The sequence below is a fragment of the Lolium perenne genome, chromosome 2 (assembly GCF_019359855.2).
Source record: "Lolium perenne isolate Kyuss_39 chromosome 2, Kyuss_2.0, whole genome shotgun sequence".
NCBI classification, from domain to species: domain Eukaryota; kingdom Viridiplantae; phylum Streptophyta; class Magnoliopsida; order Poales; family Poaceae; genus Lolium; species Lolium perenne.
In genome coordinates this window covers 294,379,915-294,452,003 of record NC_067245.2, presented here as the reverse complement: position 1 = coordinate 294,452,003, position 72,089 = coordinate 294,379,915, and positions in this window count along the sequence as shown.

Here is a 72,089-nt window from a genome sequence, read left to right as displayed (position 1 = left end):
GGAGTTATTCCGTCTGCATATAATGCTATCTTAGTATGTGAGGGGAAGCGGAGCTCGTATGAAAAAATATGTTATTTTTTCAACGTAAGAAAATTATATTTCCACAACTCAGAAAATTCAGAAAAAATGTTTTGCGCGTAGTTAACGGACGCAAGTAGTTTGAAACTTAGAAATATGATTGTTTGTAACCTGTATAGAAAAGAAATAAAATACACAGAACTTGCGCAATTAAGTTCTAAAATTTTAAACTTGTCTCTAATTTACAGGTTGGCGAATCTTCAACAACTAGCATTAAGATCCAGACATAATAACCTTGGCCATTCATTTAGAGCATCTCCAACAGGCGCGCTAAAAGGCCCGCGCGGCAAAAAAACCGCCGATTTGGCGCGCGCGGGCGCTCGCGCGCAGCTCCAGCAGGCGCGGGAAAAAAGCGCGCGCGCTAAAAAGTTTGCCGCGCGTCCGCGTTTGCGCCATCCCGCGCGGGAAATCTGCTGCGTCGGCTGCCGCGCGCGCTATTTAGACGACACGCGCGAAGCGGCGACTGTGACACTCCTCCCACGCGTCTTCCTCCCGCGCCTCTCTCTCTCCCCGCCGCTCTCCCTCCCGCGCTGCTTCACCTCCGGCCGTTCCCCGACGACGCGAAGATGCCGCCGCGCCGCCGCCCATCCTCCGGCTACCACGGCGTCCGCGCGCGGCCGAGCGGCCGATTCGACGCGGAGATCCGCTCCAGCGAGGAGCGGATTCGTCTCGGCACATTCGACACGGCGCACGAGGCGGCGCGCGCCTAAGACGCCATCGCGTGGCGGCTCGGCCGCTCCCGGCGGTCGTTAAACTTCCACGACGTCTACACCCGCGAGCAGGCGGAGATGCTCGCACCGCCGTCGCCCGTCATCACGCAGGAGCAGGCGCGCCAGCGACGCGAGCTGGAGCAGCGTCTCCTCATCGCGGAGCGCGACGAGGCGATGCGCGTCGAGTGGGCGCGGCAGTTCCCCGAAGACCTCGCCGCGACGGAGGCCTTCTACGCGCAGAAGGAGGAGGAGAAGGCGGCGCTCAAGGCGAAGAAGAAGGCGAGCCGCGAGAAGCGCCGCGCCGAGTCCGCCGCGAGGAAGGCGGCGAGGGCCGAGAAGGCGGCGAGGAAGGCGGAGGAGAAGAAGAACGGCGCAGGGCCGTCGACAATCGTTGTGTCCTCCTCCTCCTCCTTCGAGTGGACGTCGACGCCGGTGTCGGAGACGACTCCGAGCACCCACTCGTCGGACTTCGATTGGGACTCCGAGTAGTTAGATTTTCGTTTTCGACTACTATGTCGCGCTGTATCGTTGAACTTTTTAAATATTCGTATTTTCGATCAAATTTTAATCGTTCGGTTGATTAATTTTGAATTTAACGGTCGAAACGCGCTGCAAAATACAGCCTCCGGCGGAGGTGCCTTTTTCCCGCACCAACGCGCGCTGCAAAATGCAGCCTCCGGCGGGAGAAAAATCGCTAGCACGCGCGCCAACGGTTTGCAGCGCGCCAAAACGGCGGTATAGCGCGCCTGTTGGAGATGCTCTTACAAGTGTAGGTGGTCACCTCGGGCTGACTTTGTCCGCTATCAAATTTAGGACCCGTTTGATAGTCTGTGCCAGTTATTCGTCTCACTGCATCAGTGGGATGGAAGACCCTGCGTATTTCATACGGGCCACGGGTCAGAATTGGTGTTTCGTTTGGTAGTTTGTGAAGAGTTTTTTTTGGCCTCGTGGAAATTTTAGTTTTGGTTGATTGGTTAAGGTCGTGAGACCAGACCCATGCATTAAGGTTAATGGTTCCTCGTTCTCCTCGAATTATATTCACTTTGTTTTGATTATCTCTACTATCACTAGGAGGTCATGGAGATGCTAGACAACAAATTTTCATCGGTGTAGATCTCTGGATCACCTACAAAGGTACTGAAAGTGGATAAGGTAGTCGATATCAAAGACAATGATGTTTGTTTTGCAAAAATTCCATCGATCTATTAATAACCTTCAACAATATTATAAATAACCTAAAAAGTACATAAATTACAAATAAATAACATGCGGCCATGGACACGATTGGATTCTGGAAACACGATTTTACAGGATATGCGCTTCTCACCGACGCGGACTACGGCGATGCTGATGTTGGTAATTTGGTGGAGCATTGGCAACAACACACGTTTCGAGTGGTCTTGAACTACACCGACCGCGACGGATCTGCGTCTGCTGCATCTACTCCTCGGCTACACGAAGCTGGAGCGCTCCCATCAGGTGTCACTGGCCATCCGCCCTCTTCAGGTACGTGTGGACCGAGTGCTGGCCTTGTCATCCATAGTACCGTGCATTGGCTCTACATGTGCAATGAAGACAACTTGTATACCCTCAATGTTGTAGGAAATAATGATTTGGGGGAACCGGCACTACTCCAAAGGAAGAGGCCTATCTCATATATATATGGGTATACAAGATACAAATACAACCACATACGATATGACATACATATACAACTACTATACATGTCTAACACCCTCCCTCAATCTTAGCCACTTCGTAAATAATCAAAAAAGGGTAAGATTGCGCCTGCAAGCCTCAAACTGTGGTAGAGGTAATGGCTTCGTGAAGATGTCAGCAAGTTGATCCTTAGAGGAGATGAACTTGATTTGTAGTAGCTGTTTTGCAACACGTTCCCTCACAAAATGAAAGTCAACTTTGATGTGCTTTGTTCGGGCATGGAATACCGGATTTGCAGAAAGGTATGTAGCACCGATGTTATCACACCTATAGGGGGTCTAGGTTGGGGAATGCCCAACTCCTTAATCAGCGACTGTACCCAAATGAACTCAGCAGTAGCATTACCAACAGCCTTGTATTATGCTTCAATACTACTGCGAGAAACTGTCGCCTGTTTGCGAGCACTCCAGGCAATCAAGGTAGAGCCAAAGAAGACCGCATAACCCCCCGTGGATCGCCTGTCATCAGGATTGCCTGCCCAATCAGCATCAGAATAAGCCGAGAGCACAACAGAAGAACTCGGCCGAATATGGAGACCGTGGGACATTGTAAGACGCACATAGCGCAAAATACGCTTGACGGCAGACCAATGAGTGTCACGAGGCTCATGAAGATACTGACAAACTCGATTGACAACAAAAGAGATATCCGGACGAGTAATCGTCAGGTACTGGAGACCACCAACGATGCTCCTGTACTCAGTGACATCAGCAGAAGAAAGAAGTTCACCATCTACAACAGTGATTTTCTCTGTGGAAGACATGGGAGTCGCAACTGTCTTACACTTCAGCATGCCAGCCCGCCGCAAAAGATCCAAGGAATACTTCTTCTGTGTCAAAATCAAGCCACGGTCACGATGAGTCACTTCCAAACCAAGAAAGAAGTGAAGTTGACCAAGATCTTTGATAGCAAAATCAGCACCCAGAGATTTAATAAGAGCATCTGCAGCCATAGGAGACGAACTGACAAGAATAATGTCATCAACATAAACCAAGAAGTACATAGTAACCTCGGGCTTCTGCAGAAGAAATAATGATGAATCAGCTGTAGAAGGCACAAAACCACGAGCACGAAGCGTAGTGGCAAGACGCGCATGCCAAGCACGAGGAGCCTGCTTCAGACCATAGAGAGCTTTAGTGAGTCGACATAGATAATCTGGACGAGCCGAATCAACAAAGCCAGGGGGCTGACGCATATACACCTCCTCCTCCAATAAACCATGAAGAAAAGAACATCTAGCTGACGCATAGACCAACCTCGAGTAACTGCAATGGAGAGAAGTAACCTGATGGTAGTAGGCTTAATCACTGGACTGAATGTATCTTCATAATCAAGACCATATCGTTGCCGAAAACCTCTTGCAACAAGACGCGCTTTGTAGCGCTCAATGGACCCATCAGCATGTTTCTTCACTTTGAAGACCCATTTAGAATCAATGACATTAACCCGAGGTGGCGGAGGAACGAGTGTCCAAGTCTCATTACGAAGAAAAGCTTGATATTCCAATTCCATAGCTTCTCTCCAATGAGGCACACTCATAGCAGCTTGATAATTGCGAGGTTCAGCAGAGGGATCAGCAAGTGCAGCAGCAAGACAGGCAGCATACCATGCAACAGTACCATCAGTTCGCTGAAGAGGTCGAACAATGCCACTACGACTGCGTGTATGCGGGCGAAGAGCCACAGGAGCAACAGTCGTCGGAGGAACAGGGGGCGCGGAGGATGAACTGTCCTCAGACCCAGCCGGAGACGAGGCGGACGAGGGGGCCGCAGGCGACCCAGCCGTAGACGAGGCAGGCGAGGAGGGCGCTGGAGCTGGAGAGGCACGCGGAGGCGAGGCAGGCTCAGGCGACGGAGAGGGGCGATCAGCGCCCGATTCATCGGAGCGTGCATGGGCGCGGGCCCCGGTGCCATGCACGTGCGGGCGGGCCGCTGCATGGGCACGGTCATCAGGACCATGCTGTGGCGTTGGAGACGTCGCGGTAGGAGGCGACGTAGGCGAGGCGACGGGAGCGTCTGCATGGGCACGACCATCGAGGCCGTGCAAAGAAACGCCGTGATCGACGTGATCCACAGCCGCGGTAGGAAACGTCGCGGAAGGCAGTGGAGATGATGACGCATCGTCCTCTAACAACTCCAGCCGAGCACCACGACCAGTACCTGCACCATGGTTAGACAACAACAGGGGAGAATATGCAGCATCTACAAATTGGTCAGCAGGAACAGTGGTGGAGGGAGATGGAGATGACTCGGCAGTGGATGATGGTAGGTTGGCAAAAGGGAACAGTTTTTCATCAAACACGACATCCCTAGAGATATAGACACGATTGGTGGGAACATGAAGACATTTGTAGCCCCTGTGCAGAGAGCTATACCCAAGAAAAACACATTTTTTAGAACGAAATTCCAACTTCCGTTTATTATAGGGGCGTAAGTGAGGCCAACAAGCACACCCAAACATCTTAAGAAAAGTGTAGTCAGGAACTTCATGCAAAAGCAATTCAATGGTTGTCTTCATATTGAGAACTCTAGTGGGAGTACGATTGATGGGAAAACAAGCAGTGGAGAAGGCATCACTCCAGAACCGAAAAGGAACAGATGCATGAGCTAACAAAGTGAGTCCAGTTTCAACAATGTGACGATGCTTACGTTCAACATTGCCATTCTGCTGATGTGTATGAGGACATGCTAAACGGTGAGAGATCCCAAGCTTCTGAAAGAAAGTGTTGAGATTGCGATACTCGCCACCCCAATCAGACTGAACATGAATAATTTTGTGCTTGAGAAGCCGTTCAACATGGGTTTGAAACTGAATAAAAACATTGAACACATCAGATTTGCGCTTAATAAGATATAACCAAGTAAAGCGACTATAAGCATCGATAAAACTGATATAGTATTTATGACCACTGACAGAAACATCAGCAGGGCCCCACACATCTGAAAACACAATTTCTAGAGGATTCTTAACTTTTCTACTAGGTGATGAAAAAGAAAGTTGATGACTCTTGCCCTCCTGACATGCATCACACACTGCATGATTTTTATTACTAGGCAAACTAGGAAGCTCATGGCGATGGAGAATATGGCGACAAATAGGTGTGGCTGGATGACCAAAGCGAGCATGCCACTGTGACGACGAAGTGCGGACTCCACTGAAGACCTGAGATGCACGTGGTGACTCCAACCGATAGAGACCTTGGCATAGGCGCCCACTAAGAAGAATGTCCCTCGTGGCTCGGTCCTTAACAAAAAGATCAAAAGGGTAAAATTCACAAAACACATTATTATCATAAGTGAGTTTCGGAACAGAAAGGAGACTACGTGTCACAGAGGGAACTCTAAGGACATTACGAAGACAGAGATTCCTATCGGCATGTCTAGTAAGAAGAGATGCTTGACCAATATGTGAGATGTGCATACCTGCCCCATTGGCGGTGTGAACCTTGTCGGAACCATGGTAGGCATCACGGGTATGGAGCTTGCCCAACTCACTCGTCAGATGATCCGTAGCACCGGTGTCCATGTACCAGTGAGGATCAACATAGGTCTGAGTGTTCCCCTGCTGACCCTGAGGAGCGGGGCGATCGGCCATGGCAGCTTGACGGGCATTGTTGCGGGTGTCCTAGCCGTCGTTGCCGATGCCGAGGAAGCTGCGCTGAAACCGGCGATGACACTTGGAAGCAAGGTGACCGTCACGACCACATAGCTGACATGTGCGCTGGGGACGGCCACCGCCCGAGTGATCCGGTGGGGGCGCAGAGTTCTTGGGGACGTAGATCTTCCCCGAGGTAGGCGCCGTGTACGGAGGAGGGCGTGCTCCCCCCTTGTTGGCGGCAAGGGCAGACGCGTCCCCGTGGCCACCGCGCTCCCATCGCGACGGCGCGGCCACCGCAAAGGCAGCCGGCTGAGAAGCCGACATCGGAGGATCCGCGGACGCGGAGCCAGCAGTAGAGGAGGCCGCGGACGTGCCGAGGACCTGAAGCTGCAGAGAGAACGGGGCCGCGGACGCGATGCCGACGGCGGATGCGAGAACATCGAGCCGACGGCAACAGTCCCGATCGACGGGCCAGTCATGGCGGCGTGGTCGAGCGGCCTGTTCAGCAACGCGGCGACGGAGGCCGGCAGGTAGCCAGCGGAGGTGAGGCCGGTGGTCGATGAAGAATTCGACATGGCGGGGCGGAAGCGGTGGATCGAAGACACGGCGGCGGCGGCGGCCTAGGGTTTTGGATGACCTAGGGTTGGGTCGGCGCCGTCCTAGTCTGATACCATGTAGGAAATAATGATTTGGGGGAACCGGCACTACTCCAAAGGGAGAGGCCTATCTCATATATATATGGGTATACAAGATACAAATACAACCACATACGGTATGACATACATATACAGCTACTATACATGTCTAACAAATGTAAACACCACCACGAGACATTTCTATTTCAGCAAGATCCCGATCAAAGCCTACAGTAACACGCTCCTGCTACGGCCGCCGATCCCATGCGTCGCTGGAGAAGGAGTGCTTTCGTTTGTTACTATACAACACGAGCATGGCGCGCGTGCTAGATCTTGGACCAAGCAGGGAGAAGATAACGGCAACCATGATCATGGGTGTGAAGAGGGCTGGCAACACTCTCAGCTGGCAGACTTGGGGAGCAAGGAGATAAACTTTGTCTTCTTTGCAGAGAGTAGAGGTGCTTTGCTCGTCAAGCAAGATGATGTCTTCATTACCGTGGACCTCAAGAGTAAGGAAAAAATGTTGCTTGGTCTCGAATTCGAGAAAATGGAGGATATCAGCGTCACATGGGATGGAGAAAATTGTAGTAGCACCTGCTGCAGAGGAGGACACTACGGTGGTACGAAGTGTCAAGCCGCAGCCCCAGCACCTGTTCTCTACGAGTTGGATTTGGTATTTAGCCGCAGTACGTTCCTGACCTCTCCTTCCTTGAGATAAGACATGAATCAATTAACTCAAGACTATCCAAAGAACCTTTGTCCGAGGAAAGATCAGAATAATTTAAGGCTGTCTGAAGAACATGTGTAATCCAAGCATGCTATACTTAAGTGTAAGTAGCTGGCTAGTTTTATGGTGCCTCAGGTCATATAAATCTTTATGTTCCTTTTTCAAATACATGTTAATGAAGATGAACCGATGTGTTGGATTCAAGAAACAAACACGAATCGTCATATTTCTTTTAGTTGTTTTGTTGTTGTATTGACTTTGGTGACGACGGGGATTTCGGCCCTCGGTTCCTCTGTGCACCCACAGGGAGGAAGGTCGCTGCGTGTGGCTCGACGGTGCTGATGTCGCCGCCTGCGGGCTCCCCTGTCCATGCGCGTCTCCCCAGGCCGGCGGCTCCTCAGGTGGTTGGGGCGGGTGTTGGTGCGAGAGTTGTTGTTGGCGGGGTCCTCGATGGGGGCTCTTGGGCGCTGGAGCGGTTGCTCCGTCTTCGGCGCTGTCTCTCCGAGCGGCTGCCGTACATGGCTCGCTTCTCTGGCCATGAGGGCGGCAGAGCGGCGTGGCCTTGGATGTCGGGTGGCCCTGGGCAATCTGGTGGGCTCGGCTCCAAGGGTGGGGTTCGGCGGCATCGCTGCTCCAGGGGTGGACATGCGGGAGATGCGGTGGTGGTGGTGGGTAGCACCTATCGCTCGTTGTCGCCTCGCCATGCTCTTGACGAGGTGGTGTGCCATTCTGCGGACAATGAACCTTCTTTCCCCGGATCTGAGGTTTGTCGGGGCAATCTGCGAGATGGGATGGACTGGGGCGGTATGGACATGCCATCGTGTGATCTTGGAGCTCTTGCTTGGTTGATTGGTGCGGTTGGTGTCAGCAATGAGCTCGACGTAAGTAATTCTTGGGATTAGGTCGCCTCATCTCCTTGGGCCGGCAACACGTGAGGAGGTGTTGTCGGCGGTGTCTGGTTTTTGGTTACTTTCTACGGTCTCATGGCGGTGGCCGGCTACTGGTATGGGACGGGACTCTGGCGAAATCCGTGCAAGGCCACGACCAGTGCGGGTGACGATGACGTCTTTGACACCATTTATCTTCTTGGAGGCGCCACCAAAATGTCCCTCCTTTCGTGTGGCTGGATCACACCTCCTTGCAAAACTTGCGTCCTTCTTCGGCCGGGGCTTCATCGACACTAGGCTCACCCTCTCACCCTCTTTGAGCTTGTCGCTACCATTTTCTTCATGGCTGCACATACACGGTGGTTATCCCGGTTCGGCCAGCTACCTAGAAACCCATGGGTGGTTGTCTAGCTATGCGTCTTGCCACGGGTGACGCCGATAATATCTTCAAGCCGTGGGCTCAGTGTGTCGTTGGACAAGCATCAAGGTTGCGTCTTCGGGGTGGTGTTTGGGACAGGGAGAAAGCTCGGCAAGGCCTTGGCAGTGCAGGCGACGATGACACCCTTGGGCGCCGTTTTCCTCCTTGGAGGCGTCGCGTTCAAGCCCTCCTCCTTCAGAATCTCGAATCATGAAGTCAACCAAGCTCCTTCGATCATGGGTGTGCTCTGTTTCTGCTTGGGACGTTTGGGAGGTCTGTTGGTTTGGTCAATTTCAGTGCCGCATCCTCTCAACAGGAATCTTTGCCTTCATCGCTGGGTTCAAGATCTCTACCTAGTTCCTAGTTACCTAGCTTGTCCCCCCCCCCCCCCCCCGCTCTTTTTTTTTGTATCTCCTGCTGTCCTCCTTTGGTGAGCTGGTAACACAGCAGATCCTTGTAACCCAGCAGATCCGTCCTGGGCTTTACTAATTTAAAGCTAGGCTGCTTGAGCCTTATGTTTAAAAAAATGTTACTTCTAGTATTTCAGAGTGCTAAACTTTTACCTGATCTTCTGTTTTACAAATTAATACCGATATAGTTTGATAAGAAGTTAACGTTGGTCTTGTCAAAATGCAAAGCCACATATAGCCTCGGCCAACTCTCGATCCTCCACTGAGTGCAAGGGGCCATAGATCTGGATGACCCATAACTGAGACAGTTGCCTATTGAGTGTTTCGTAAACTGGATTAATTCTTGTTGTTGCTCTTGTTGATCGCTCCTGGCATTTTGTGGTACAGTTTCTAAATCCAGTGCACATCAAGGGATCATCAAGAAGATAGTTGCGGATTCCATGCACGCTTTCATGTGGAGGATCTGCTGGGAGAATAGAATGATTTCCAATACTCGTGATAGCCTTCCTAATGTACTTAATGCTGGACAAATATATTCTACATACTAGATATCCTTTTCATTTCAACTTATGTTGGGTACCAAAGAAGAAGCTTCATGATTGGTTTTGTGTCCAGCTTCATTCAGCTAGTGTTCAAGCTGCTAATGCTAATGTCCTCTTTAGCATGAAATGTCATCTGACAGGTTCTTAGAAAAATTGCAGGTACTGCAATTCATGGATTCAAAAGTAATTGGAGCTTTCCAAATCGACACATTTCTGACAAATTGGAAGGATTCAGGTTTTCAGTAAACTTGGATTTTAACAAGGCAGTCAAACCAATATATGTTGTGGAAGCTGGAAAGATAACTTTTTCACACAAAATGTCTTTGGCAAACTAATTAAACAGGGAACGTGTAGTTGCTAGATCCATTTGGAACTTGTTTGAGGAGGTTTTTGATGTGCATGTTACTAATTTTGAATCCATTGCTTTAAAATGGCTTTGCAACAAGAAATTCATGCATTTTAATGTTGCTTCCTCTGCTGTTCTTTGGGGTCTATGGCTCAATAGGAATAATCTTGTGTTTAACAAGATTACTTGGATAAATGTGAAACAGGTTTGGCGAAGGGTCTTTGTCGTTCCCTAATCGACGGTACCCCGGTGGAGGGATCCTCACGAGGGGGAGAAGAAGTAGGGGCCATAGGGCGGAGTGCTCTCGGGACGGTGGTACGCGATTTACCCAGCTTCGGAACACCTGCACGATGACAGGGCCTACTGCTGCTTGTCTGGAATTATCTGGGCGCTTTCGCGTTGTTACAATGAGTTGTGGTTGTGCCTCTAGGGCTCCCAGGATCCGGCTTATATAGGCGCATGGATCTAGGGTTTACATGGAGAGTCCTAGCCGGAATATAAGTTACCTAACTACGGTACAATATCTTGCCGTGTACGTCAAGGATCCGCCTTCCTTCTAGGCCATGCTGGATCCGGATACTTTATGGGCCTCCACGGATCCGGCCTCCTTCGTAGGTCGGTTAAGATCCGGCTCCTCGTTCCTGGGCTGGACTTCATCCTTCACGATCAACAGCAACTGGGCCGCCCGATGGGCCACATGCCACCATCACCGTCGGTGGGCCACCCGGGCTTGCCGGATCCAAGCCATGTCGTTGATATACCCATAAAGTATACCCACAACAGTAGCCCCCGAAGTTCTCCGAGATTCATCATTCCTCCGACTTCATTCAGCTCGGAAACGAAGAGAATCTTGAAGAGCTTCAAAACTTTTTACTTGATTCCGGGTTCATTCATTCGGAAATCCTTCGTTTTCAGATCACGTATTGCAACGGAGACTCCGCTTTTCCCGCGCACACCTTCCTTTTTTCCCGCGCTAAATTTTCGCAGATGCAAATCTTTAGCCGGAAATCTCGGGAGTGCATGGTTAAGTTACCTCCACATCGTTTTACCGCACTTGACCTAAGACACGTGTCATCCATCCAACGGTGCGACCGTTCCGTTTCCACCATTGGATCCGAATCCCGAATCTCCGCGCGTGGCCTATATATAACCCTCGCCCGCGGTAAATTCTCATTCTTTCACCTTCTCACCCACGTCGTCTTCTTCCTCGCGCCGTGCCGCCCGACAGATCTCATCTCCGGTGAACTTTGCCACGGTGAGCTTCATGCGCCGCCGGCTCAAGCCTCTCCTCGCTCCAAGATTCCCTCGGTTGATCGGGAAATCCTTCCCGCCGCCGATTTGTGGTCACGCGAAGCGATTCCCTGCAAGTCCGGCGACCTCGACTCCACCGGAGCTCCGTTGAGCCACCGCGCCATTAACGGTACGTGCGCCGGCCTCGTAGAAGATAAACTTAGTGTAGATCCGGATACTCAACTTAGCTCGCATGGGTGCAGCCAGAAGCATGTCTCACGGTTCTCCTCACTGCACTGGTAGTTCTCCGAGTAGCCCGGATCCCAGTGCCGTGGAACCATTTTGCCCGGATCCCATTGCGTATCTACCACCATATGTTTCCGACGTTAGGCTTGCTCAACCGTTCTCCGCCTCTTCCAGTACTTTACTAGGCCGGATCCCAACAGCCCAAGAGCTCGAAGAGGAGCTACAAGGCCAAGCTAGAATGGCAGCCAAGGTACAAGAGGTGGAAAACAAGAAAGCTTCCAAGGCCCGGAGCCGTGAGGGGGTGCGGGGTCAATGGTGGCCCTGCGAGACAACTGACGCGGAGCTCCGGGAGCTTCAAAACGAAGGCATGATCTCCGAGCATTGGAGTTTCACGCGTGACTCCGACATTCCCAAACCCGACGCGGACGAACGCGTTATGACAAAGGCGTGGGTCGAGCGCGGATTATCACTCCCTTGCTCGGAGTTCTTCCTCTCCGTCCTCGACACGTACGGGCTCCAGCCCCACAACATCTGCCCCAACTCCTACCTCCTGCTCTCGAACTTCGCAACTCTTTGCGAGGGGCATCTCGGAATCCGACCCGACATCAAGCTATGGCAATTCTTTTTCTGGGTGAAGAAAGAGACGAAGGACAAGGCCATGTTAAACTGCGGAAGTATGACGTTCATGCTCCACTCTGGTCGGATGTATCCTCCTCACGACTCCCACGAATCCGTCCGGTACTAGAACGCCGGATGGTTTTATGTGAAGAACGCGTCAGTTCCGAACGTCCACGATGGACTCCCACCCTTCAGCAACACGCCTCCGGAAGAATTGGCGAGCTGGAGCTTCATCCCCACGCTTGCCCAAACACCCATACTGGAGAAGGCCGCGCGGAGGATTTCCTGGTTAGTTCATGATGGACTAACCGGGGCCTAGCTCACCCTCAGCTGGTTTACCCGGAGGATCCACCCCCTGCGCTACAACGCACGCCTGATGTGCGCTTACACTGGGGCGGACGATCTCCTCCGAGTCACTCGCCACGATCTTCCGGCCGACTCCCTCAAGAGAAGGTTCAAGACGTTGGTGAAAATTCCTAGGGGCCAACAGGTCCCGGAACTGATCAAGGATATTAGCACACACGACAAATGTCCTCCGGTAAGCACTTAATCCTTCGCATTCCTTTATCCTTTCACAATTTTCTAAGTTCTTAACTTGTTCTGCTCACCCTTTTCGCAGCTTGACTCTTTGGCGGAAGAAAACCTACGCACCATACTCCGAGTTCCCATTAGCGGTGACTCGGTGGAAGAGGATCCGGAAGACCCTGAGGAGGAAGAAGAACGAGTGCCCCGAAAGGCTGCTCCTCGACCTTCAAAGCGTTCCCGCGCCAAAGTCTCTGGCTCCGACGCCGGAGGCAGCGGTGAGGCTTCCGCCAAGAAACCCAGAGTGGTCAAACCACCTCCGCTTGACTCCAGGAAGGCGGAGCGCCAGCGCCTGAAGATGCTTTCGACAGCAGGGAGACCCTCACGTCCCAACATTCCGGGCGCAGCGTAAGCTTCCGAGTAACATGCGTTGTTTATCTTAGTAAGCTGTGTTATGTATATTTTCCTTTTACTTGCTCACAGGAATCCGAACCCTACCACCGCGCGGACCAATGTTCAGGAGCATATCACTAAGTATATGCAGAAGAAATCTCCTGCCGTTGGTCCTTCAACGCCAGTTCCGCCGAGCGCTCCACAAGCCCCCCTGCAGCCTTCTCCTCCTCCCGCGGACCAGTCTCCGACTCCTGCCGCACCCACTCCACCGGAAGTAATTCCGGTTAGCAGCGACAGAGCGAGCGGAGATGGTTCCGGCGGCAAGGGTCCCATCAACGACGAAACTGAAGGACGAAAACAGGGGGATGCAGAAGTTAATTCATCTGGCAAAGCTGAAGCCACCACAGGTGATATGGTCGTTTTCCCCAAAAACTTTGGAGATCCGGCTGATCTTACTTCCACCCCGAAAGCCTATGCCACGAAGTTTTTTAACAAACTAACAGAGGCAGAGAAGTGGGAGCTGGAGCAAGATTTGCTCAATGCTATGCTGAACAACGCCTGGGGCAAACCGGACGTTGAAACGTCGGAGATCCAGGACGTCAAGAAAAACATTGGCGAATTCTTCGACAAGCTTGTTTGCAAGCAAAAGGTAACTCCCCAGTAGCCCCCAAGTATTTAGGCGGAAACTTTATCAGTTAGCGTCTGAATACTTTTAGAGAACTTAATCTGAAAGGAAAGTTTGAAACTTCGTGGTAGCCCCCAAGCATGATGGCGGAAAAAATTTCCAGCGACAATGCTTTAGAAAGACTTAAACCATGATGGCGGAACTCACTCCATTTCTGACTGTGTTTGCAGGAACAAAAAGCCCTGCATTACGAGTTGCACAAAAACATTGCGCTGCAGCGTCGTGTGACCATCAGCCAGGCGGAGAAAATCCAATGCTTTCAGGTGGAGAATGCGGCTCTGAAGAAACAACTTTCAGAAGCTCAAGGTTGGTTTCCGATCATCTGACGATTGTGGGTTATGTCCCGCACTTTCCGACCTTGATGCTTTATAAAACTATGAGCAGGTGCCTCCTCTTCTCTCGCTGCAGCTTCCTCCGAGTTGGAGACTCTACGTGCTGCACACAAGAATCTCGAAGCAAAATTCGCAGTGGCAGAACAGAAAATTTCTGAGAAGAACTCGGAGCTTATTCGGAAAACTGGTGAGTTTGAGCTGAAAAGACAGACTGACAGCGACATCATCCAGAAGCAGCAAAAAGAAATTGGAGGTCTTCGCAAGTATATGGAAATAGCAGAGAGCTGCTGGGACTTGCTCAACTCCGACGTCATGGGTACGTCCTCGAAACTTATACGACAGCATATGTGCAACTTGTTGTTTTTAACAAAATCTGCGTCTTCCAGATCCACTCGGATATGACGAGGAACGTCGGAGCCAGTTCCCGCGCGATGACCTGCTGCAGTTGGCCAGAGAAGACTGCAAGGATCTCATCTCCGCCTCCAGGAAAATCTGTCACAACCTCAACATTAAGAAGAGCCGAGTCTGCGATGTGCGCAAGCTCATCAAGAGGATGGATTTGCTTCCGGAGCTGGTTGTGGACCTGCAATCCTCTTCAGCACGGGGTGCAGCTGCCATGTCCTTGGCTATGTGCTTAGCGCATAATCCGAGTTTAGACCTGGACCGGGTGACTTCTGGCGTTCCTCCGGAATGCAATGTCAATGCGCTGCTTGACGCGGTTGATACGTCTCCAACGTATCGATAATTTCTTATGTTCCATGCCACATTATTGATGTTATCTACATGTTTTATGCACACTTTATGTCATATTCGTGCATTTTCTGGAACTAACCTATTAACAAGATGCCGAAGTGCCAGTTTTCTGCTGTTTTTGGTTTCAGAAATCCTAGTAAGGAAATATTCTCGGAATTGGACGAAATCAACGCCCAGGGGCCTATTTTTCCACGAAGCTTCCAGAAGTCCGAAGACGAAACGAAGTGGGGCCACAGGGTGCCCAAACCCTAGGGCGGCGCGGCCCACCCCCTGGCCGCGCCGGCCTGTGGTCTGGGGCCCCTGTGCCCCCTCCTGACTTGCCCTTCCGCCTACTTAAAGCCTCCGTGACGAAACCCCCAGTACCGAGAGCCACGATACGGAAAACCTTCCAGAGACGCCGCCAACGCCGATCCCATCTCGGGGGATCCAGGAGATCGCCTCCGGCACCCTGCCGGAGAGGGGAATCATCTCCCGGAGGACTCTACGCCGCCATGGTCGCCTCCGGTGTGATGTGTGAGTAGTCTACCCCTGGACTATGGGTCCATAGCAGTAGCTAGATGGTTGTCTTCTCCCCATTGTGCTATCATTGTCGGATCTTGTGAGCTGCCTAACATGATCAAGATCATCTATCTGTAATTCTATATGTTGCGTTTGTTGGGATCCGATGAATAGAGAATACTTGTTATGTTGATTATCAAAGCTATGTCTATGTGTTGTTTATGATCTTGCATGCTCTCCGTTATTAGTAGATGCTCTGGCCAAGTTGATGCTAGTAACTCCAAGAGGGAGTATTTATGCTCGATAGTGGGTTCATGTCTCCGTGAATCTGGAGGGGTGACAAGAACCTCTAAGGTTATGGATGTGCTGTTGCCACTAGGGATAAAACATTGGTGCTATGTTCAAGGATGTAGTCACTAGTTACATTACGCGCAATACTTAATGCAATTGTCTGTTGTTAGCAACTTAATACGGAGGGTTCGGATGATAACCTGAAGGTGGACTTTTTAGGCATAGATGCATGCTGGATGGCGGTCTATGTACTTTGTCGTAATGCCCAATTAAATCTCACTATACTCATCATGATATGTATGTGCATGGTCATGCCCTCTTTATTTGTCAATTGCCCAACTGTAATTTGTTCACCCAACATGCTGTTCGTCTTATGGGAGAGACACCTCTAGTGAACTGTGGACCCCGGTCCAATTCTCTTTACTGAAATACAATCTACTGCAATACTTGTTCTACTGTTTTCTGCAAACAATCATCTTCCACACAATACGGTTAATCCTTTGTTACAGCAAGCCGGTGAGATTGACAACCTCACTGTTTCGTTGGGGCAAAGTACTTTGGTTGTGTTGTGCAGGTTCCACGTTGGCGCCGGAATCCCTAGTGTTGCGCCGCACTACATCCCGCTGCCATCAACCTTCAACGTGCTTCTTGGCTCCTCCTGGTTCGATAAACCTTGGTTTCTTTCTGAGGGAAAACTTGCTGCTGTGCGCATCATACCTTCCTCTTGGGGTTCCCAACGAACGTGTGAGTTACACGCCATCAAGCTCTTTTTCTGGCGCCGTTGCCGGGGAGTCTCCACTTCTCAATCTCTTTACTTTGTTTTTGTCTTGCTTAGTTTTATTTACTACTTTGTTTGCTGCACTAAATCAAAATACAAAAAAATTAGTTGCTAGTTTTACTTTATTTGCTATCTTGTTTGCTATATCAAAAACACAAAAAAATTAGTTACTTGTTTTACTTTATAATATCATGCATGTTTTTATTACACTAGTTTGGCATAATGGACAAGAATGATCTTTTTATTCTATTTCCTGATTTAAAACATGGATTGTTTGATGCGAAAATTAAAAAACCTATGGAATCTTATTTGCATGCTGGTAGTAATATTAGTATGAACGCTTTGAACACCATTGTTGATAATAATATAGAAAGTTCTAAGCTTGGGGAAGCTGGTTTTCATGATCTTTTTATTCCCCCAAGCATTGAGGAGAAAATTTACTTTGATGATACTTTGCCTCCTATTTATGATAATGATATTGGTCTTTTAGTACCACCTATTATGGAGAATAAATTTGATTATGATTACAATATGCCTCCTATATATGATGATAGCCACTTTGTTGAATTTGCTCCCACTACAACTAATAAAATTGATTATGCTTATGTGGAGAGTAATAATTTTATGCATGAGACTCATGATAAGAATGCTTTATGTGATAGTTATATTGTTGAGTTTGCTCATGATGCTACTGAAAGTTATTATGAGAGAGGAAAATATGGTTGTAGAAATTTTCATGTTACTAAAACACCTCTCTATGTGCTGAAATTTTTGAAGCTACACTTGTTTTATCTTTCTACGCTTGTTGCATTATGCTTCTTGAACTTGTTTATTTACAAGATTCCTCTTCATAGGAAGCATGTTAGACTTAAATATGTTTTGGATTTGCTTCTTGATGCTCTCTTTTGTACTATTTCTTGCAAGTGCATCATTAAAACTGCTGAGCCCATCTTAATGGCTATAAAGAAAGAACTTTTTGGGAGATAACCCATGTGTTTTTTTGCTACAGTACTTTGTTTTTATTTTGTGTCTTGGAAGTTGTTTACTACTGTAGCAACCTCTCCTTATCTTAGTTTAGTGTTTTGTTGTGCCAAGTAAAGCCGTTGATAGAAAAGTAAGTACTAGATTTGGATTACTGCGCAGTTCCAGATTTCTTTGCTGTCACGAATCTGGGTCCACCTCCCTGTAGGTAGCTCAGAAAATTAAGGCAATTTACGTGCATGATCCTCAGATATGTACGCAACTTTCACTCAATTTGAGCATTTTCATTTGAGCAAGTCTGGTGCCATTTCAAAATTCGTCAATACGAACTGTTCTGTTTTGACAGATTCTGCCTTTTATTTCGCATTGCCTCTTTTGCTATGTTGGATGAATTCCTTTGATCCACTAATGTCCAGTAGCATTATGCAATGTCCAGAAGTGTTAAGAATGATTGTGTCACCTCTGAATATGTTAATTTTTATTGTGCACTATCCCTCTAATGAGTTGTTTCGAGTTTGGTGTGGAGGAAGTTTTCAAGGATCAAGAGAGGAGTATGATGCAACATGATCAAGGAGAGTGAAAGCTCTAAGCTTGGGGATGCCCCGGTGGTTCACCCCTACATATTCTAAGAAGACTCAAGCGTCTAAGCTTGGGGATGCCCAAGGCATCCCCTTCTTCATCGACAACATTATCAGGTTCCTCCCCTGAAACTATATTTTTATTCCATCACATCTTATGTGCTTTTTCTTGGAGCGTCGGTTTGTTTTTGTTTTTGTTTTGTTTGAATAAAATGGATCCTAGCATTCACTTTATGGGAGAGAGACACGCTCCGCTGTAGCATATGGACAAGTATGTCCTTGGTTTCTACTCATAGTATTCATGGCGAAGTTTCTCCTTCGTTAAATTGTTATATGGTTGGAATTGGAAAATGATACATGTAGTAATTGCTATAAATGTCTTGGATAATGTGATACTTGGCAATTGTTGTGCTCATGTTTAAGCTCTTGCATCATATGCTTTGCACCCATTAATGAAGAAATACATAGAGCATGCTAAAATTTGGTTTGCATATTTGGTTTCTCTAAGGTCTAGATAATTTCTAGTATTGAGTTTGAACAACAAGGAAGACGGTGTGGAGTCTTATAATGTTTTCAATATGTCTTTTATGTAAGTTTTGCTGCACCGGTTCATCCTTGTGTTTGTTTCAAATAAGCCTTGCTAGCCTAAACCTTGTATCGAGAGGGAATACTTCTCATGCATCCAAAATACTTGAGCCAACCACTATGCCATTTGTGTCCACCATACCTACCTACTACATGGTATTTTCCGCCATTCCAAAGTAAATTGCTTGAGTGCTACCTTTAAAATTCCATCATTCACCTTTGCAATATATAGCTCATGGGACAAATAGCTTAAAAACTATTGTGGTATTGAATATGTAATTATGCACTTTATCTCTTATTAAGTTGCTTGTTGTGCGATAACCATGTTCACTGGGGACGCCATCAACTATTCATTGTTGAATTTCATGTGAGTTGCTATGCATGTCCGTCTTGTCTGAAGTAAGAGAGATCTACCACCTTATGGTTAAGCATGCATAATGTTAGAGAAGAACATTGGGCCGCTAACTAAAGCCATGATCCATGGTGGAAGTTTCAGTTTTGGACAAATATCCTCAATCTCAAATGAGAAAATTATTAATTGTTGTTACATGCTTATGCATAAAAGAGGAGTCCATTATCTGTTGTCTATGTTGTCCCGGTATGGATGTCTAAGTTGAAGAATAATCAATAGCGAGAAATCCAATGCGAGCTTTCTCCTTAGACCTTTGTACAAAGTGCATAGAGGTACCCCTTTGTGACACTTGGTCAAAACATGTGCATTGTGATGATCCGGTAGTCCAAGCTAATTAGGACAAGGTGCGGGCACTATTAGTATACTATGCATGATGCTTGCAACTTATAAGATATAATTTACATGATACATATGCTTTATTACTACCGTTGACAAAATTGTTTCATGTTTTCAAAATCAAAGCTCTAGCACAAATATAGCAATCGATGCTTTTCCTCTATGGAGGACCATTCTTTTACTTTCAATGTTGAGTCAGTTCACCTATTTCTCTCCACCTCAAGAAGCAAACACTTGTGTGAACTGTGCATTGATTCCTACATACTTGCTTATTGCACTTATTATATTACTCTATGTTGACAATATCCATGAGATATACATGTTACAAGTTGAAAGCAACCGCTGAAACTTAATCTTCTTTTGTGTTGCTTCAATGCTTTTACTTTGAATTATTGCTTTATGAGTTAACTCTTATGCAAGACTTATTGATGCTTGTCTTGAAGTGCTATTCATGAAAAGTCTTTGCTTTATGATTCACTTGTTTACTCATGTCATATACATTGTTTTGATCGCTGCATTCACTACATATGCTTTACAAATAGTATGATCAAGGTTATGATGGCATGTCACTCCAGAAATTATCTGTGTTATCGTTTTACCTGCTCGGGACGAGCAGAACTAAGCTTGGGGATGCTGATATGTCTCCAACGTATCGATAATTTCTTATGTTCCATGCCACATTATTGATGTTATCTACATGTTTTATGCACACTTTATGTCATATTCGTGCATTTTCTGGAACTAACCTATTAACAAGATGCCGAAGTGCCGATTCTTTGTTTTCTGCTGTTTTTGGTTTCAGAAATCCTAGTAAGGAAATATTCTCGGAATTGGACGAAATCAACGCCCAGGGGCCTATTTTTCCACGAAGCTTCCAGAAGTCCGAAGACGAAACGAAGTGGGGCCACAGGGTGCCCAAACCCTAGGGCGGCTCGGTCCACCCCCTGGCCGCGCCGGCCTGTGGTCTGGGGCCCCTATGCCCCCTCCTGACTTGCCCTTCCGCCTACTTAAAGCCTCCGTGACGAAACCCCCAGTACCGAGAGCCACGATACGGAAAACCTTCCAGAGACGCCGCCAACGCCGATCCCATCTCGGGGGATCCAGGAGATCGCCTCCGGCACCCTGCCGGAGAGGGGAATCATCTCCCGGAGGACTCTACGCCGCCATGGTCGCCTCCGGTGTGATGTGTGAGTAGTCTACCCCTGGACTATGGGTCCATAGCAGTAGCTAGATGGTTGTCTTCTCCCCATTGTGCTATCATTGTCGGATCTTGTGAGCTGCCTAACATGATCAAGATCATCTATCTGTAATTCTATATGTTGCGTTTGTTGGGATCCGATGAATAGAGAATACTTGTTATGTTGATTATCAAAGCTATGTCTATGTGTTGTTTATGATCTTGCATGCTCTCCGTTATTAGTAGATGCTCTGGCCAAGTTGATGCTATTAACTCCAAGAGGGAGTATTTATGCTCGATAGTGGGTTCATGTCTCCGTGAATCTGGAGGGGTGACAAGAACCTCTAAGGTTATGGATGTGATGTTGCCACTAGGGATAAAACATTGGTGCTATGTTCAAGGATGTAGTCACTAGTTACATTACGCGCAATACTTAATGCAATTGTCTGTTGTTAGCAACTTAATACTGGAGGGGGTTCGGATGATAACCTGAAGGTGGACTTTTTAGGCATAGATGCATGCTGGATGGCGGTCTATGTACTTTGTCGTAATGCCCAATTAAATCTCACTATACTCATCATGATATGTATGTGCATGGTCATGCCCTCTTTATTTGTCAATTGCCCAACTGTAATTTGTTCACCCAACATGCTGTTCGTCTTATGGGAGAGACACCTCTAGTGAACTGTGGACCCCGGTCCAATTCTCTTTACTGAAATACAATCTACTGCAATACTTGTTCTACTGTTTTCTGCAAACAATCATCTTCCACACAATACGGTTAATCCTTTGTTACAGCAAGCCGGTGAGATTGACAACCTCACTGTTTCGTTGGGGCAAAGTACTTTGGTTGTGTTGTGCAGGTTCCACGTTGGCGCCGGAATCCCTGGTGTTGCGCCGCACTACATCCCGCCGCCATCAACCTTCAACGTGCTTCTTGGCTCCTCCTGGTTCGATAAACCTTGGTTTCTTTCTGAGGGAAAACTTGCTGCTGTGCGCATCATACCTTCCTCTTGGGGTTCCCAACGAACGTGTGAGTTACACGCCATCAGCGGTTAGCGGCTATGATACACGCATTGCTCGGAGGATCCGCCATGATGAATTTTATGAGAAGGTGGTTCTTCCTGCTGACGAACCTCTCGAAGCTGAGCATTTGGAGGGTCGCGAAGCGGAAAACAGGCCTGCCCAATCCGGAAGCCAGTATACATGGACAAGCTCAAAGAACCAAGGTGGCGCTGCTTCTCCGACTGCAGCTGGAGCGGAAGAAGATGAAGATGTCTCTTCGCCTGCCAAAGACGCAGAGAAGGAAACTCCGACTGACGCAGGGGGAGCTGATGCCAACGTGGAAACTTCTCCGGTTGAGGAGAAGTAAAAACTTAGTCCTGCGGAAAAACAATGCATCATTTTGGCCCCAGCGAGGGTTTGTAATATAACTTTAATTCTTAAGTATCTAGGGACGAAACAATTATGCGCGGGCGGAAAACTTATCCTGCTATCCGTTAGAATTATTTGCATGTTTCGTTTGTTAAAAGCAAGTGCTGGTTTGTTAATTTTCCGGCTTACTTGTTTGACCTTCCACGAGCCGGAAAACCTTTGGCCGGAAACGCTCGCCTGCGGTGATGAAACCCAATGGCGTCCGTCCATAACCGCGGAAACAAGCCCCCAGCCTAGGTGCCGGAAGTCGCTACCAGGAATCCACGAGTTCACAACGAAAAAAATTTCCACCAGAAAACTTAGGCTTACGTCCTAAAGGACGATTTTGAAAATCACAACTTTCATACACGCCTAGGCGGAAACATCCAGCTCTGCGGTTTTAGTCGGAAAAACATACACGATCTAAAATGAACAAGTAAAGGAGGTAAAAGACTCAAAGAGTGAACCATAAGCTTTATTTCATTGATCATGTATAACTATTATAGAGTTTGTAACTCGGAAAAAATATGCTAAGTGTAGAAAGGACGTAGCTGTGCGATGTTCCAAGGGCGATCTGTCTCGTCGTAGATATCATCCGGATCCTCACGCTTGCGTTTCCGGTGCCAATTAGCAGGTCTATCCTTCAGCTCGTGGAAATCAACAAGGTAGTACGACCCGTTATGAAGCACTTTGCTAACGACGAAGGGTCCTTCCCAGGGAGATTGCAGCTTATGGTCTTTCACCTGTCGAAGGCGGAGGACCAGGTCTCCTGCCATGAAGGAGCGATTCCGAACTCGACGACTATGATAGCGTCGGAGCTTCTGCTGGTAGATGGCGGAGCGTTGGTCAGCTAAGTTCCGAGCCTCCTCGATCAGGTCCACAGATAGCTGTCTGGCCTCATCAGCTGTTTCTTCATTGTAGGCGGAAACTCGCGGTGAATCGTGGATGATGTCGGAGGGAAGCACGGCTTCGGATCCGTATACCAGGAAAAATGGGGTAAACCCTGTTGATCTGTTAGGGGTAGTTCGTAAACTCCACAAAACAGCTTCCAACTCATCAGCCCAAGCTCCAGCTGCTCGTCGCAGCGATTCTTCAAGGCGCGGTTTAATTCCTGATAATATTAGGCCGTTAGCCCTTTCAACCTGACCATTGGATTGTGGGTGAGCCACAGAGGCAAGGTCCAGCCGAATCCCTACTGTCTCACAATAATCCCTCAACTCTCCTTGAGCGAAGTTTGTGCCATTATCTGTGATTATGCTGTGTGGGACGCCGAATCTCATCACGAGGCTGCAGACAAATTTTAGTGCCGTAGCACCATCGGCTTTCCTCACTGGCTTTGCCTCGATCCACTTGCTGAATTTGTCAACAGCGACCAGAAGGTATTCAAAACCGCCAGGAGATGATCTTTTTAACTTACCAACCATATCGAGCCCCCAGACCGCAAATGGCCAGGTGATAGGTATGGTCTTCAGCTCTTGGGCTGGAGCGTTTGGTTGAGTAGCGTAGTAATTAACAACCTCGGCAGGTCTTGACTATTTTCTCAGCATCTTCTTTAGCTGTGAGCCAGTAAAAACCTAGCCGAAAAGCTTTTGCAACGAGTGACCTGGAGGCGGCATGATGCCTGCAGTCCCCTGCATGGATCTCTCTGAGGATTTCAATGCCATCTTGATTGGAGACGCATTTGAGAAATACCCCTGTTGCACTTCGTTTGTAGAGCTGTCCATCAACAATTGTGTAGGATCTTGCTCGTCTGACGATCTGTCGCGCAAGGACCTCGTCCTCTGGCAACTTCTGATCGATGAGGTAGTCCAGGAAAGGCTGGGTCCAAGCCGGAATGATAACCATCACTTCCTTTGCCGGAGATACTGCCACCTCTGGGTTTTCCGGGTTAGCGCCCTTAACTGAGGGTATCCGTAGGTGCTCCAGGAAAATACCAGGCGGAATTTGCTTCCTGCCGGATCCGAGCTTGGATAGCATGTCTGCCGCTGTGTTATCGTCTCTCCTGACGTACTTGACTTCGTATCCGAGGAAGCACTTGGCAATCTCATCAACTTCGTCTCTGTAGGCCGCCATGACGGAGTTTCTGGCGTTCCAGGTTCCTGCTACTTGTTGTGCCACCAGGTCGGAATCTCCACAGCATATAATGTGCTTGATCCCGATTTCCTTAGCGATGCGCAGACCGTGTAGTAGAGCCTCGTATTCCGCCATGTTGTTTGTAGCTTCGAAGTGGATCTGCAGGACATACTGCAGTTCTTCTCCGGTAGGGGACTTTAGGGTGACTCCGGCTCCTGAGCCTTGATGCTGCTTGGATCCATCGAAGTGCATGACCCATGTTTCTGGTTCCGGCTCCAGACTTGCGTCCGGAGCTTCTGTCCAATCTGCGACGAAATCTGCCAAGACTTGGGATTTAACCGCAGTCCTAGGCTTGTAAGCGATGTCGAAGGCGGATAATTCGATGCCCCATTTAGCCGTACGCCCTGTTGCGTCAGCGTTGTTGAGAATTGTTGACAGCGGAGCCTTGCTCACAACTGTTACTGGGTGCTCTTGGAAGTAATGTCTCAGCTTCCGGCTGCCTAGGAACACTCCATAAGCCAGCTTCTGAAAGTGAGGGTATCTTTGCTTTGACTCCGTCAGTACCTCGCTAATGTAGTAGACAGGTCTTTGGACGTCATATTCATGACCTTCTTCCTTTCGCTCCACCACGATGACGAGGCTGATGACTTTGTTGGTAGCTGCCAGATAACGGAGCATTGGTTCTGACTCTGCTGGGGCTGCCAAGATAGGTGGGGAGGTGAGTATTTCCTTCAACCCCCGAAGAGCTGCGTCGGCTGCGTCGTCCCAGACGAATTTGTCTGTTTTCTTCAACAGCTTGTACAAAGGTAGCGCCTTGATGTCTACGTTCCCCCTCCTTTCCTGTAGACAGTGTTGGGCCTCCAAGAGCAGAGGTTTGTAGAACAGCAGCAAGTTTTCCCTTAAGTGGATCACCCAAGGTTTATCGAACTCAGGGAGGAAGAGGTCAAAGATATCCCTCTCATGCAACCCTGCAACCACAAAGCAAGAAGTCTCTTGTGTCCCCAACACACCTAATAGGTGCACTAGTTCGGCGAAGAGATAGTGAAATACAGGTGGTATGAATATATATGAGCAGTAGCAACGGTGCCAGAAAATAGCTTGGTGGCGTGTAGTTGATGGTGGTAGTATTGCAGCAGTAGTAACACAGTAAAACAGTAAACAAGCAGTAGTAACGCAGCAGTATTTAGGAACAAGGCCTAGGGATTAGACTTTCACTAGTGGACACTCTCAACATTGATCACATAATAGAACAGATAAATGCATACTCTACACTTTTGTTGGATGATGAACACATTGCGTAGGATTACACGAACCCTCAATGCCGGAGTTAACAAGCTCCACAATTTGTTCATATTTAAGTAACCTTATAGTGTAAGATAGATCAATAGACTAAACCAAGTACTAACATAGCATGCACACTGTCACCTTCATGCATATGTAGGAGGAATAGATCACATCAATATTATCATAGCAATAGTTAACTTCTCAATCTACAAGAGATCATGATCATAGCATAAACCAAGTACTAACACGGTGCACACACTGTCACCTTTACACACGTGCAGGAGGAATAGAACTACTTTAATAACTTTGCTAGAGTAGCACATAGATAGTAGTGATACAAAACTCATATGAATCTCAATCATGTAAAGCAGCTCATGAGATTATTGTATTGAGGTACATGGGAGAGAGATGAACCACATAGCTACAGCGAAGCCCTCAGCCTCGGAGGTGGATTACTCCCTCCTCATCATGGAAGCAGCGATGGCGGTGAAGATGGCGGTGAAGACGGCGGTGGAGATGGCTCCGGGGGCAATTCCCCGTCCGGCAGGGTGCCGGAACAGAGAGTTCTGTCCCCCGAATTGGAGTTTCGCGACGGTGGCGGCGCCCCTGGAGTTTCGTCAATTGGTACTGCGTTTTTAGGTCGAAAGGGCTTTTATAGGCGAAGAGGCGGCGCAGGGGGGCACCTGGGGGCGCCACACCCTAGGCCGGCGCGGCCTAGGCCTGGCCCGCACCACCATGTGGTGTGGTGGCCCCCTGGCCCCTCTCCGACTCTTCTTCGGTGTTCTGGACGCTTCCGGGAAAAATAGGAGGTTTGGCGTTGATTTCGTCCAATTCCGAGAATATTGCCCGAACAGCCTTTCTGGAACCAAAAACAGCAGAAAACAGGAACTGGCACTGTGGCATCTTGTTAATAGGTTAGTTCCGGAAAATGCATGAAAATGATATAAAGTGTGAACAAAACATGTTGGTATTGTCATAAAACAAGCATGGAACATCGGAAATTATAGATACGTTGGAGACGTATCAGCATCCCCAAGCTTAGTTCTTACTCGTCCTCGAGTAGGTAAACGATAAAAGATAATTTCTGAGGTGACATGCTACCAACATAATCTTAATCATACCATTGTAAAGCATATGAGATGAATGCAGCGATTCGAAACAATGTAAATGCAATGAGTAAACAAGTGAATCATATAGCAAAGACTTTTCATGAATAGTACTTTCGAGACAAGCATCAATAAGTCTTGCATAAGAGTTAACTCATAAAGCAATAATTCAAAGTAAAGGCATTGAAGCAACACAAAAGAAGATTAAGTTTCAGCGGTTGCTTTCAACTTGTAACATGTATATCTCATGGATATTGTCAACATAGAGTAATATAATAAGTGCAATAAGCAAATATGTAGGAATCAATGCACAGTTCACACAAGTGTTTGCTTCTTGAGGTGGAGAGAAATAGGTGAACTGACTCAACGTGAAAGTAAAAGAATGGTCCTCCATAGAGGAAAAGCATCGATTGCTATATTTGTGCTAGAGCTTTGATTTTGAAAAAACATGAAACAATTTTGTCAACGGTAGTAATAAAGCATATGTATCATGTAAATTATATCTTATAAGTTGCAAGCCTCATGCATAGTGTACTAATAGTGCCCGCACCTTGTCCTAATTAGCTTGGACTACCGGATCATCACAATGCACATGTTTTAACCAAGTGTCACAAAGGGGTACCTCCATGCCGCCTGTACAAAGGTCTAAGGAGAAAGCTCGCATTGGATTTCTCGCTATTGATTATTCTCAACTTAGACATCCATACCGGGACAACATAGACAACAGATAATGGACTCCTCTTTTATGCATAAGCATGTGACAACAATTAATTTTCTCATTAGAGATTGAGGATGTTGTCCAAAACTGAAACTTCCACCATGGATCATGGCTTTAGTTAGCGGCCCAATGTTCTTCTCTAACAATATGCATGCTTAACCATAAGGTGGTAGATCGCTCTTACTTCAGACAAGACGAACATGCATAGCAACTCACATGAAATTCAACAAAGAGTAGTTGATGGCGTCCCCAGTGAACATGGTTATCGCACAACAAGCAACTTAATAAGAGATAAAGTGCATAATTACATATTCAATACCACAATAGTTTTTAAGCTATTTGTCACATGAGCTATATATTGCAAAGGTGAATGATGGAATTTTAAAGGTAGCACTCAAGCAATTTACTTTGGAATGGCGGAAAATACCATGTAGCAGGTAGGTATGGTGGACACAAATGGCATAGTGGTTGGCTCAAGTATTTTGGATGCATGAGAAGTATTCCCTCTCGATACAAGGTTTAGGCTAGCAAGGCTTATTTGAAACAAACACAAGGATGAACCGGTGCAGCAAAGCTCACATAAAAGACATATTGAAAACATTATAAGACTCTACACCGTCTTCCTTGTTGTTCAAACTCAATACTAGAAATTATCTAGACCTTAGAGAAACCAAATATGCAAACCAAATTATAGCATGTTCTATGTATTTCTTCATTAATAGGTGCAAAGCATATGATGCAAGAGCTTAAACATGAGCACAACAATTGCCAAGTATCACATTACCCAAGACATTAATAGTAATTACTACATGTATCATTTTCCAATTCCAACCATATAACAATTTAACGAAGGAGAAACTTCGCCATGAATACTATGAGTAGAAACCAAGGACATACTTGTCCATATGCTACAGCGGAGCGTGTCTCTCTCCCATAAAGTGAATGCTAGGATCCATTTTATTCAAACAAAACAAAAACAAAAAGCATACAGACGCTCCAAGTAAAGTACATAAGATGTGACGGAATAAAAATATAGTTTCAGGGGAGGAACCTGATAATGTTGTCGATGAAGAAGGGGATGCCTTGGGCATCCCCAAGCTTAGACGCTTGAGTCTTCTTGAAATATGCAGGGATGAACCACCGGGGCATCCCCAAGCTTAGAGCTTTCACTCTCCTTGATCATGTTGCATCATACTCCTCTCTTGATCCTTGAAAACTTCCTCCACACCAAACTCGAAACAACTCATTAGAGGGTTAGTGCACAATAAAAATTAACATATTCAGAGGTGACACAATCATTCTTAACACTTCTGGACATTGCATAATGCTACTGGACATTAGTGGATCAAAGAAATTCATCCAACATAGCAAAAGAGGCAATGCGAAATAAAAGGCAGAATCTGTCAAAACAGAACAGTTCGTATTGACGAATTTTAAAATGGCACCAGACTTGATCAAATGAAAATGCTCAAATTGAATGAAAGTTGCGTACATATCTGAGGATCATGCACGTTAATTGGCTTAATTTTCTGAGCTACCTACAGGGAGGTGGACCCAGATTCGTGACAGCAAAGAAATCTGGAACTGCGCAGTAATCCAAATCTAGTACTTACTTTTCTATCAACGGCTTTACTTGGCACAACAAAACACAAAACTAAGATAAGGAGAGGTTGCTACAGTAGTAAACAACTTCCAAGACACAAAATAAAAACAAGGTACTGTAGCAAAATAACACATGGGTTATCTCCCAAGAAGTTCTTTTCTTTATAGCCATTAAGATGGGCTCAGCAGTTTTAATGATGCACTCGCAAGAAATAGTACTTGAAGCAAAAGAGAGCATCAAGAGGCAAATTCAAAACACATTTAAGTCTAACATGCTTCCTATGCAAAGGAATCTTGTAAATAAACAAGTTCATGAAGAGCAAAGTAACAAGCATAGGAAGATAAAACAAGTATAGCTTCAAAAATTTCAGCACATAGAGAGGTATTTTAGTAACATGAAAATTTCTACAACCATATTTTCCTCTCTCATAATAACTTTCAGTAGCAACATGAGCAAACTCAACAATATAACTATCACATAAAGCATTCTTATCATGAGTCTCATGCATAAAATTATTACTCTCCACATAAGCATAGTTATTCTTATTAATTGTAGTAGGAGCAAATTCAACAAAGTAGCTATCATTATTATTCTCATCAAGTGTTGGAGGCATAGTATAATCACAACAAAATTTACTCTCCATAGTAGGTGGCACCAAAAGACCACTATCATTATAATCATCATAAATAGGAGGTAAAGAATCATCAAAGTAAATTTCCTCCTCAATTCTTGGGGGACTAAAAAGATCATGCTCATCAAAGCCAGCTTCCCCAAGCTTAGAATTTTCCATATCATTAGCAACAATGGTGTTCAAAGCGTTCATACTAATATTACTACCAGCATGCAAATAAGATTCCATGGGTTTTTTAATTTTCGCATTAAACCATTCATGTCTTGACTCAGGAAATAGAATAAAAAGCTCACAGATGTTTTCCATTATGCCTTACTAGTGTAAACAAGAAACAAAAAGTTGCAATTGCAGGATCTAAAGGAAATAGCTTTGAGTACTTACGGCGCCGGGAAATAGCTTAGTAGCCGAGGTCCGGAGTGTGAGTACCTTTTACCTTTCCTCCCCGGCAACGGCGCCAGAAAAGTGCTTGATGTCTACGTTCCCCCTCCTTTCCTGTAGACAGTGTTGGGCCTCCAAGAGCAGAGGTTTGTAGAACAGCAGCAAGTTTTCCCTTAAGTGGATCACCCAAGGTTTATCGAACTCAGGGAGGAAGAGGTCAAAGATATCCCTCTCATGCAACCCTGCAACCACAAAGCAAGAAGTCTCTTGTGTCCCCAACACACCTAATAGGTGCACTAGTTCGGCGAAGAGATAGTGAAATACAGGTGGTATGAATATATATGAGCAGTAGCAACGGTGCCAGAAAATAGCTTGCTGGCGTGTAGTTGATGGTGGTAGTATTGCAGCAGTAGTAACACAGTAAAACAGTAAACAAGCAGTAGTAACGCAGCAGTATTTAGGAACAAGGCCTAGGGATTAGACTTTCACTAGTGGACACTCTCAACATTGATCACATAACAGAACAGATAAATGCATACTCTACACTTTTGTTGGATGATGAACACATTGCGTAGGATTACACGAACCCTCAATGCCGGAGTTAACAAGCTCCACAATTTGTTCATATTTAAGTAACCTTATAGTGTAAGATAGATCAATAGACTAAACCAAGTACTAACATAGCATGCACACTGTCACCTTCATGCATATGTAGGAGGAATAGATCACATCAATATTATCATAGCAATAGTTAACTTCTCAATCTACAAGAGATCATGATCATAGCATAAACCAAGTACTAACACGGTGCACACACTGTCACCTTTACACACGTGCAGGAGGAATAGAACTACTTTAATAACTTTGCTAGAGTAGCACATAGATAGTAGTGATACAAAACTCATATGAATCTCAATCATGTAAAGCAGCTCATGAGATTATTGTATTGAGGTACATGGGAGAGAGATGAACCACATAGCTACAGCGAAGCCCTCAGCCTCGGAGGTGGATTACTCCCTCCTCATCATGGAAGCAGCGATGGCGGTGAAGATGGCGGTGAAGACGGCGGTGGAGATGGCTCCGGGGGCAATTCCCCGTCCGGCAGGGTGCCGGAACAGAGAGTTCTGTCCCCCGAATTGGAGTTTCGCGACGGTGGCGGCGCCCCTGGAGTCTTTCTGGAGTTTCGTCAATTGGTACTGCGTTTTTAGGTCGAAAGGGCTTTTATAGGCGAAGAGGCGGCGCAGGGGGGCACCTGGGGGCGCCACACCCTAGGCCGGCGCGGCCTAGGCCTGGCCCGCGCCACCATGTGGTGTGGTGGCCCCCTGGCCCCTCTCCGACTCTTCTTCGGTGTTCTGGACGCTTCCGGGAAAAATAGGAGGTTTGGCGTTGATTTCGTCCAATTCCGAGAATATTGCCCGAACAGCCTTTCTGGAACCAAAAACAGCAGAAAACAGGAACTGGCACTGTGGCATCTTGTTAATAGGTTAGTTCCGGAAAATGCATGAAAATGATATAAAGTGTGAACAAAACATGTTGGTATTGTCATAAAACAAGCATGGAACATCGGAAATTATAGATACGTTGGAGACGTATCACGCCTTCTCGCCAAGACGGCTAACAAACCTACTGATTGCTGCGACGCAACCAGTTAGTCGTTGCACATCTTTAAGACAAGTTGGCCGTTTGATACACAGGATTGCCTTGATTTTTTCCGGGTTAACCTCAATGCCTCTGTGAGAGACTATGAAGCCAAGGAGTTTTCCGGCTGGCACGCCAAAGACGCACTTCAGCGGATTCAACATCATCTTGTACCTGCGGAGGTTGTCGAAGGTTTCTGTGAGGTCGCTGATCAAGTCGGATCCTTTCCGGGTCATGACCGCGATGTCGTCGACGTAAGCGTGCACGTTCCGGCCGATTTGGTCCTTCAGGCACCGCTGCATCGTACGTTGGTAGGTGGCACCTGCGTTTTTCAAGCCAAAAGGCATAGTAACATAGCAGTAAGTACCAAACGGGGTAATGAATGAAGTCGCCTTTTGGTCGGACTCCTTCATCCGGATCTGATGATACCCGGAATACGCATCAAGAAAACATAGAAGTTCCGCCCCCGCCGTCGAATCAATGACTTGGTCAATGCGCGGCAAGGGGAACGGATCCTTCGGGCAATGCTTGTTCAAGCCGGAGTAATCGATGCACATTCTTAGTATTTCAGTGTTCTTTTTGCGTACAAGGACGGGATTTGCGACCCAATCGGTGTGGATAACTTCTATTACAAAACCTGCCTCTAGTAACTTAGCTAGTTCCATTCCTATGGCGCGGCGCTTCTTATCTCCAAAGCATCGCATAGCTTGCTTCACCGGTTTAGCCCCCGGATTTATGTTGAGGTAGTGCTCGGCGAGTTCCCTAGGTACTCCGGACATGTCAGAAGGTTGCCATGCGAAGATATCCATGTTAGCGCGGAGGAACTCGACGAGCGCGTCTTCCTATTTGGGGTCCATGTTGGCTCCGACTGAAACCTGCTTGGAAGGGTCGCCTTTGATGAGGTCGTGCTTCTTGGTTTCTATCGCGGCCTTGAAGGAGGTTTTCTGTTCGGAGATCTGCTTCTTGGTGGTCTGCATCTCAGTCGGATCCACCGCGGCTCTGTAGCCTTGCAGCTCCTCTCCAGATATCACAGACTCTGCGAAGGCGGCTTCGCCTAACTCGCACTCATGAGCCTTTTTGTAGTCTCCGGATACGGTAATCATACCCTTAGGACCCGGAATCTTGAGCTTGTTGTAGATGTAGCACGCTCTTGCGTGGAACTTGTGGTAGGTGGGCCTGCCGAAGATGACGTGGTAGGAGCTCTTGAAGGGCACAACTTCAAACGTGATCTTCTCTTCGCGGAAATTATGAACATCGCCAAAAGCCACGGGAAGTGTGATGCTGCCGAGGGAATTCGCCTTCTTACCCGGAACCACGCCATGAAACTCAGTGTTGCTGTGTTTGAGCTGTTCCTTGGTGAGGTTCATCCGCTCTAGAGTCTCCAGGTACATGATGTTCAGGCTGGCTCCACCATCCATGAGGCACTTGGAGAAGTCATACCCGTCTATGCGGGGACTTACAACCAAGGCGTAGCATTCTTTTGGCACAATGGCAGGGTGATCCTCCCTATCAAATGTGCACGGGACTTCCGACCACCTGACATACTGCGGCACAGCCGGAACTGTGGCGTTCAGGATCCGGGTAGCTGACTTGGCAGCGCGGACTGTTGGGGTTCCGAGGAAAGTGTGGTAAGCCCCCACGCTCTTTTTCTCGAATGGGTTGGATTTACCTGCGGATCCTACCTTGGGATCCGGCGAGTTATCATCCTCATCCATCGCCTCGGAACTATCTTCCTCTTTGTCCTTGTTCTTGCCCTTGCCTCCCTTGCCGCGTGGGCGGTGCTTCCGGGCTCGCTTGTACCCTGCCTCCGGGTCGTTCTTTAGATCATTGACCCACTTGCAGTTGCGGTTGGTGTGAGTTGACTTCCCTGTAACCGGATCCAGGTGGGCCAGGCAGGGCATGTCTCTGTACTCCTCGTAGGTTTGCGGGGCGCGGGATCCGCCAGCTGTGACCTCAGTGGCATGCTGCTGACCCCTGCCGGCTCCGCCTCCACGGCCGCGTCCTCTTCCGCCTCCTGAACCTCCGCGTTGAAACGCCATGGCGACCATCTCGGATCCGCCACTCTTCTGGTCATCAGGGTTCTTGCGCTTATGGCTGCTGCTGTTGCCGTTATCACGGTTCTTCTTTTGTTGATATAGGGGGATTGTCAGTAGCTGAGATCACCGCCTGCGTCATCATCGGCGGCAGTATGATCACTGGCAATGGAGATCATTTCATCCAAAGTCAGCTTGTTTGAGTTAGCCAAACGAGTGAGCGTATGCCTCAGCAATCCTCCCCTCTGCAGTCCACCAATGAAGGCGTACATGGCGGTGGTGTGGTCGACGTTTTCGCACTCGTTCCTGCATGCCAACCATCGTGTGAGGTAGTGTCTTGAGGTTTCTCCCTTCTTCTGGATGCAGGCTTGCAGGTCGCTTGCCGTGGCAGGTCTTTTGTAGGTGCCTCTGAAGTGTTTCTCGAAAGCGGTCTTCAGGTCGAACCAGCAAAAGATGGAGTTCTTCTCGAGGTCGCTGAGCCAGATCCGGGCTGGACCTACAAGGTACAACTGGAGCATGCGGCAGGCGATGTTAGGGGTTCCTCCGGCAAAGGTTACTGCATTATAGTAATCCTCAATCCAGGTATCCGGCCTTTCGGTGCCATCATAATGCTTCAGGTTTCCGAGTAGCTTGAGGTTCATCCTTGGCTTTGGTTCCTCTCGAATCATCCTGCCAAAGCACTTCGGACCAATGTAGTCGGTTCTGTATTCGTTAAGGCGTTCCCGCGCGTCGCGCGGGCCGTGGCGAGGAGATTGTGAGCGAGAGCGAGATCTCCGGCCGTCGCCTCCGCCTCCACCTCCGCCGCCACCGCTAGGTGGTGGTGAGGGAGACCTGCGAGGTGGTCGGTCCGATTTCTTGCTTCCGCCTTCTGATTCTCCTCGGCCTTCCCGGTGCTGGCTCCGGCTTCTGTGGCTGCCTTCGCCATGGCGCTGGCTGCCCTGGTCGTTCCGGCTCCGGAGAGGCTCCGGGTCGCGGCTCCGGCGAGGCTCTGGGTCGCGCTCCTCATTCCGACTCCTCCTGGGCTCGGGCTCACGATCGTTGTTCTGGTTCCGGCGAGGTTCCGGCGAGCGCTCCCTGTTTCTGTTTCTTGGCAGCACGTTGTCGTGGATAATAATCCCACCATGCCCTGGGGGCCTAGTGTTTCCGGCTGGACTACGGCGGCGAGGGGGTCGCGGGTAACCATTAGGCGGAGGAGAAGGGTTGCGATATTTGTCTCGTCAAGAGTACATTGCATCCTTTCCCTTTCTTGGATCTGACGAAGGCGTCTTTGACGGAACGGGGATCGGATTTGGGTGTTTCCTGGTTCTTCTTCTGCGCTCCGAGGATCCGGTGTGTGATTCATCGTCGGGATGTCGATCGGCGCGAGCGTCCTTCTGCGCGGTAGATACACAGTTATCCGGATTGGATTCTAACCTGCGCGAGGTATCCGCCTTGCTTTGCTGCTGCATTGCTGAAGCGACAAGTTTGCGGAGGTAGTTGATATCAACCTCTTCGTCCTTCTTCTTCAATAGCTCCGCAGCTTTTAGCATGTTGTCCTTTGGGGTTTCCAGCGGCTGCTGCTCTGCGGGCGTGGCGAAGTTGATTCTGCGAGGCGGAATTGCTTCTCTAACGATTCGATCAGCCTCCGCCTGCGCATAAGTCATCTTTACTTCCCACTCTTGCCTCGTGCTCTTGACATGCTCGAGTGTGTCAGCAATTTCGCGATCCTGTCTGTCGAAGTGGTCCATCAAACTTACAGCTTCTGCCCTTTCATCCCTTAATGCGGCTGCGATATTGGCGAGCTTCTTGGCTGTGGCCAGCATTTCCTTTCTAGTGGCCTCTAGAGCCTCCGGATCTGCGGCGTCGCCCGAGGTTATAGGTTTGTTAAGAACTGCTCGTGCAACCATCTCTTCAGGTGACAGGAGTTCCTCCGAGGAAGAATCCCTGCGGGGTCGCTCCCGTGACATTGGAGATCCTTGGCGGGATGGCTGAGGGTCGGATTGGTTGGTTGCCTCTTCTGATCCAGGTTGTCCCAGCGCTGCTACGGTTGCGAGAACCTGCTTAGGCTGGGCGGAGTCGACTTCAGGCTGATCACCGAAACCGTACTCCCCTAGCTTGCGGTTAAACTCGTCAGTATCCATGGAGGGGGTATCTCCGGAAATTGGGCTCAGATTGCCCAAAATCGACTCTTCAACCGGAGTTTCGCTTTCTCCGACAGGCTCAGCCTGATCCGGATCCGCGTCGTTTTCCGGTGCCTCTACCTGCTCAGGACCAGCTCCGTTTTCTTGAGGGGCGGTTCCGGCGGTATGGGCCAAGAAGTGTACGAAGTGGCACCTCTGCTTTTCTAACACCTGGGAGACCCAGGCGGATCTGCATTGGTCTTCCACCGTTGTTTCCTGCTCAGGGGCGGATTGGGTGGGCTTTGAAAATTCCAGATCCGAGGCGGAATCTTCCTTGGGAAGCTCCTGCATCTCAGATCGGATCTTCGCGACAGCGTCCAGCTCTGCGGCGGTCGCGTCTGTGTTACTTACCAGTGGGTTTCCGTCGGAATCGACGGTTTCCCCGATGAAGATGTGTATGCCGCCAACTAGGACGATGGAGAGCTTGACGGGGTTTGTCCTAGCTGGAATCCAACACTCATCCGGAGGGACGATCGGCAGATTTCCGGCGTAGAGGACGCGCCCCACAGCGATGGTGTCGTCGTAGCTTCCCATGGCGGAACCCTCCCGGTTCCGGCCTCCAGACGCCACAGGCCCCACGGTGGACGCCAACTGTCGTTGCCTAATCGACGGTACCCCGGTGGAGGGATCCTCACGAGGGGGAGAAGAAGTAGGGGCCATAGGGCGGAGTGCTCTCGGGACGGTGGTACGCGATTTACCCAGCTTCGGAACACCTGCACGATGACAGGGCCTACTGCTGCTTGTCTGGAATTATCTGGGCGCTTTCGCGTTGTTACAATGAGTTGTGGTTGTGCCTCTAGGGCTCCCAGGATCCGGCTTATATAGGCGCACGGATCTAGGGTTTACATGGAGAGTCCTAGCCGGAATACAAGTTACCTAACTACGGTACAATATCTTGCCGTGTACGTCAAGGATCCGCCTTCCTTCTAGGCCATGCTGGATCCGGATACTTTATGGGCCTCCACGGATCCGGCCTCCTTCGTAGGTCGGTTAAGATCCGGCTCCTCGTTCCTGGGCTGGACTTCGTCCTTCACGATCAACAGCAACTGGGCCGCCCGATGGGCCACATGCCACCATCACCGTCGGTGGGCCACCCGGGCTTGCCGGATCCAAGCCATGTCATTGATATACCCATAAAGTATACCCACAACAGTCTTCTTTCTCCTTCAAGATTGGAAGAAACCTTTGAAGGAGCTAGAGTCTGGAAGAAACGATCGCTTCATGGACCTACTGCTGGTCAATTTAAAGGCTACGCTTTGCCTCCCAATGGGGTGAGGTGTCCCTCCTTCGACTGGATTTCTACCTGGAACTCGAGCTACGAAGGAAGGGCGACACTGACCTATCTCCTCGACAACCCAGGCGAATCCCACAAGATCCATGTGGTTACCTGATTGCCAAAATGTGGGAAGAAGATTAGAGGAGAAGAAAAAGAGAAGGTGTGGAAAAGTGTTGAAACGCAGGAGTGTCTGATCTCAGTTCTGGGTTCCTTTCGCTCCCTGGAGCTGTAATCAAACTTATCATGTGTTTAGTTTTCGCTTCTCTGTCGACGTTTTAGTTCCTTGAGTTTGTTTTGTGACTTTGTTTAGGTTTTTGCTGGTATTTCGGATTTGGCTGGGATGGTAGCCAAACTCCCCAGCAAAAACTGAGCTTTAGCTTTGTTTTGTTATTCCGTTTCTGTAAACTTGGCTTCTTTTCAATAAAATGGAGCTGGGGGTGTGTCCTTGTCGATTAAAAAAAAATAAACCGGGGACGTTACATAAGCATCCAAATTCAGGGACAAACAGTTCAGTGGTTGTCACACAGCACTACCAAGACCAGATATTACATTCATTTTGCAGAGAGCACCAATGTTACTGATGACTTAACAACTCGACAGACAAAGAGACCTTCATTACAGATGAATAGCATGTGGAGTCACAGACCACTATGCATATTGGGAAACTAATTGTCCGTGGCCAGTTTAGAAATTTGGATTGGGCGTTTCTGTTCGTCTTGGTTGTGAAAAGACATGTCGCAAGGGCTCTTGCAACATAAGCACTTGTTTCCATGACTAGCAGAAGTTCTTTGGTGGATCTTTTCCGCTGGCGGCGACGAAGTTCCTCTAGATCACATTTTAGGTTGTCTACATTCCGCTGGAGGTTCTTCTCGTTCCCCTTGAGTTTGTTTATGAGTTCGATTGCCTTGTTAGGGAACTTGTTGTCCAACCATTTTGGTGAATTTGCAGTCTTCTCTGGGCTGATAAAAAAAAGAATTTGTCAATATAGGCGGATGCAGAGAATGTTTTGAGCAGTGCAGATACATTCCTGATAAACATTTTTCCAAGGGAACTAACCGCGTAGAAAGGGCAGCGTTAGAGCATCTCCACCAGCGTCTCCCGAATAGTCGCCAGCAGGATCGTCAGCGTTGCTGTATGGGGGCGCCGGCATTGCATCCACTATTTGGGGAGGCCGTTCCCACACCGGCGTCTCCCATACGGTGGCTCCCAATTTTTTTTTTCTTTTTACAATATTTTGAAACAACATATCAGTCACATTTTATTCATACTATATTCAATAATTCATACAATCACACAAATAGTACTTAAATTATTCATGCAATCAAACAAATAGTACTTAAATTACAATCAATCAATCAATCAAACAAATAGTAGTTAAATTATTCATACAACCAAACAAATAGAAATACAATCATGCATTGTTGGCGGTTCTACTTCTCGCCTACAAATGCGCAGCTAGATCCGCTTTAAGTTGTGCATGAACATCTGCATCTTAAATTTTATTGTGCATATGAAGAAAAGCGGTAAATTCTTGGGGTACATGCTCTACCTCTGCAAGTGCCCTTGATAATCAAATGGTTGATCAGCCTTCGTCGCGCTCGCTCTCAATGATCATGCTATGCATGATCACACAGGCGTTCATCATCTCCCATATCTGAGACTCAGACCAAGTGAGAGCAGGGTACGTGACAATGGAGAAATGTTGTTGAAGCACCCCAAAAAGCACGCTCAACATCCTTGTGTGCTGCTTCCTGACATGTTACAAAATAAGCTTCCATATCGTTTGCTGGAGAATGAATTATCTTCACAAATGTAGCATACGTCGGGTAGATACCATCAACTAGATGGTACCCCTTGTTGTTGTTGTGAAGTGTATAAGTAGATTGCCTAGCCCTTTCCATTAGTTCGGACTTCTGGTTCAAGTGGCTAGTGCATGAAGCTTAACATGGTATCAGATCCCTAGGTCTTGAGTTCAAATCCTGGCTTTCACATGGTTTTCGCAATTAAGCCTAAAAATTGTTGTTGCCCCCCTCTTCAGCCACCGCTGTTTCGGTGTGCTCTTCTTCTTTCACGTGTTGACTTTCTCTTCTCCCGTCACACGCGAGTGGGGGTGTTGTGAAGTGTATATGTGGATTGCCTAGCCCTTTCCATCAGTTCGGACTTTTGGTTCAAGTGGCTAGTGCATGAAACTTAACATGGTATCAGAGCCCCAGGTCTCGAGTTCAAATCCTGGCTTTCACAATTTATTCTAAAATCCTCGCAGCCGCAGCCGCCGCCAGCCCCGGCACACTGCCGTCCCGCGCCCGGCCGCCGCCGCTGCCTCTTTGCCTCTCTACACGTGTTGACTTGTCTTCTCGTCTTCCCGTCACACGTGAGAGGGGGTGTTGTGAAGTGTATAAGTAGATTGCCTAGCCCTTTCCATTAGTTCGGACTTCTGGTTCAAGTGGCTAGTGCATGAAGCTTAACATGGTATCAGATCCCTAGGTCTTGAGTTCAAATCCTGTCTTTCACATGGTTTTCGCAATTAAGCCTAAAAATTGCTGTTGCCCCCCTCTTTTGCCACCGCTGTTTCGGTGTGCTCTTCTTCTTTCACGTGTTGACTTTCTCTTCTCCCGTCACACGCGAGCGGGGGTGTTGTGAAGTGTATATGTGGATTGCCTAGCCCTTTCCATCAGTTTGGACTTTTGGTTCAAGTGGCTAGTGCATGAAGCTTAACAGTTGTATGCGTGGCCGTTTACCTCAAAGTTCACGGCAAGAACTTGTCCCTCAGCTAGCCTGGCAAACACGGGAGAGCGCTGCAACACGTTGATATCATTGTTTGTTCCTGCCATGCCAAAAAATGCATGCCAAATTCAAAGGTCATGGTCTGCCACCGCCTCAAGAATGACACTGCACTCACCAGTATGCCCCTTGTACATCCCCTGCCAAGAAAAAGGGCAATTTTTCCAGTCCCCATGCATACAGTCAATGCTTTCGAGCATCCCAGGAAACCCTCTTGCTGCATTTTTTTGCAGGATACGAGCTTTATCATCTTCTCTTGGTGATCTCAAATAGTTTTTAGCAAACACCGCTATGACGGCTCGACAAAACTTGTAGAGAGTCTCTGTACATGTTGACTCTGCCATCCGTAGGTAGTCATTGGTTGTATCTAAGGAGCTCTATATGCAAGACATCGCATTGCAGCAGTGCACTCTGAATTGAGGTGAAGCCCCACAAACCTGTGCAATCTTGCTTGGCAATTAAGTAGTTGTCGTACTCCCTGGTGCTGTAGACAATCGTCAAGAACAACTCCTTGTTCATCCTAAACTTGCGCCAAAATTCCTTCGGTGAATGAGTCACGTCATCGTTGAAGTAGTCGGTGTCAAGCAGCATTGTGATACGTCTCAAACATATGTATAATTTTTGATGCTCCATGAATGTTTTACACCAATTTATATATGTTTCGCTCACACTTCGTTGCGCTTTTACATGATTTCTGGCACTAACCTATTAACAAGATGCCACAGTGCCAGTTCCCTGTTTTCTGTTGTTTTTGTATTTCAGAAAAGTTGTACATGAAATATTCTCGGAATTGAACGAAACAAAAGCCGAAGTCAATATTTTACCGAAACGAAGATAGAGTCCACAGGGGGTCGAAGAGGCGCCACAGGGCGGCAAGACCACCCCATGGCGCGGCCTGGGTGTGGCCCACGCCTACGGGTGGTGTGGGCCCCCAGGTACCCCATTGACCTAAATCCTCCGTCTATTTATACATCTTCTCGGGAAAACCCTGGATCCGAGCCTCCATCCACAAAAAGTTCCATCGCGGTAGCCATCGCAGAACCCATCTCGGGGGGTTCTGAAGCTCTTCCCAGCACCCTTCTGGAGGGGGAAATCATCGTCGGAGGCATCTACATCGCCATGACCGCCTCCGAAGTGATGCGTGAGTAGTTCATCCCTGGACTATGGGTCCATAGCAGTAGCTAGATGGTTGTCTTCTCCAATTTATGCTTCATGTATAGATCTTGTGAGCTTCCCTACATGATCAAGATCATCTTTATGTAATCCTACATGTTGTGTTTGCTGGGATCCGATGAATATTATATACTGTATTGAGTCGATTATATATTCATGTCATATATTATTTGTGATCTTGTATGCTCTCCGTTGCTAGTAGATACTCTGGCCAAGTAGATGCTTGTGACTCCAAGAGGGGGTATTTATACTTGATAGTAGGTTCATGCCTCTAGTTTTCTGGGAGAGTGACAATAACTTCCAAGATTGTAGATGCGCTATTGCTACTAGGGAGAAAACAATAATGTTTTATCCGAGGGTAATTCTATTGTTTTATTTACACACATTGCTTAGTGCGATAATCTATTGCTTGGAACTTAATACTGAAAGGGGTTCGGACGATAAACGGAAGGTGGATTTTTAGTCATAGACGCAGTTGGATTACTGTCTATGTATTATGTTGTAATGCCCAATCAAATCTCATAGTAATCATCTTGTCATGTATGGTCGATATTCTGTCAATTGCCTAGCTGTAATTTATTCACCCAACATGCTATTTCTTTATGGAGAGACACCTCTAGTGAACTATAGACCCCGATCCTATTTACTTTATTGATAATTTCAACTGCAATCTTGTTCTGTTTACTTTCTGCAAACATCTCTTTCCTGTCGATACGTCTAATCCTTTGTGTTCAGCAAACCGGTGAGATTGACAACCTCACTGCAAGTTGGGGCAAAGTACTTTGGTTGTGTTGTGTGCATGTTCCACGTTGTTGCTGACACCGGTAGTGCATCCTGCCACTAGTCAGCTAGCAACACATTCAGAAGTCACTCCTTTCTCCTACTGGTCGATTAAACCTTCGTTTCATACTGAGGGAAAACCTGCTGATGTGCTCATCACACCTTCCTCTTTGAGTTTTCCAACCGTTTCCACAACAATCTCCACCAAGATTTTCTGGCGCCATCACCGGAGCACCATCAAGATTTTTTGGCGCCGTTGCCGGGGAATTAAAGAAAAGTTACACAACAGATATTTCCAACTCCCACGGCAATCTGCGCACAGCAAGATTTTCTAGCGCCGTTGCCAGGGAGAAAGAGGATTTCTGCAATGGGAGGCTCTCATGTCCTGATACGCGTACATCACGCGACCGTTGGGAACCCCAAGAGGAAGGTGTGATGCGTACAGCGGCAAGTTTTCCCTCAGTAAGAAACCAAGGTTTATCGAACCAGTAGGAGCCAAGAAGCACGTTGAAGGTTGATGGTGGCGGAGTGTAGTGCGGCGCAACACCAGGGATTCCGGCGCCAACGTGGAACCTGCACAACACAACCGAAGTACTTTGTCCCAATGTAACAGTGAGGTTGTCAATCTCACCGGCTTGCTGTAACAAAGGATTAGATGTTTAGTGTGGATGATGATTGTTTGCAGAAAACAGTAGAACGAGTATTGCAGTTGATTGTATTCGATGTTAAGAATGGACCGGGGTCCACAGTTCACTACAGGCGTCTCTCCGATAAGAATAAGCATGTTGGGTAAACAAATTACAGTTGGGCAATTGACAAATAAAGAGGGCATGACCATGCACATACATGTTATGATGAGTAGTGTGAGATTTAATTGGGCATTACGACAAAGTACATAGACCGCTATCCAGCATGCATCTATGCCTAAAAAGTCCACCTTCAGGTTATCATCCGAACCCCCTCCAGTATTAAGTTGCAAACAACAATCAATTGCATTAAGTATGGTGCGTTGATACGTCTCCGACGTATCGATAATTTCTTATGTTCCATGCCACATTATTGATAATATCTACATGTTTTATGCACACTTTATGTCATATTCGTGCATTTTCTGGAACTAACCTATTAACAAGATGCCGAAGTGCCGATTCTGTTTTCTGCTGTTTTTGGTTTCAGAAATCCTAGTAACGAAATATTCTCGGAATTGGACGAAATCAACGCCCAGGGTCCTATTTTGCCACGAAGCTTCCAGAAGACCGAAGAGGAGACGAAGTGGGGCCACGAGGCAGCCACACCATAGGGCGGCGCGGCCTGGCCCTTGGCCGCGCCGACCTGTAGTGTGGGGCCCTCGTGTGGCCCCCTGACCTGCCCTTTCGCCTACTTAAAGCCTCCGTCGCGAAACCCCCAGTACCGAGAGCCACGATACGGAAAACCTTCCAGAGACGCCGCCGCCGCCAATCCCATCTCGGGGGATTCAGGAGATCGCCTCCGGCACCCTGCCGGAGAGGGGATTCATCTCCCGGAGGACTCTACGCCGCCATGGTCGCCTCCGGAGTGATGTGTGAGTAGTCTACCCCTGGACTATGGGTCCATAGCAGTAGCTAGATGGTTGTCTTCTCCCCATTGTGCTTAATTGTCAGGTCTTGTGAGCTGCCGAACATAATCAAGATCATCTATCTGTAATTCTATATGTTGCGTTTGTTGGGATCCGATGAATAGAGAATACTTGTTATGTTGATTATCAATTTATATCTATGTGTTGTTTATGATCTTGCATGCTCTCCGTTACTAGTAGATGCTCTGGCCAAGTAGATGCTTGTAACTCCAAGAGGGAGTATTTATGCTCGATAGTGGGTTCATGTCTCCGTGAATCTGGGGAAGTGACAGAAATCTCTAAGATTATGGATGTGCTGTTGCCACTAGGGATAAAACATTGGTGCTATGTTCGAGGATGTAGTTACTGATTACATTACGCGCAATACTTAATGCAATTGTCTGTTGTTAGCAACTTAATACTGGAGGGGGTTCGGATGATAACCTGAAGGTGGACTTTTTAGGCATAGATGCATGCTGGATAGCGGTCTATGTACTTTGTCGTAATGCCCAATTAAATCTCACTATACTCATCATAATATGTATGTGCATGGTCATGCCCTCTTTATTTGTCAATTGCCCAACTGTAATTTGTTCACCCAACATGCTGTTTATCTTATGGGAGAGACACCTCTAGTGAACTGTGGACCCCGGTCCAATTCTCTATACTAAAATACAATCTACTGCAATACTGTTCTATTGTTTTCTGCAAACAATCATCTTCCACACAATACGGTTAATCCTTTGTTACAGCAAGCCGGTGAGATTGACAACCTCGCTGTTTCGTTGGGGCAAAGTACTTTGGTTGTGTTGTGCAGGTTCCACGTTGGCGCCGGAATCTCTGGTGTTGCGACGCACTACATCCCGCCGCCATCAACCTTCAACGTGCTTCTTGACTCCTACTGGTTCGATTAAACCTTGGTTTCTTACTGAGGGAAACTTGCCGCTGTGCGCATCACACCTTCCTCTTGGGGTTCCCAACGGACGTGTCAACTACACGCATCAAGCAAATTTCTGGCGCCGTTGCCGGGGAGATCAAGACACGCTGCAAGGGGAGTCTCCACTTCCCAATCTCTTTACTTTGTTTTTGTCTTGCTTTATTTTATTTACTACTTTGTTTGCTGCACTAAATCAAAATACAAAAAAATTAGTTGCTAGTTTTACTTTATTTGCTATCTTGTTTGCTATATTAAAAACACAAAAAAATTAGTTACTTGCATTTACTTTATCTAGTTTGCTTTATTTACTGTTGCTAAAATGGCCACCCCTGAAAATACTAAGTTGTGTGACTTCACAACCACAAATAATAATGATTTCTTATGCACACCTATTGCTCCACCTGCTACTACAGCAGAATTCTTTGAAATTAAACCTGCTTTACTGAATCTTGTTATGCGAGAGCAATTTTCTGGTGTTAGTTCTGATGTAGATGCGAGAGCAGAATTCTTAATAATTTTGTTGAACTATGTGAAATGCAAAAATATAAAGATGTAGATGGTGACATTATAAAATTAAAATTTTTCCCTTTCTCATTAAGAGGAAGAGCTAAAGATTGGTTGCTATCTCTGCCTAAGAATAGTATTGATTCCTGGACTAAATGCAAGGATGCTTTTATTGGTAGATATTATCCCCCTGCTAAAATTATATCTTTGAGGAATAGCATAATGAATTTTAAACAATTAGATACTGAGCATGTTGCACAAGCATGGGAAAGAATGAAATCTTTGGTTAAAAATTGCCCAACCCATGGACTGACTACTTGGATGATCATCCAAACCTTCTATGCAGGACTAAATTTTTCTTCGCGGAATTTATTGGATTCAGCTGCTGGAGGTACCTTTATTTCCACCACTCTTGGTGAAGCAACAAAGCTTCTTGATAATATGATGATCAATTACTCTGAATGGCACACGGAACGAGCTCCACAAGGTAAGAAGGTAAATTCTGTCAAAGAAACCTCTTCCTTGAGTGATAAGATTGATGCTATTATGTATATGCTTGTGAATGATAGGACTAATGTTGATCCTAATAATGTTCCGTTAGCTTCATTGGTTGCACAAGAAGAACATGTTGATGTCAACTTCATTAAAAATAATAATTTCAACAACAATGCTTATCGGAACAATTCTAGTAATAACTATAGGCCATATCCTTATAATAATGGCAACGGCTATGGTAATTCTTATGGGAATTCTTACAACAATAATAGGAATACACCCCCTGGACTTGAAGCTATGCTTAAAGAATTTATTAGTACACAAACTGCCTTTAACAAATCTGTTGAGGAAAAACTCAATAAAATTGATATTCTTGCTTCTAAAGTTGATAGTCTTGCTTCTGATGTTGATCTTTTGAAATCGAAAGTTATGCCTAATAGGGATATTGAAAATAAAATTGTTACTACAGCAAATGCCATCCAAGTTAGAATTAATGAGAATATAAGATTGATGGCCGAATTGCGTGCTAGGTGGGATAGAGAAGAAAATGAAAAACTAGCTAAAGAGAAAAATGTAGCTAAAGTTTGGACTATTACCACCACAAGTAATGTTGATTCTTCACATGTTGCTGCACCTCCTACTATTAATGGTAAAATAATTGGTGTTGGCAATGTTTCTGCTCCTAGTGCAAAGCGTACAAAATTGCCTGAAATTGCTAAAACTGCTGAAACTGCCTGTGATAAAACTGCTGAAATTTTTTCCAACATTGGGGATGATGATCCCATTGCTTTAGATTATAATGGTTTGAATTTTGATAATTGCCACATCTCTGAAGTTATAAAGTTCTTACAAAAACTTGCTAAAAGTCCTAATGCTAGTGCTATAAATTTGGCTTTCACGCAACATATTACAAATGCTCTCATAAAAGCTAGAGAAGAGAAACTAGAACGCGAAGCCTCTATTCCTAGAAAGCTAGAGGATGGTTGGGAGCCCATCATTAAGATGAAGATCAAAGATTTTGATTGTAATGCTTTATGTGATCTTGGTGCAAGTATTTCTGTTATGCCTAAGAAAATCTATAATATGCTTGACTTGCCACCGCTGAAAAATTGTTATTTGGATGTTAATCTTGCTGATCATTCTACAAAGAAACCTTTGGGGGAAGTTGATAATGTTCGCATTACCGTTAACAATAACCTTGTCCCCATTGATTTTGTAGTCTTGGATATTGAATGCAATGCATCTTGTCCCATTATATTGGGAAGACCTTTTCTTCGAACCGTTGGTGCTATCATTGATATGAAGGAAGGTAATATTAAATATCAGTTTCCTCTCAAGAAAGGTATGGAACACTTCCCTAGAAAGAGAATGAAGTTACCTTTTGATTCTATTATTAGAACAAATTATGATGTTGACACTTCGTCTCTTGATAATACTTAATACACACTTTCTGCGCCTAGCTGAAAGGCGTTAAAGAAAAGCGCTTATGGGAGACAACCCATGTGTTTTTACTACAGTACTTGGTTTTTATTTTGTGTCTTGGAAGTTGTTTACTACTGTAGCAATCTCTCCTTATCTTAGTTTAGTGTTTTGTTGTGCCAAATAAGGTCGTTGATAGTAAAGTTCATACTAGATTTGGATTACTGCGCAGAAACAGATTTCTTTGCTGTCATGAATCTGGGCTGTTTTCTCTGTAGGTAACTCAGAAAATTATGCCAATTTACGTGAGTGATCCTCAGATATGTACGCAACTTTCATTCAATTTGAGCATTTTAATTTGAGCAAGTCTGATGCCTCGATAAAATTCGTCAATACGAACTGTTCTGTTTTGACAGATTCTGCTTTTTATTTCGCATTGCCTCTTTTGCTATGTTGGATGAATTTCTTTGATCCATTAATGTCCAGTAGCTTTATGCAATGTCCAGAAGTGTTAAGAATGATTGTGTCACCTCTGAACATGTTAATTTTTATTGTCCACTAACCCTCTAATGACTTGTTCTAAGTTTGGTGTGGAGGAAGTTTTCAAGGATCAAGAGAGGAGTATGATGCAATATGATCAAGGAGAGTGAAGGCTCTAAGCTTAGGGATGCCCCGGTGGTTCACCCCTGCATATATCAAGAAGACTCAAGCGTCTAAGCTTGGGGATGCCCAAGGCATCCCCTTCTTCATCGACAACATTATCAGGTTCCTCCTCTGAAACTATATTTTTATTCCATCACATCTTATGTGCTTTTCTTGGAGCGTCGGTTTGTTTTTGTTTTTGTTTTGTTTGAATAAAATGGATCCTAGCATTCACTTTGTGGGAGAGAGACACGCTCCGCTGTAGCATATGGACAAGTATGTCCTTAGGCTCTACTCATAGTATTCATGGCGAAGTTTCTTCTTCGTTAAATTGTTATATGGTTGGAATTGGGAAATGATACATGTAGTAAATTGCTATAATGTCTTGGATAATGTGATACTTGGCAATTGTTGTGCTCATGTTTAAGCTCTTGCATCATATGCTTTGCACCCATTAATGAAGAAATACATAGAGAATGCTTAAATTTGGTTTGCATATTTGGTCTCTCTAAAGTCTAGATAATTTCTAGTATTGAGTTTTGAACAACAAGGAAGACGGTGTAGAGTCTTATAATGTTTTCAATATGTATTTTATGTGAGTTTTGCTGCACTGCTTCATCCTTGTGTTTGTTTCAAATAACCTTGCTAGCCTAAACCTTGTATCGAGAGGGAATACCTCTCATGCATCCAAAATACTTGAGCCAACCACTATGCCATTCGTGTCCACCATACCTACCTACTACATGGTATTTCTCCGCCATTCCAAAGTAAATTGCTTGAGTGCTACCTTTAAAATTCCATCATTCACCTTTACAATATATAGCTCATGGGACAAATAGCTTAAAAACTATTGTGGTATTGAATATGTACTTATGCACTTTATCTCTTATTAAGTTGCTCGTTGTGCGATAACCATGTTTCTGGGGACGCCATCAACTATTCTTTGTTGAATATCATGTGAGTTGCTATGCATGTCCGTCTTGTCTGAAGTAAGAGAGATCTACCACCTTATGGTTAAGCATGCATATTGTTAGAGAAGAACATTGGGCCGCTAACTAAAGCCATGATCCATGGTGGAAGTTTCAGTTTTGGACAATATCCTCAATCTCAAATGAGAATAATAATTGTTGCCACATGCTTATGCATAAAAGAGGAGTCCATTATCTGTTGTCTATGTTGTCCCGGTATGGATGTCTAAGTTGAGAATAATCAATAGCGAGAAATCCAATGCGAGCTTTCTCCTTAGACCTTTGTACAGGCGGCATAGAGGTACCCCTTTGTGACACTTGGTTAAAACATGTGCATTGCGATGATCCCGGTAGTCCAAGCTAATTAGGACAAGGTGCGGGCACTATTAGTATACTATGCATGAGGCTTGCAACTTATAAGATATAATTTACATAACTCATATGCTTTATTACTACCGTTGACAAAATTGTTTCTTGTTTTCAAAATCAAAGCTCTAGCACAAATATAGCAATCGATGCTTTTCCTCTATGGAGGACCATTCTTTTACTTTCATTGTTGAGTCAGTTCACCTATTTCTCTCCACCTCAAGAAGCAAACACTTGTGTGAACTGTGCATTGATTCCTACATACTTGCATATTGCACTTATTATATTACTCTATGTTGACAATATCCATGAGATATACATGTTACAAGTTGAAAGCAACCGCTGAAACTTAATCTTCCTTTGTGTTGCTTCAATGCTTTTACTTTGAATTATTGCTTTATGAGTTAACTCTTATGCAAGACTTATTGATGCTTGTCTTGAAGTACTATTCATGAAAAGTCTTTGCTATATGATTCACTTGTTTACTCATGTCATATACATTGTTTTGATCGCTGCATTCACTACATATGCTTTACAAATAGTATGATCAAGGTTATGATGGCATGTCACTCCAGAAATTATCTTTGTTATCGTTTTACCTGCTCGGGACGAGCAGAACTAAGCTTGGGGATGCTGATACGTCTCCGACGTATCGATAATTTCTTATGTTCCATGCCACATTATTGATAATATCTACATGTTTTATGCACACTTTATGTCATATTCGTGCATTTTCTGGAACTAAACTATTAACAAGATGCCGAAGTGCCAGTTGCTGTTTTCTGCTGTTTTTGGTTTCAGAAATCCTAGTAACGAAATATTCTCGGAATTGGACGAAATCAACGCCCAGGGTCCTATTTTGCCACGAAGCTTCCAGAAGACCGAAGAGGAGACGAAGTGGTGCCACGAGGCGGCCACACCCTAGGGCGGCGCGGCCTGGCCCTTGGCCGCGCCGACCTGTAGTGTGGGGTCCTCGTGTGGCCCCCTGACCTGCCCTTCCGCCTACTTAAAGCCTCCGTCGCGAAACCCCCAGTACCGAGAGCCACGATACGGAAAACCTTCCAGAGACGCCGCCGCCGCCAATCCCATCTCGGGGGATTCAGGAGATCGCCTCCGGCACCCTGCCGGAGAGGGGATTCATCTCCCGGAGGACTCTACGCCGCCATGGTCGCCTCCGGAGTGATGTGTGAGTAGTCTACCCCTGGACTATGGGTCCATAGCAGTAGCTAGATGGTTGTCTTCTCCCCATTGTGCTTAATTGTCGGGTCTTGTGAGCTGCCGAACATGATCAAGATCATCTATCTGTAATTCTATATGTTGCGTTTGTTGGGATCCGATGAATAGAGAATACTTGTTATGTTGATTATCAATTTATATCTATGTGTTGTTTATGATCTTGCATGCTGTCCGTTACTAGTAGATGCTCTGGCCAAGTAGATGCTTGTAACTCCAAGAGGGAGTATTTATGCTCGATAGTGGGTTCATGTCTCCGTGAATCTGGGGAAGTGACAGAAATCTCTAAGATTATGGATGTGTTGTTGCCACTAGGGATAAAACATTGGTGCTATGTTCGAGGATGTAGTTACTGATTACATTACGCGCAATACTTAATGCAATTGTCTGTTGTTAGCAACTTAATACTGGAGGGGGTTCGGATGATAACCTGAAGGTGGACTTTTTAGGCATAGATGCATGCTGGATAGCGGTCTATGTACTTTGTCGTAATGCCCAATTAAATCTCACTATACTCATCATAATATGTATGTGCATGGTCATGCCCTCTTTATTTGTCAATTGCCCAACTGTAATTTGTTCACCCAACATGCTGTTTATCTTATGGGAGAGACACCTCTAGTGAACTGTGGACCCCGGTCCAATTCTCTATACTAAAATACAATCTACTGCAATACTGTTCTACTATTTTCTGCAAACAATCATCTTCCACACAATACGGTTAATCCTTTGTTACAACAAGCCGGTGAGATTGACAACCTCGCTGTTTCGTTGGGGCAAAGTACTTTGGTTGTGTTGTGCAGGTTCCACGTTGGCGCCGGAATCTCTGGTGTTGCGCCGCACTACATCCCGCCGCCATCAACCTTCAACGTGCTTCTTGACTCCTACTGGTTCGATTAAACCTTGGTTTCTTACTGAGGGAAACTTGCCGTTGTGTGCATCACACCTTCCTCTTGGGGTTCCCAACGGACGTGTCAACTGCACGCATCATGCGTAATGTAATCAACAAATATATCCTTGGACATAGCATTGATGTTTTATCCCTAGTGGCAACAGCACATCCACAACCTTAGGGGTTGCTGTCACTCCCCCAGATTTAATGGAGACATGAACCCACTATCGAGCATAAATACTCCCTCTTGGAGTTACAAGTATCAACTTGGCCAGAGCCTCTACTACCAGCGGAGAGCATGCAAGATCATAAACAACACATAGATGATATTGATAATCAACATAACATAGCATTCACTTATTCATCGGATCCCAACAAACGCAACATGTAGCATTACAGATAGATGATCTTGATCATGTTAGGCAGCTCACAAGATCCAACAATGATAGCACAATTAGGAGAAGACGACCATCTAGCTACTGCTATGGACCCATAGTCCAGGGGTGAACTACTCACACATCACTCCGGAGGCGACCATGGCGGTGAAGAGTCCTCCGGGAGATGATTCCCCTCTCCGACAGGGTGCCGGAGGCGATCTCCTGAATCCCCCGAGATGGGATTGGCGGCGGCGGCGTCTCTGGAAGGTTTTCCGTATCGTGGCTCTTGGTACTGGAGTTATTATCGACGAAGGCTTAAATAGGCGGAGGAGGTAGGTTTAGGGGCGACGCGAGGGGCCCACACAGCAGGCCGGCGCGGCCAGGGCCTGGGCTGCGCCGCCCTGGTGTGGCGTCGCCTCGTCGCCCCACTTCGTTTCCTCTCCGGACTTCTGGAAGCTTCGTGGAAAAATAAGATCATGGGCGTTGATTTCGTCCAATTCCGAGAATATTTCCTTACTAGGATTTCTGAAACCAAAAACAGCAGAAAACAGCAACTGGCTCTTCGGCGTCTCGTTAATAGGTTAGTGCCGGAAAATGCATAAATATGACATAAAGTATGCATAAAACATGTATGTATCATCAATAAAGTGGCATGGAACATAAGAAATTATCGATACGTTGGAGACGTATCAGCATCCCCAAGCTTAGTTCCTGCTCGTCCCGAGTAGGTAAACGATAACAAAGATAATTTCTGAAGTGACATGCCATCATAATCTTGATCATACTATTGTAAGCACATGTAATGAATGCAGCGATCCAAGACAATGGTAAATGTAATGAGTAAACAACTGAATCATATAGCAAAGACTTTTCATGAATAGTACTTTCAAGACAAGCATCAATAAGTCTTGCATAAAAGTTAACTCATAAAGCAATAAATTCAAAGTAAAGGTATTGAAGCAACACAAATGAAGATTAAGTTTCAGCGGTTGCTTTCAACTTGTAACATGTATATCTCATGGATATTGTCAACATAAAGTAATATAATAAGTGCAATATGCAAGTATGTATGAATCAATGCACAGTTCACACAAGTGTTTGCTTCTTGAGATGGAGAGAAATAGGTGAACTGACTCAGCATAAAAGTAGAAGAAAGACCCTTCGCAGAGGGAAGCATCGATTGCTATATTTGTGCTAGAGCTTTAGTTTTGAAAACAAGAAACAATTTTGTCAACAGTAGTAATAAAGCATATGCATCATGTAAATTATATCCTACAAGTTGCAAGCCTCATGCATAGTATACTAATAGTGCCCGCACCTTGTCCTAATTAGCTCGGATTACCTGGATTATCACCGCAATACATATGTTTTAACCAAGTATCACAAAGGGGTACCTCTATGCCGCCTGTACAAAGGTCTAAGGAGAAAGCTCGCATTGGATTTCTCGCTTTTGATTATTCTCAACTTAGACATCCATACCGGGACAACATAGACAACAGATAATGGACTCCTCTTTAATGCTTAAGCATTCAACAATAATTAATTTTCTCATATGAGATCGAGGATATTTGTCCAAAACTGAAACTTCCACCATGGATCATGGCTTTAGTTAGCGGCCCAATGTTCTTCTCTAACAATATTCATGCTCAAACCATTCAACTCATGGTAAATCGCCCTTACTTCAGACAAGACGAACATGCATAGCAACTCACATGATATTCAACAAAGAGTAGTTGATGGCGTCCCCAGGAACATGGTTATCGCACAACAAGCAACTTATAAGAAATAAAATGCATAAGTACATATTCAATACCACAATAGTTTTTAGGCTATTTGTCCCATGAGCTATATATTGCAAAGGTAGAGGATAGAAATTTAAAGGTAGCACTCAAGCAATTTACTTTGGAATGGCGGAGAAATACCATGTAGTAGGTAGGTATGGTGGACACAAGTGGCATAGTGTTTGGCTCAAGGATTTTGGATACAAGGTTTAGGCTAGCAAGGTTATTTGAAACAAACACAAGTATGAACCGGTACAGCAAAACTCACATAGAAGACATATTGTAAGCATTATAAGACTCTACACCGTCTTCCTTGTTGTTCAACCCTTACTAGAAATTATCTAGACCTTAGAGAGACCAATTATGCAAACCAAATTTTAGCAAGCTCTATGTATTTCTTCATTACTAGGTGCAAAGTATATGATGCAAGAGCTTAAACATGAGCACAACAATGGCCAAGTATCAAATTATTCAAGACATTCTACCAATTACTACATGTAGCATTTCCCGTTTCCAACCATATAACAATTTAACGAAGCAGATTCAACCTTCGCCATGAGCACTATGAGTAAAGCCTAAGGACATATTTGTCCATACAGCGGAGCGTGTCTCTCTCCCACACAATTAATGCTAGGATCCATTTTATTCAAACAAAACAAAAACAAAAACAAACATACGCTCCAAGCAAAGTACATAAGATGTGATGGAATAAAAATATAGTTTCACTAGAGGAACCTGATAATGTTGTCGATGAAGAAGGGGATGCCTTGGGCATCCCCAAGCTTAGACGCTTGAGTCTTCTTGAAATATGCAGGGGTGAACCACCGGGGCATCCCCAAGCTTAGAGCTTTCACTCTCCTTGATCATATTGTATCATCTCCCTCTCTTGATCCTTGAAAACTTCCTCCACACCAAACTCAAAACAACTCATTAGAGGGTTAGTGCACAATCAAAATTCACATGTTCAGAGGTGACATAATCATTCTTAACACTTCTGGACATTGCACAAAGCTACTGAAAGTTAATGGAATAGAAAAATCCATCAAGCATAGCAAAACAGGCAATGCGAAATAAAAGGCAGAATCTGTCAAAACAGAACAGTCCGTAAAGACGAATTTCTAAGAGGCACCAGACTTGCTCAAATGAAAATGCTCAAATTGAATGAAAGTTGCTTACATATCTGAGGATCACTCACGTAAATTGGCATAATTTTCTGAGTTACCTACAGAGAATTAGGCCCAGATTCGTGACAGCAAGAAATCTGTTTCTGCGCAGTAATCCAAATCTAGTATGAACCTTACTATCAAAGACTTTACTTGGCACAACAATGGAACAAAACTAAGATAAGGAGAGGTTGCTACTGTAGTAACAACTTCCAAGACTCAAATATAAAACAAAAGTGCAGTAGTAAAATCATGGGTTGTCTCCCATAAGCGCTTTTCTTTAACGCCTTTCAGCTAGGCGCAGAAAGTGTGTATCAACTATTATCAAGGGATGATGCATCTACAGCGGGGTTTGGAGTTTTCTCAACCATGCATTGTATTTTGTATACATAAGTTTCAGAGGCTCCCTTTTCATTAGTCTTGGGCTTGCTACTCTCATCAAACAAATTTTCAGGGACAAGCCAAGCATAATTATCATCTAGAGCTTCATGCATTCCAAGGAGCTTACAAGGTATTGGTGCTTTAATCTCCCCACCATCATTAACATTATTAGTGTACTTAATTCTATCCATATCCATCTTTTCAAGTGTTCTTTTAAAATCGGTGAACATACCAAGCCTCTTATGCTTAATAAAAACTTTTCTAGCTTCTTTGGCTATATCCTCAAATTCTCGCACAAGGACTTTTAAAACAAAATCTCTCTTTTCTCCCCTCTCCATATCAGAAAGTGTAAGAAACATGTGTTGTATCATGGGGTTGAGACTAATAAATCTAGTTTCCATCATGCGTACCAAACAGACAGAGGCATCTTCATAGGTAGGGACAGTTTTTGCCAGGGGTATATCTTCAAGATCTTCATGCATACTAACATGGGTGAAAAATTCTTCTATATTATCTCTTCCAATTATAGACCCTTGTCCTACCGGTATATCTTTTAAAGTAAAATTAGGAGGAAACATGATGAAATAAGTAAGATAAATGCAAGTAACTAATTTTTTTTGTGTTTTTAATATAGCAAATAAGATAGCAAGTAAAGTAAAACTAGCAACTAATTTTTTTTGTATTTTGATATAATGCAGCAAACAAAGTACTAAATAAAATAAAGCAAGACAAAAACAAAGTAAAGAGATTGGAGGTGGAGACTCCCCTTGCAGCGTGTCTTGATCTCCTTGGCAACGGCGCCAGAAAACAGTCTTGATACGCGTACAGCACGCGACCATTGGGAACCCCAAGACGAAGGTGTGATGCGTACAGCGGCAAGTTTTCCCTCAGTAAGAAACCAAGGTTTATCGAACCAGTAGGAGCCAAGAAGCACGTTGAAGGTTGATGGCGGCGGAGTGTAGTGCGGCGCAACACCAGGGATTCCGGCGCCAACGTGGAACCTGCACAACACAACCAAAGTACTTTGTCCCAACGTAATAGTGAGGTTGTCAATCTCACCGGCTTGCTGTAACAAAGGATTAGATGTATAGTGTGGATGATGATTGTTTGCAGAAAACAGTAGAACGAGTATTGCAGTTGATTGTATTCGATGTTAAGAATGGACCGGGATCCATAGTTCACTAGAGGCGTCTCTCTGATAAGAATAAGCATGTTGGGTGAACAAATTACAGTTGGGCAATTGACAAATAAAGAGGGCATGACCATGCACATACATGTTATGATGAGTAGTGTGAGATTTAATTGGGCATTACGACAAAGTACATAGACCGCTATCCAGCATGCATCTATGCCTAAAAAGTCCACCTTCAGGTTATCATCCGAACCCCATCCAATATTAAGTTGCAAACAACAGACAATTGCATTAAGTATGGTGCGTAATGTAATCAACAAATATATCCTTGGACATAGCATTGATGTTTTATCCCTAGTGGCAACATCACATCCACAACCTTAGGGGTTGCTGTCACTCCCCCAGATTTAATGGAGACATGAACCCACTATCGAGCATAAATACCCCCTCTTGGAGTTACAAGTATCAACTTGGCCAGAGCCTCTATTAGCAACGGAGAGCATGCAAGATCATAAACAACACATAGATGATATTGATAATCAACATAACATAGCATTCACTTATTCATCGGATCCCAACAAACGCAACATGTAGCATTACAGATAGATGATCTTGATCATGTTAGGCAGCTCACAAGATCCAACAATGATAGCACAATTAGGAGAAGACGACCATCTAGCTACTGCTATGGACCCATAGTCCAGGGGTGAACTACTCACACATCACTCCGGAGGCGACCATGGCGGTGAAGAGTCCTCCGGGAGATGATTCCCCTCTCCGGCAGGGTGCCGAAGGCGATCTCCTGAATCCCCCGAGATGGGATTGGCGGCGGCGTCTCTGGAAGGTTTTCCGTATCGTGGCTCTCGGTACTGGAGTTATTATCGACGAAGGCTTAAATAGGCGGAGGAGGTAGGTTTAGGGGCAACGCGAGGGGCCCACACAGCAGGCCAGCGCGGCTAGGGCCTAGGCCGCGCCGCCCTGGTGTGGCGTCGCCTTGTCGCCCCACTTCGTTTCCTCTCCGGACTTCTGGAAGCTTCGTGGAAAAATAAGATCCTGGGCGTTGATTTCGTCCAATTCCGAGAATATTTCCTTACTAGGATTTCTGAAACCAAAAACAGCAGAAAACAACAACTGGCTCTTCGGCATCTTGTTAATAGGTTAGTGCCGGAAAATGCATAAATATGACATAAAGTATGCATAAAACATGTAGGTATCATCAATAAAGTGGCATGGAACATAAGAAATTATCGATACATTGGAGACGTATCATGTCCAATCTCTTTACTTTTTTATAGTTTGCTTAGTTTGCTTTATTTTGTTTTTTTGCTTTATTATATCAAAAACACACACAAATTAGTTTATACTATAGTTGTTTTTCTGTTGCTTAGTTTTAAATTTTCTAAAATGTCTGTTTCTCTTACTATGTCGTCTGAGGAAGTGATTTTCACCTTCAAGCAAGGGAGTGAGGAGAGTTTCAAGGAAGCTTGGTCTAGAATTAATAGTTCTTACAATAAAACTGAACCGAAAATGACTCTAGGCTTGCTTCTTAGTAGCTTTTATTTTAGTCTTATTCTGCGTTATAGATATGCTTTGGACACAGTAGCTGGAGGAGATTTCCTTCATTGTGATGGAGATCAAGCTTTTAATGCCATACAAAAGTTGATTTCAACATATAGCTCACCTAGTTATTTTGATCCATCCCTTGTGAGAATGTTTTCTAGATTAAATACTCTTGAGACAAGTACAATTGAATTGAAAGAATGTTATAATATGCTTCGAGAGGAGTATGATCATGTTCCAATAAACTCTGAACCCACAAGTTGGATCCCTTAAGTGAAAGTTGATATATGTGGTGAAATTTTTTATGCTCGTTGCCATATTATATCTGAATTTTGCCTTATGCCTAGATATATTTATGAGTCTTTAAATCTTTGGGGACTTTCTGAGGGAGGAGAAGAAATATCTCTTACCAATAATGGTTTTGTATTACCCATTGTAATCGCTAAAGGAGTGCATACAATTTTTTTAGGGAGAATGGTATCCACTGATTATCTTGTCATTGAATGTGTAGGAAAAGGATGAATCACACTTGGGCGATCACTCCTAAAACTCCTGGGAGCAAGGATTGATGTTGGGGAAGGTATCATGACTTTCACCTCCTCACCACGTACTTCTCATTGTTTCCCTAAGAAAAAGTATAAAGGTAGGAGGTGTAGGCACAAGGCTCCCGCCATTTATTATGTTGATGCTTCTTCACTTGATAATACTTGATGCTCGCTCTTTTTTGCGCCTAGCTAAAAGGCGTTAAAGAAAAGCTCTTATGGGAGACAACTCATATTTATTTTCTGTAATTTTTCTTTTGTTGAGTCTTGAAAGTTATTACCTCTGTAATAAAATCTCCTTATTATTTTTATTCGTTTTTGTGCCAAGAATAGCCTCTAATAGGAAGAAAGTAAGATTTGGGGAAGTTGCTATCCTGAAAACAGATTCTGTGATGTTACCACAAAAAATCGTAAACATAGTCAGGGAGGAATTTTGAGCTGTCATTTTTTATGCATATGCCCCAGGTTATTATGTAACATTTGTTAGTTTACCACTTTTTGAGATGAGCAATAGAGGATTTTCAAACAAATCGATATTTACCTATTGTTCTGTTTTGATGGATTACTGCACTATTTGCATTTGCCTCTTAAATCTCTTTCTTTTTTAGTTCTTTTGATCAAAGAGATTTTTGAAAGGTTGGTACAGTAGCTAATGCTTTAATAGATGTTTGATATATGTTAGTACTGAACCCAAGTGGATTTATTTATTTTGATTGTACAAATGCTGCTAGTAGAGAATTGTGTGAAGTTTTGTATGAAGCAAGTTTTCAAGTGTAGGGAGAGAAGAATGATGTGATGAGATGAAGAATTGGAAAAAGCTAAAGCTTGGGGATGCCCCTACACTCCAAGAAATATTCAAGAGGTACAAGCATCAAAGCTTGGGGATGCCCAAGGCACCCCCTCTTCATCAACAAAGCAACAAGTCATCTTTCTAGTTTCTATGCACTATATTTTTATTGCTTCATACGCTATGTGTTGTTCTTGGAGCATCTTTATTTTTGTTTTTAGTTTAGTTTTTTTTTCTGTAGCATATGTTGGATCCAGACACATTTGTTTTGGAGAAAGACCCGCTCCGTTTTAATTGCATAGAACGTTCTAGTTTTCATTGTTATTATTCTGCGAGTGTTCTAGCTTTCTGGTACTGCGTTTAGCTCTTGTTCTTTCACTTGAATTTTGTTCAAAGCTCGTTAGTATTATTTATTTATGTATCATTAGCTCTCTGGTACATATTGTATTTCATCTCTGATATCTATTTGAAATAAGTTGATTGGTGATGGATACGGGCAAAATATTTCATGACTATATTGATGGAAAAGGAAGCTTGTCTAGACTGTGGCATGTCATATTGGATGTTATTCTTGTCATATACTTAGTATTTATTGTTGTAGCATGACTTGTCTCGAATGGCTGAGAGTGCGTAATGTGTCATTGAAAGAATCATGTGTTGTTTCCATCATAAAAGCATAATATTGTGGTATTCTCCTTTGATGCTTTATTGGATTAACTTGGCACATGCTTATACCATGTTATGACTATAACCAGTCAACTAAAGCCTCTATGATCATTTAGTTTTTGACTTGTGATATCACTTTATGCTTTGATTGACAATTATAATTAAAGTCTTATTGGTATTCTTGTGTCCCCCTTGAGTCGAACTATAAATTTGGGTAATACTTCCTATCAAAGATTTTGCGATCCCTATACTTGTGGGCATCAAGACATTTTCTAGCACCATTGTCAGGGAACCTAGATTTATTGGTAAGACCACTTGTTATTATTTACTTGTTGTACTTATTTGTTTCTCATTATGGTAAAGGATAATAATTATGCTAATAACAATATTGTGCCTTCCACTACAAGGAGAGGTACGAATCTACCTTCTAGGCCACATTTTTCACCTACTTCTGTTACTTTAGTTACTAAAAAGAAAACTTCTATCCTAGGAAATTCACCATTATCTAGGATTTCTACTAGTACTAAAAAATATTTGTTGGATGATGGCAAGGATAAATAGGGGACACCTAATTTATCTAAGCATTTGTCTAGTGATCAAATAGAATCTGGAAATGAAGAAGATAAACTTTATGATGAAAATGATACTACAATTAGTCCTAAAGTAACATTCTATGAAGAAGATATTGTTTTTACTAAAGCTTTCATGAACATTGGTTTAGATGATTTGGATAAATTTGATGCTAGTCTGAGTACCTGTTTAGGAGATTTATTCCCTGTGGCTAGTGAAAGTGAAGCACCTTCTATATACATTAAAGATAAAGATTATGAGTTCATTGCTGATCCTGAAAAATAGAAAAGGTTGAAGCAATTAAATTCTATGGTAGAGAAGAAGAATTTCCCTATGAACACTTAATAAACCTTAATGATCTATCTTGCCTATTTGGGAAGGCTGAAATCCAACAATGTTATTACTTCCTGAAATTATTTCATTTCTGTTTAGAAGGAAAGGCAAAGGCTTGGTATAACTATTTAGCACCAAAGTCAATCACTATCAAAGAGGTATTCATATACCTATGTTATAATAAATATTTCCATGCTAGTAAAGTACATGATATGGTTGCTGAAATTAGTAACTTTACTCGAAGTAAATAAGAATGTATTCCCCAAGCTTGAGAGAGGTAATGTGCCCTTGAGAGGAGGTGCCCTACACATGTTCTTAAAAATAATGAGTTACTTGATATATTTTATAATGAGCTAACTGAGGACTCTAGATCTTATCTAGATAGTGTTGCATGTAATATTTTTAGGCACAAGACTGTTGAGGAAGCTAGAGAATTACTGAACACCATTCACCAGAATTATAATGATTAGCATATTGAGGAAGAAGAGGAGATAGAAGTGAACCATAATAAGAGAGGCACTCTTGAATTATATAATGAAGACATGAAAGTAGCTTCAAGGTCTATCAAAGAAAAGGGTATTAAAACTTCTCACTTGAAGGAACTTTCTGAAATGGGTGTGAAGCTCCCTAATGATAAACCATTTTTCCTATCCAAGTACATGTTATATGTTCTACTGAAGGTAATGAAAAGGTATGACCTCCTACTGAAATATCTTATGTTAATTGTTTAGATGATTCTACCTATCATCAAAGATTCTTTGAGCATTATATTGAAAGGGATATAATGGAAAACTCTCGTAATATAGAACTTATTCGTGAAAAATTGAGTTCTTGTGTAGATTCTATTAAAATGACTGTTAAGCATTTTCAAATGATGAATAATCAAGTGGTGCAAATGATTTCTCTTTAAATTAAATTATACGAGAAGCTTCTTACTGACAAGAGGCAAGTTTGTGGAGTTAACACTAGGGGAGGATCTAGCACTCAGGACCCTGATTATCCAGAGGGACATCCAAACAGAAAAGAGCAAGAAGCTCTTAAGAAGAAATCTTTTACACGAGAATATCCCAATGAAAGTGAAAAAATGGGAATTCTGAAGAACAAGAGGATGATATATCTATTTCAGATGCTGAGACTTAATATAATAATAATGAAGATGATGATGTGTAAATGTCTCAACCACATGAAGATCCACCGGAAGATGAGAATAATGAAGAATCTGAGCCTATTATAAGGGGAGATCCTCAATCCTCCAAAGAGAAAGGTAAAAATAAGAAATCTCAACCTCAACCAAAAGGTAAAGAAAGGGATCCATGGGTGCAAAGACACATACCATATCCTCAAGAGGTAATGAAAACTTTAGACAATGAAAGGTTTGAAAATTTTATTGAACTGATAAAAAGTTTATACTTGCAAATTAATTTTGTTGATGCTAATAAGATCCCTCCATATTCTAAATATATGAAAGATATTGTCAATAAGAAAAGAAAAATACCTAATGAAGTTATTACTGTCATGCTTGCCGATTATTATTTTAAGGGAAAGCTACCAGAAAAGCATGGAGATCCAGGTATTCCAACTATTCCTTGCAAAATGAAAAATACTTATGTGAAGTATGCTCTATGTGGCCTTGGAGATAGGGTAAGTGTCATGCCTTTCTCTCTTTATAAGAAACTTAACTTAAATAAGTTAGTCCCAAGTGACAAGGTATCAACTTGTCAATGCCTATGGATTGTAGGCTAGGGTTTAGTTAGAAGTAGAGGGCAAGTAGATCTCGAAGGTTTCAGCCGAAAAGTACTCGATGATTATGAAAACTAGGGTTTGTAACAATGATTCGATCCCCTCTCCGTCCCTCGACTCCCCCTTTATATAGGAGGCGGAGCCGAGGGTTTCGTTTTGTACAAGTTACAGAGTCCGGGACGGTTTCTAACTCATCCCGCCAGATTTACAAATAACACTTCCTATTACAACTCTAACTTTCCTTAATACATCTTGGGCTCCCGAATCTTCTTATTCTTCGGGTATTGGGCCTTCAGTAAACCCCGAGTACTATCTTCGGCAGGCCCATTTGGGATGCCTATGTCAGTAGCCCCCGAGATTTTGCTTGAATCGTAGAGTCAGGGAAAATCTCCACTGTTTATTTTTATTCGAGAGCTTTAACTTTTTTATATTTCTTCACATAAAATTCTATATTGTACAGGGATACTGGTAGTTGGGGCTAGTTCATCTGACGGATCAGGTACTAGTTAACTGCTCTAGTGGCAATCCGCAAAAACCTACTTCAAGATCACGTCCCTGGACATGATCTCGGGATACTGGTGTAAACTTCGACAGGTGCCGCTTAAGGTCTTACCATTCTGTCGAGTCCCAGTCAAATTTATCGAGTACCTAACGCGTCCGTTAGGATTTTTCTTCGTATCTGTTGATACGGATAAAGTAGCAGAGCGCAGTCTTCGGCGATGCCACGCCCAGCAGAACGAATCTGGGGTCTTACCTTCGCAAATTTGCGGCATTCAGAAATTGATCGCAACTTTGGCGTTCTGAGAATATATTGTCGAGTGCTTTTCCGGCTGTTGGAATGGCACATTTTATCGAGTCAAATATGACTTATATTGCTCTCCCGATGCGAGTATATGTAGAGTTAATTATAACTCGAAATATACTCTCTTGCTTTTCTATCTTTTCTTTTTTTAATTTCATCGGGCACGCGAACAGCGTTCCCGATGGGAGTAGCCCCCGAGGCTACAGCCAAGAACTTGTGCTTGGTTGTAGGCTCAACATTTTAGTCCACCTTGTCGCTATATTGTCATTATTTCCCAATATGATCTTTTTTTCATCTCTCGGGTGCGCGAACAGCGCTCCCGATGGGAGTAGCCCCCGAGGCTACAGCCAAGGATTTGTGCTTGGTTGTAGGCTCCCGCAATTTCTATACTGCCATACTCGAAATTTTACTTTTTGTCGAAGTAGCCCCCGAGCATTTGGGCAAAAACTTGTATTTGATCAAAGGCTCCCGAAGTATTTAATAACTTCTCCTGTCGCCAATCTTCTTTTATTTTTCTTGTCGGCATGCTTCCCTTAATCAAATTTACTTCATCTCTGTTAATAGTCGTGATTTTTCTGCCTTGTGGGTCCATTGCTTCCACCACGTTGACACGTCGTGCAAGTGGGGGACACACGTCCTCCGCTTTTCCTGGCGCACGTACGGTAACGCCTATCTCAGTAAAAATACCTTTTTACCCTTTTATCTAGAAGATCTTTTTTCACCACACGATTTCTTCATCCAACGGTGCATTGCTTCGCCCGATTCTTATATAAACCTTTCTTCAACCTCCGTTCACTCCTTCGCTTGCTCCGCACATCTATTCCTCTTTGCAAAAACTTCCCCTGCGCCCAACTCTCTTTGATCTTCCGCACGAACATTGCTTTTCCAGTGCCATTGATGCCACCGCGCACGCGACTCACTCGCCACAAAGACTCCGAGTCCAAGATGGCCGCTGAAGACCTTGAGTGGGAGAGATCTAAAATCTCCAACCAAGACGTCAACACGCTGAAGAGGCTTGGCCTGGTGAAGAAAGAGGACGCCATCCGCTTTCCCAGCGAAGAAAGCTACCCAAACCCTCCAATGGAGTACCAGGTTAGTTTCGTTGATCACCTCATCCGCGGCCTTTCTGCCCCAATTCACGATTTCCTCCGCGGCCTTCTTTTTGTTTATGGGATTCAGCTGCACCAGTTGACCCCCAATTCCATCCTCCATATTTCCATTTTTATCACGCTGTGCGAATGCTTCCTTGGAATCCCTCCTAACTGGGCTCTGTGGAAACGCATTTTCTGCCTCCGTCGCAATGGCTCCCACAACGCCACTTATAACATAGGCGGCGTTGTTATCTGTGTCCGAACTGACGTTGATTACTTCGACGTCAAATTTCCTGATTCTGTCCAAGGGTGGCGCAAAAGGTGGCTCTACATACACGAAGAAAGTGCCAACTCTGTGGAACACAACATAGTCCCTTTCGACGGAAGTGCCAAAATTCAGCGCCGCCGCTCCTGGGATGCTGAAGCTTCCGAAGAAGAGAAAAAGGCGACAGAAGCACTTATGTCTCGTATTCATCAGCTTCAAAATACTCGAGGCAAAGAACTGTCTGGTGTTCAAATTACTGCCTACTTCCTTAGGATTAGAGTGCAGCCTCTTCAGGCTCGCAAAAATCCCCTTTGGACGTATTCTGGTGAAAACGACGCCAATAGACTCTCCAGTGATCTTTCTGCAAAGGACTTGGAGAAGCTGATTCGAAGAATTTCCCGCTTGGCCAAGAAGGATCCTATTCCCTCCTCCTGCCGCGTGGAACCATACAGCTCCGCCAATCCTCTCCCTGAGGTATTTTGTCTTCTCGAATTTTTGTCTTGTTCCGAACTTTCCCTGCATCTCATTAATTTTTCTGTTGTCGCTATTTTCCTGCAGAACCATCCTACTATGGCTTCCCTTCCTCCTCTTCCTGAGGATGGAGAAGTCGAAGAACAGGCTATCGTTGCCGAAGACAACCAAGGTTCTTCTCTTCCTGAAAGTGAAGTCGCAGGTTCTCACAAATCTGCGGCTTCCCATGAAAAAGAAGTTGAATCTGACGCCAGCGAGTCGACGCAATCCCTTCCTCCTGCTGTTTCCCCAAGGAACAAAAGGAAAAGGAATGACGCCGAGGGTTCTGGCACTTCTAAAGCCGAAAAAGTTGTTCCTTCTCATCCGAAGGCAGCTTATGATCCTTATATTGAATCCCTCGTCAGCTCGTAAGTCATTTTTATTTCTCCTTACTTCTGTACTCGAAATGTTTATCTTGTCTTGCTTTTTATACTGTCGATGTTTAATCAACAGTGATGACGAGGAAGAAATACCAACTGTTGACGTGGCTCCTCGGACAAGCACGTCACATACTGTACTTGCCTCAGACACGCTAGTTGAAGGAGAAGAATCCTCGCCTCCTCAACGAAACGTCGTCACCACAACTCCGCCAGCAAGCCCCCTTGCTCCTTCACCAAAAAGGACAAGGATTGAAACGATTGTTGAACCTGCCCCTCAATTGGGCAGCTCTTCGACTCTGCTCTTAGACGATGTAAGTTTGTCGATATCTATATTTCCTCTATTTTGCTTTTTCACGCCTTCACTCTTTTTTTCATGCCGATGTTTCTCTTGCTGTGTTCTTCTTTGACAGCCCATGATCAAAGAGCTTCTCCGCATCGGATCCCAATTCATTGGGTACCGTGAGTATGCGAGCAGAACCGAAGGTAACAATTTTTATACTTGCCGTTTTTTCTTGACTTTTTGCTCCTGTTGTTTGTCGCGATTTTTGATCTTTCTTCTTTTTATTTTTTATCTCGACAGAGAAACTTGCAGAGGCCAACAAACGTGCCGACGCACTTGCTCAAAAACTTGAGCAAAGTGAGGCGGCTCGCAAGAAAGCCGAACTTGTTGCTAGCGAAGCTAAAGCCGAGGCTGATGAAGCCAAAGCAAAAGCTGCTAGTGTCGAGGAACTGCAGAAAAAACTTGAGGATGCTGAATCTGCTTTAACCGAGCATATAGCTGCACAAGCTGCTCGTGAACAAGGGATCCTCAAGCGCCTGAAATCACAAAGTCAACGCACGCACAGTAATACCATTGATCCCTTCTATTTTTATGAGAACCGCTGTTTCTTGTTGTTGACCAATGTTTTGTTTCCTGTGGCAGACCAAACAAACCAAGATTTTGATCTGGAGAATCCCGTCAATGACCCTCTCCTTGATGCACTTTCTTATCTAGAGCTTCATGGGTCCGAAATTCGTGAAGGCGTGGCAAATGCTAATGCAGGATTGTCGGCGCTGTTCCCCTACTTCTTCCCGAAGAAAGAGGAGCCCCCGACTTTCCTTACCCTTGCCAAGAGCTTCAATTCATCAGAAGACCTTGGACTGAAGATGCGTCAAGAAAACATGAAGATTGCTGTCGAAAGCACTGTTGCCCTGGTTGCTGACAGCCAACAGACTGTTGATTGGACGAAAGTTGGCGACACCGATCAAATGGAGCAATCGAGATGGAGGTCACTGATCAAGGCAGCCAAGCCCAACACGAAGAAAATCTTGGCATATCTCGGGATCAAACCAGCTTCGACTCCTAGCTCATCAAGGCCGGAGGTCTAGTTGCATGCCTCTTTGTTTTTCTTTCTCTGTTTCTTTTGCTCTTGTCGCCAAAGTAGTTATTTGGCGACACGTACTTCGTTAGCTCCACTGTAAGGCCTTTGTAATTATTCCGAAAGATTAATGAAAACTCTATCTTTTGCTTGTTGATTGATGTTGTCTTTTAAATTTCAGTTGGTATTTGATAACTACACTCCATCTTCCACTCCTTCCAATGTTTCGCCTTCTTCTTCTCGCTCAAAGAGAACTCTTGCTGATGCTACACCTGTCGAAGATTCCTTGCCGCGAGAATTGAATGAACTTCGGCAGCAACTTCAGTATGCAAAGAAGCAAACACTTGTGATGATGGAAAAATCTCGTAAGTCATCTGAAGCCGAAAAAATTGCACTTCAGCAAGCTCGCGAGGCCGTGGCTGCTAAGGAAATCGCTGCTTCCGAGGCTGAAAAGGCGACTACTCGAGAAAATTTCATGCTCGAGTTGATGAATGAAGCCAGTGCGGATATGTCGGGTATGCTTGTTTCATCCTCAATATCTTCCGTCTTCATGCTACGTCTCTTAAAATTTTTCTGCTCCGTTGTTTTAATAGGTTCCTTTACTGATGTTGTTGCCAAAGAAGAGAGGGTAAATACTAGGACGAACCTCCTTGTTAACCTTTCCCTTGATCATGGTTCTCTGTTTTGGGCTACCCCAGAGAGGACCCGCCAGATTGTCAGATTTCAGGATCGCGCCTCTCAAACTCGCGACTTCCTTGACTTCTGTACCAAGACCCTGTCTATGGTTTATAACTCCATGTTTCCTTGGAATGTTCAACCAAAAACTCTTCCCGAGTTAATGGAGAAATTCAAGGATGCCCACAGGATCCATGATTTTGTCAAAGCTCAGCTGGTAGCTGGCGCCAGATTTGCTCTTATCATGCTTCAGATCTGCCACTCAAATCTTGACCTGACCCAAGTTGTTGCGAAAGTTCATCAGAAGGTAAAGCGCCGAAGAGTTGGTGTCGACCGAATTAACACGAAGGTTTCGCCTATAGCCGAAGAAATGATTGAAGACCTTCTTCGGATGGATGCCGACTTTTTTGCCGAAGGTCATTATGCTGATTTTCTTGGCGCTGCTCCTGAAGAAAACAGAATTACCCTTGATGACATATTGAACCATGACTAATTAATTTCCTTTGGTAGATAACTCTTCTTTGTAACCCATGATTGTGATTATATTGTGAATCAATCATCATATTTCTATATTTATCTAGCCCCCGAGTCTTTCGGTGGCTATTTACTGTATTTGTATATTGCGAGGTTTTGAACCAAGGCATTTATTTAATATGTAGTTTTGGCGAATATCAGCCCCCGAGCTTCTTTGATGAGTACTATTTTGTATTTTTATTGACTCACGAGGTATTGTAATACCAAAGCAAGGCTTTTCTTTTTTCGAGGAACTATATTGAAATTCGTCGGGTCAGAGACTTTGAGCATGTCGATAAAGAAAAAGTTATATTGAAACTATCTTTATTATATTGCAGCACCGCGAGCCCGCCTCATTAAAAACCTTTCCCGGCCCCACTCGGTGCCCCGAAAAAGGAAAAGAGTGCGTCTGAAAACTCGCGGGCGTTTCAATACATTGAAGTTTTACAAGGACTATATTTCAACTCTAGGCATAGAACCGCCTGAGTTGCGCCACGTTCCAGGGGTTTTGCTCCTCCACCCCTGTCTTCTTGTCCTTTATCCTGTATGCTCCTCCTCCGATTACTTCCGTGACAATGTAAGGGCCTAGCCATGGTGACTCGAGTTTTTCATGACTTTTTTGCGTGAGCCGAAGAACTAGGTCTCCCACCTGAAAGGATCTTGGCCGCAAACGTCTACTGTGATAATTCTTCAAGTCCTGTTGGTATTTGGTTACCCAAGACAGTACTTCATCTCTAGCTTCATCAAGTGCATCGACGTCATCTTCTAGCGCTTTTCTCGACACCTCTTCGTCATATTCGACGACTCGTGGAGAGTTGTGCTCTATCTCGATTGGTACATCGCTTCGCTCCATGAACCAAGAAGAACGGAGTTTCCGTGTTGCTGTGTTTGGTGTTGTTCGTATGCTCCATAATACACCGGGCAGCTCCTCTGGCCAGGTGTGTCGAGCTTTTTCCAAAGGGCGCTAATAAGCGTTTCTTAATGCCGTTGCAGATGATTCCATTAGCTTTCTCGACTTGTCCGTTGGTCTGCGGGTGCGCAACTGACGCAAAGTGTAATTTGATACCCACTTCTTCGCAATAATCTTTGAATTCGTGGGATGTGAAGTTGCTGCCATTGTTTGTGACGATGCTATGGGGCACTCCAAATCTGAAGACGAGGCCTTTTATGAATTTTACTGCAGATGCTCCGTCTGGTGAATTTATCGGCTTTGCTTCTATCCACTTTGTAAATTTGTCGACAGCTACTAGCATGTACTCTTTTCCTCCTGGCCAGGATTTGTGTAACTTGCCCACCATATCAAGTCCCCATTGGGCAAAGGGCCATGACAATGGTATTGGTGTTAATTCTGCTGCTGGAGAGTGAGGTTTTGCGGCAAACCTTTGACACGCGTCACAAGTTCTTACTATTTCCTTGGCGTCCTCGATTGCTGTCAACCAGTAGAATCCTGCCCGAAAAACCTTGGCTGCAATAGCTCGACTACTTGCGTGGTGGCCACATATTCCTTCGTGTACATCCTTCAGGATTATTCTTCCTTCTTCGGGTGTGACACACCTTTGCAGGACGCCTGAAATACTTCGCTTGTACAATTCTCCTTTGATCACCGTGAAAGCTTTGGAGCGTCGAATTACTCGCCTTGCCTCAACTGGATCATCGGGTATTTCCTTCCTGAGGATGTACGATATGTACGTCTGCATCCATGGTATCTGTATCATCATGACCAGGTCCTGATCTTCTTCTTCCTCTTGTTCTTCCTTGGTAGCCCCCGAGGATTTCTTCTCCTTCTTTTTTGATTTTGTTGATTTGTTAGATCTCTCTGTTATCTCTTCCCAAAATACACCTGGCGGAACTGCAAGGCATTGCGACCCGATGTTTGCAAGAACGTCGGCTTCGTCGTTGCTCAATCTGCTGATATGATTTACTTCGCATCCATCAAACAACTTTTCGAGCTCGTTGTACACCTCCTTGTATGCCATCATGCTATCATTGACTGCGTCACATTGGTTCATGACTTGCTGAGCTACCAATTGTGAGTCGCCAAAGATTTTTAATCGAGTTGCACCGCAAGCTTTCGCCATCTTCATCCCGTGTATGAGAGCTTCATATTCTGCTTCATTGTTAGATGCGTTAGGGAACGTCATCCGAAGGATGTACTTGAACTTGTCGCCTTCAGGTGATATGAGTACTACTCCTGCGCCAGCTCCTTCTAGTCTTTTGGACCCATCAAAGTTCATGGTCCAGGTTCTCGACAAGTCTGGAGGTCCTGTGTTTTGCAACTCCATCCACTCTGCGATGAAGTCCGGCAGAACTTGCGACTTGATTGCTTTTCTTTTTTCATACGTGATGTCCCGAGGGGAAAGTTCTATTCCCCAAAGGGAGACACGACCCGTGGCTTCTGGATTGTTTAGTATATTTGACAAGGGAGCTTCATTGACCACTATGATCGGATGTGCCGAAAAATAGTGGCGCAATTTTCGTGCTGTTGTGAGCACTCCATATGCTAGCTTTTGGTACTGAGGGTACCTTTGTTTTGATGGCGATAAAACTTCGCTGACGAAGTATACTGGCCTCTGTACTCCGTGGAGTTTTCCTTCTTCTTCTCTTTCGACAACTAGCACCGTGCTCACCACTTGGGGCGTGGCTGCAATATACAGCAGGAGAGGTTCCTTTTCCTTCGGCGCCACCAGGATTGGTGGTGTCGAGATTGTGCGCTTCAAATCCTCGAAAGCTCTGTCGGCCTCTTCGTTCCACTGGAATTTATCTCCTTGCTTTATTAGAGCGTAAAATGGTAACGCTTTTTCTCCCAACCTGACGACGAATCTGCTCAAAGCTGCGACTCGCCCAGTTAGCTGCTGTATTTCTTTCAACTTTGTTGGCTTCCTCATTGTTATGATAGCTTGTATTTTGTCGGGATTTGCTTCAATCCCTCTTGCTAAGACTAGAAATCCCAGAAGTTCTCCTGCTGGGACGCCAAAGGAACACTTCGTCGGGTTCAGCTTGAGGCAGAATTTGTTGAGGTTTTCGAAGGTTTCCTTGAGATCCTCGATCAGTGTTGCCCCCTCTTTTGACGTTATGACGACATCGTCGATGTATACTTGCATGTTTTTCCCGATCTGTGTCGCCAAACACTTCTGCATCATTCTCTGATATGTTGCTCCCGCGTTTTTTAAACCGAAAGGCATTGTTCTGTAACAAAACACGCCGTAAGGTGTTATGAACGCTGTTTTGGCCTCGTCTTCTTCTTTCAATCTGATCTGGTTATAACCAGAATACGCGTCCAGGAAGGAAAGACGTTCACATCCAGCCGTGGAGTCGATAATTTGATCGATCCTCGGGAGGGGAAAGTGATCCTTTGGACAATGTTTATTGAGACACGTAAAGTCGACGCACATGCGAAGGACTGTCGTGTGTTTCTTCGGCACCATCACTGGGTTAGCTACCCATGTGGCTTCAGAGATATCTCTTTGATAAAACCAGCTTCTTTAAGTCGATTTACTTCTGATAGCATAGCTTTGCGGTTTGGTTCCGAAAAACGCCGCAAAGGTTGTTTGATTGGTCTCGCTAATGGATCCAAGTTTAGGTGGTGCTCGGCAAGTTCCCTGGGTACTCCTGGCATGTCAGCTGGACACCATGCGAAGATTTTCCAGTTCTCACGGAGGAACTCGACGAGCGCGCTTTCCTATGCGATATCCATGTCGTTTGCGATAGATGTCGTCTTTTTCGGGTCTGTCGGATGGATCTGCACCTCCTTAGAATTTTTCTCGGTATTGAAAGTTGATTCCTTATTTGGCCTTCCAACGTCCGGCAAGACGTCGTAATCGGTCATGCTTTTTGACGCCAAATACTCAGCTTGCATCCCGAAAGTTCGATAGCCGATGAAAATCCTTGTCGCATTTATCGGCTAAGGCAAAGCTTCCTTTAACTGTGATTGGTCCCTTTGGTCCAGGCAATCTCCACAACAGGTATGTATAGTGTGGCACCGCCATAAATCTAGCATATGCTGGTCGTCCCAACAAAGCGTGGTACTGCGACGGAAAATCCACGACTTCAAATTCCAGCCTCTCGATTCTATAATTTTCTCGGGTCCCAAACTGAACGTCGAGATTGATCTTCCCCAATGGATAACTTGGTTTCCGGTGTGATGCCGTGGAACCTTGTGTCTGTTGGCTTCAAGTTTGCTAAGGATATGTTCATCTTCCTCAATGTATCTGCATACATAAGGTTTAGGCTGCTGCCGCCGTCTATGAACACTCGAGAAACATCAAATCCGGCGATAACTGCTGGCAGAATAAGTGCTGACTGCCCTGGTCGAGGGACTTGCTGCGGATGATCTGCTATTGTGAAGCCAATATCTTGTCCTGACCAATTAAGATACTCAACTGTTGGTGGAGGCATTTTTTCTGCCATAAACACCTGTCGTGAGATTACTTTCTGAGCTCTATTGGACGGCCTTCCCTTCTGAATCATTGACACCGCTCCATTGGAGTTAGGATCAACATAAGGTGGTGGTGGAGGTGCTGCCGCTATTCTGAGCTGATGCCGATTGTTGTCTGTAATCGCGGGAGGAGGCGGCAAGTGAATCTCACTTCTGGGTTCTCGAGGATTTCTCTGTGTTGCCCGCGCGTTAGCGTTCTCTGCATATCTTAGCATTGGCTGAAAATTTCGACAGTCTTTCTGCAGGTGCCCTGACTGTCTTTTACCATTGCCGTCGAGGAAAAAGTGCATTTGACACGGCCCATTCATCATCTCTTCAGGGGACACGAAAGGCCTTGGGAACCTAGGCCCGCTATTTTGTCTGTTGTTGCGAGAATCATCCCTGTTATCGCCTCACTGTTCACTGCTTCTCTGATAATCATCTCTGTTGCTTCCTCCTGTGTTTGCCC